A 70,985-nucleotide genomic window follows, 5' to 3' on the forward strand; every position below is an offset into this window, starting at 1 on the left:
CCGCTCAACTACCTCAGCTGGACGTCTGGTACCGCCATCGCTAAGAGCAAGCAAAGGTCGATCAGCGAAGTCACAACTTTTCTCTGTTTTGGGACCTCAGTGGTGGAACGAGCTTCCTACCGATGTCAGGATCGCAGAGTCGCTCACCAGCTTCCGCAAAAGACTCAAAACTCACCTGTTCAGAGTTCACTTCGACTCTGCATAGAAACCAATGCACAGCAACCATTGAATGTTGTACGTCCTGGCACTTGTACATTGCACTTATTCAAGGTACTTAATTTTGTAGCATCTACAGTAGCTGCTATCATTGCTTTACACGGGGAATGGGTTAGCCTAGCGATTGTAATACTTGCACTTGGTTTTATGAACATCTTTACTGTACCGACAGCGATATATTGTTTCACTTCTTATGACAAATGTACTTATTGTAACAAATGCAATTATTGTAAGTCGCTTTGGATAAAAGCGTCTGCTAAATGCCCTAAATGTAAATGTAAATGTAAAGCCTGGATGAATGGTGTGAACAAGTTACAAATTGATCAGTGGATTAGGACCGGGTCATGTAAAAGAAAAGCAGATGAAAATTCTGATTCGACAGGAAAAGCTGTTGAGTCCCAGGATGTTGGTCCAACGCCCTCAACGTCGTCAAAGCAGATCCCGCCGCCAGCTCGTCATGAACGTGAAAAATCCACCGCTAAGGTGAAACAGAGGTACCACAGCGACTACATAGTTGTTTTTTTTGGACTGGCGACGAGGAGGACCCTAAACCACACTGTGTGTTGTGCTATGAAACGTTAGCTAACAAGGGAATGAAACCTGCAAAGTTGAAGCGACACATGGAAACTAAGGAGTACATGGGGAAACCTACTGGATTTTTTGAACAGAAACGCGACAAACTCACGCAGCATATGATAAAAGAGGCTGCACAGTTTTTTGCACCCGGAGAAAATGCTAAGGCTACTGAGGCTTCATACAAGGTATCCCTCTTGATCGCTGAAGCTGGAAAACCTCATTCAATAGGTGAAAATTTAGTTAAACCAGCTGCAAAGGTGATGACTAACATATTGTATGGGGGAAAAGCCAGCAAAGAAATTAACAGGATTCCTCTTTCCAATGACACCGCCCAGCGGCGCATCAAATCTATGGCTGAAAGCGTGGAAGATCAGCTGGTGACACGTTAGCGCCAAAGCCAGTACTTCTCACTACAGCTGGATGAATCCACCGACATTGGGAATGAGGCAAATCTGCTGTGTTTTGTGAGATACATTTATGCCGGTGAAGTGCATGATGACTTTCTCTTCTGCCGTTCCCTGCCGACCCACACCACAGGTGAAGCAGTTTTTCACTAACTCAATGATTTCATTATGACGAATAATCTGGACTGGTCAAGATGTGTCGGCATTTGCACCGACAGTGCAACTGCAATGACAGGAAAGCATAAAGGACTTGTGGCCTGTGTTCGCGCAGCTGCGCCGTCTGCAGCAGCAACACACTGCTGCATCCACAGAGAACAACTGGCCGTGAAAAAAATGCCACAGTGCCTAAAATCAGTACTGGACGAATCGGTGAAAATAGTCAACAAGATCAAAGGTAAAGCACTGAACACACGTCTTTTTAAAGCTCTGTGTGAAGAAATGGGGAGGGAACACACAAAACTCCTGTTCCACGCTGGCTGTCGCGTGGCAATGTGTTCACCCGTCTATTTGAACTGTGAGAAGAGGTAATGTTATTAATGCACCACAGCGATGAACTGTATAACAGAATGCATGATTTCCAGTGGCTCGCAAAGTTGGCATACTTGGCTGATGTTTTCAGCGCTCTCAATACTTTGGATGTGGCGCTGCAAGGGAAGACCGTCACCATCGTCAATGTCCAAGACAAAATTAAAGCCACACACATGAAAATGGAATTATGGCGTGGCTGTCTCGATCGCGGAGAATTCAACAGTTTTCCCAAACTTGCTGATTTTCTCCTCACTGCTGGAGAGGACATGGATAGGAGCACAGTTGCATCCTTCAAGCAACATCTGCAAGACCTCCGCTCCCAGCTGGGAATATATTTCCCAGAATTAGACACAAGCTTTGAGTGGATCAGAAATCCATTATGGGACAAAAGGTACATTGAGCAAGTCAGTTCCAAACTTTCACCGAAAGAGGTTGACAGCCTTGTGGACATTGCATCAGATGGGAAACTGAGAACAACTGGCATATTGTTTTGGGGCTATTTTGAGTTAGGTTGTCCTTGAGTGTTTTTTTATGGGTTAAGTGGTCCTTGGTCTGAAAAAGTTTGAGAAACACTGATCTAGACATACACAGTCCAGACTTTACAATCTAGTTGACCTGGTGCCGGGCTTGGGAGTTTGTGGTAGCGCGACTGGTGGCCAGGTAGCCCACAAAGCCCGTCCTACCATAGGGAAGACGAAGCGCCAGGGCTAAACAATTTGTGTGCGTATGCACCCAGAAGATTTGAGCAGCTGACACTGACTAGAGGACAACGACCTGCCCTTCCCCAGAGTGGGGACTCTGGGGAAGGGCAGGGCTGATCCAAGTGCTTCGGTTGCTATCTGTCTTCTTCTGTGCTAGCGTGTCCTTAACAAGCACCATGGATCAAACATAAGACTGCCCATGTGTGTAGGTCTAGATGGTGGTAGTGCCAGAGCATCGAAGGCTATAGATCGATAAAGAGAGGAGCGGGGCTGTCGACTTGGTCATGCTCTGGAAGTTGGTTGAATCAGATGGAGATGTGGACCGATGGGCCTGGTCAACTTTGTATTTTTGAATCTAAAGAATGAAACAAAATGAATGTTTGTCAATCCATGCATAAGTAAATGAACACGTTCATGCAATGGAAAACTGCACATTGAGAGAATTGAAATGCCTCTGTCAAACGCTGAGTCATAAGCTAACAAGGCATCATTTTTCAGAGATATCAAGCTTCCGATAACACAGCCACTTTTGTTGCAGTCTGTGAGCATGCTCAGTGGCGCGGGAAGACAGCATCGATTGTAGCCTTGACTTGGGTTGGATATAACAAAACTTAACCTTGTGTCCACAAATCTCAACAAACCGGCTAAACCCTTTAATGTTGACACAGTGTTGCACTGAGTGAGTGTAATTGATCAGTGTACCAACATTGCAGTGATGTTCCATTATCCAGTGTCACAGTGAGGACCCCACTCAATCCAACTAATAAGAAAAGCTCAAAGAGAAAGAGCTTAATCCCTGAATGTCAATCAACTTTGTACACACCATTCAAGGCTAACACACTTTTATGAGCATAAAGCTTGCTAGCTAGTGGCGCTAGCTGGTTATAAAACATTTCTTCGCTGTGAAATGTTGATAATTAAATATATATCTGCACTGCTGCTACATTGGTCAATGAAACTCAGTAGACTGGGCAGTCTGTACGTTAAGATATGTTTTAGAGCACAATTCTAACAAAAACATCTTACAGAATGAAGCTTACATTCTTACTGGCTGTTGTCAACTGTCTGTACGGCTCTGTAGCTGTGGAAGTGGTTGAGTTTTTGATTATTCACTGTTTCAACATTATAATCTAATATTAGTATTAATTATAATGAATCGATCATGATAACATTCTATTATACAATAACATAACACCCTCTACAACCAAATTTATGCTATGCTCTCAAACACAATGATATTCTGGAACCAAATAATTTGTGGGTGGGTACCCATACCTTTGTTGTATTGAAAAGAAGACCATATAGGAACTGTAAGAAAACAATGTTCAAGAAAGTCTCAGGTAGCAGGTGAAAACGACAACAAAGCTTGAGTGTTCATGTGATACTCATGCGACTTGCTAGCTCACACAAAACGCCATCCAGAAATGCAAAGCGAAATTCGGAATCACTATTCTAAAGAGATTTATTGTCAGTTTGTAAGATTGCACACACATGGAAGCTGTCCTGATACGTTGCAGTGAAGTTGAAAATATATTTTGCATGGAAACTACTGTTTTAATTTAACAACAGTTATGGACATTGGTCATTGTACATTTTCTATTTTCCAACAACTTCATTTGACTTAACCCTTTTGATTGTATCTTACCATCAAGGCTCATTATTACTGCACCCATTGCACTCTTAACCTTCCCTGGAGGGAGGTTACCTTCTTTCTGCATAGAGGAAAAACTCCCTTAGTTATTAAGGAAGAAACCTTGAGAAGCCCTGCTTCTCAAGGTTTCTTCCTTAATAACTAAGGGAGTTTTTCCTCTATCTTTGAAGGGCTAAGCAATACAAAATGTACTTGTTATTGACTTGACCGGACAATAATTAGCTACAATTGTAACTTTAAACAAACAAACATGTTATCATTAAGAAGAAAACAAATATGAATAATGATGCCTTGATATAGGACCGGCACCATCAACTTTGGACAACAGAAAGGCAACGCTCCTGTTTTAGCTTCAATGAAACAGCTTCAAGAATCAGCCAGTGAACATAAAAAAAGCAACCAACTTCAGTCTCTTGTCTTCTCTTACTTACACAACCTTTGAAAAAGTATTTTTTCTGTGTTTTCTGTACGTAAGATAAGATTGGTAGGTATGCTTCTTAAAATGCAAATCTGTCTAGAACAAGAGTGTTTACATTTTAAGGCTTCAGTGAGGAACGGAGACATGTTACCCCATGAAATTGGAACGTGGGACGTGGGAAGAAAACGCAACAAACAGAATGCGTTCAAGGTCAAAGGACCTCTGCCTGTAGCGATAGTACTATGGCAAAACAAGTTATGTAGTGCTGCAAAGCAGCTGCATTTTGGCTCTTGCTTACAATCACAAAACAAAGCATGGTTATATAACTTGTCAGTAGAGGAAAGGATGAAAACCGACTCAAGAGCAAATTGCATGATGAAGAAGAAAACTATTCAGAATTGTATGCATAGGCTCATTAAGTTAAACAGTGTTAAAGTAAGGACAATCATTAAATGTATGTGGAGCAATTCATAGCACTTTCATTTTCTTCCACAGTGAATATGAGGTTTTCAATTTGCTTCAATTGAGAATGGATTAAGGGTATTTAGATACAGTTAGGATCCATGACAAATTTAATGACATTTAAATAGCTTAATCCTTACTGCCTGTTATCAAAAATGTCAAGGCTCCATAACTGTTAAGTGGTTGGGTTTTGGATTTTTCAATGTTATAAATATTCAGTTTTAGCAGGATTTTTTTATCGTTGTAATAATAATAATTATTATTAATCTTATTTAATTTATCAGATCTTCATAAAAATCTAACCACTGGCGGCAATTCAACATTTCTGCAGCCTGACTTACTTAATCTGTCAAGTTTCCAGCCATTTTTGGAAAAGGGAGCTTGAATGCAAACAAAAGAAGCAGTACTCTATTGTTATCGAATCATCCGAAAAGCATTGACGCGTTTACACCACAAGCAAAGCGAATATTCTACTGACTCAGCATCAAGCCAAATTTGCACCAAAGTTGAAATATTTCAACTCAAGCGAACAATCGTGTCAACAGTGTCATTCGCGCCATTCACCCTGTGCGTGTGAAGGCAGATTTAGATAAACATTCACAGTTTATAACACGTCTTCAGCGGGATATCATGACTGTTAGATTCCCCAAGAAAATCGTCCCCATTCCCACCCCGGACCCTTACCCCCGATCACCCCTGACCCTGAACTTTGCAGGGAAATACTGCATGAAAGGGGCTATACCCTCACGCGTTCCCTCTGTCATCACATGTGAAGTTAAGCTATGCTGTCAATCACAGTGTTATAGAACAAACCAGTTTTCTTGGTGGACACTTTATCCTTTTGTGATGGTATGGGAAAGCCTATAGGAATTGCACAAGAACACAATGATTGTGAAAGAGGGCTCAGGTCGCATGCGAGCATCAACAAAGCCTGAATATTCATGTCATTCATGTAATATTCACCAGGTCATGTATCATTGTCTACAAACCTTTACAGTAAACCGGTTTTCCAACACCACCACCCTGCGCTCTTGTCTGGAGGAGCCCAGTTTAAAGGCTTTAGGCCCAAGGCGTGGAACCATAACTGAGCCTCAGTTATGGTTCCACTTCGAAGCAACGCAATGATCACGCAGACGCTTCGACGCAGTCGTGAACCTGTTTTTTTTCACAACCAATCATCTGCTTAGCCAGTATTTGGGGGGGGTGTTCATGCAAATTACCTTTCGTATTGTATTCCATTGTATTCCAAGTGTCACAGTAAGGCCCCCACTCATTCTAACCAATACGAGCTCAAAGAGAAAGAGTTTAACCCCTGGATGTCAATCAACTTTGTACACACCCTTCAAGGCTAACATACCTTTATGAGCTTGCTAGCTAGTAGCGCTAGCTGGTTGTAGAGTTACTTCTTTGCAAGATATATTTGGTGGTAGGTGTGAAATGTCGATAATCATATATATATCTGCACTGCTGCTACATTGGTCAAGGATCTCAGTAGACTCGGCCGTCTACGTTAAGATATTTTAGGGTTAGGGTTAGGGGGTTAGGTTTAGGGTTTTCGGGCGATCTAACAAAAACATCCTAACTACTGCAGCTACTGCTTCCATTCTTACCAGCTGTTGACAACTATGTTAAGGCTGGGTAGCTGTGAAAGTGGATGAGTTTGGTTATTCACTTTTTCAATATTATTATCTAATATTAGTAATTAATGAATTATTAATTAATAATAATGAATCGATCTTGATAACATCCTATTATACAATAACATAACACCCTCTACACCCAAATTCTAATCACCTGGAGTGCAATTAGGTCTACAAAACAATTAATAGAATATTTACATATTTGCAATTTCATCAGGTGGAGTTATGCTATACTCTCAAACACAAAGATATTCTGGAACAAAATAATTCATGGGTGGGTACTCATACCTATGTTGTATTGAAAAGAAGACCATATAGGAATTGTAAGAAAACGATGTTGAAGAAAGTCTCAGGTAGCAGATGAAGACGACAACAAAACCTGAATGTTCATGTGATACTCAGGCGACTTGCTAGCTCACACAGAGCGCAATCCAGGAAGGCAAAACCAATTTCGGAATCACTATCCTAAAGAGCTTTATTGTCATTGTTGTTTTTAAGTTTGCACACACATGGAATCTGTACTGATGTGTTATTATATTTGTTATATATTTTGTGTTGAAACTTCTACTGTTATGATTTAACAACAATTATGGACATTGGTCATTGTACATTTTCTATTTTCCAACAACTTAATTTGACTTAAACCATTTGATTGTATCCTACCATCCAGGCTCACCATTTCTGCACCCATTGCACTCTTAACCATCCCTTGAAGGAGGTTGCCCTCTTTCTGCACTTCTTCTCAGTGTTTCTTCCTTAATAATTAAGGGTGCTTTTCCTTGATCTGTGGAGGGCTAAGCAATTCAAATAAAATGTATTTAAATGTAACAGTTTCATGAATCTGCCGCTGAACATAAAAAAACAATCAACTTCAGTCTCTTGTTTTCTCTTACTAACACAACCTTTGAACAAGTATTTTTTTCTGTGTTTTCTGTGCGTAAGATAAGAGAGGTAGACATGCTCCTTAAAATGTTAACCAGTCAAGAACAAGAGTCTGTTTACATTTTAAGGCTTCAGTTGGGAATGGAGACATGTTACCCCACCCCTGAACTGAAAAACCTTTCTGATTCAATGCTCTACCTTTAGCCTAGTACAGACGTGATGTTATCAAAAGCAACCTATGTTCACATACTGCAGTGCAAGTCAACACTGGCTTGTAGCGCCAATTGCTATCGAGATGAACGATCAGCCATATATATAACAGAAAGCGATGATTACAGGTCTATGGTCTGTTACATCTGCCACGTCCCACAACATGTACAGGGATGATGGTGACTGTGACAAAAATTCCCAATTCTGATTGGTCCAGATACAATTAATGTAACTTTATCGCCAAACGGATATCGCTGCTTACATTTACAGTCCTATTCAGCTCCTTGATTTGTAATTATTTGATTGACATGGGAAGGAATCGCCTCAAAAAATAGTGTTCAATGTAAATTACCTTTGCCATGTGGTGCAAAGCTGCAGCATTTTGGCTCTTGCTCACAATCACTTTTCAAAGCAAAGTTATATCCCTTGTGAGTAGAGGAAATGAAATTGCCGGGGTAGATTACCCAAGATATTTGTCCCCATTCCCATCGGGAACCCCTGACCCTAACCCTCAGGCAGAACTTCTTCGGGAAATTTGCAGGGAAATACTGCATGTGCGAAAGGGGCTCCATACTCACGTGTTCACTCTATCATCACATGTGAAGTTACGCTATGCTGTCAATCACAGTGTTATAGAAGAAACCGGTTCTCTTGGTGGACACTTTATCCTTTTGTTATGGGAAAGCCAATAGGAATTGGACAAGAACACAATGTTCATGAAAGAGGGGTTGGGTTGCACATAAACAAAGCCTAAGTATTCATGTAATAATCACCATGTCATGTATCATCGAACACCACCGTCCTTGTCTGGAGGAGCCCAGTTATAATCACAGAGGTGGTGTGCAGCATTTTATTTGTTACAAACACCTTTACCTACCCAAAGACTTTGGTGATTTAATCAAGCAGTAAAAGCAAGTCACTTAAATGCCATTGCTACAAATAATAAAAACCAAAAGGCCAACCTTGATGTATTGTATGAACTCGAACGGTTATTGTAATTTTTGGATTGAAGCTTCATGGTTGAATGCACTTATTGTGAATATTTCAGATTAGTACATAAAGTTTCACGTTTACCATTACCATTTGTGAATTTCAACCCACCTGAATCAATCACTTCCATAATAATACTTATACTCTATTAAAAATATATTCTATTCTATATAATGTATGCACTGTCTTTTACACTATTATGTTATGTTATATGTTGTGTGATAAATATATTAATAGCACATTTGGAGTATAGGGGAAACGCAATTTTGGTCTGTCGGTCTGACAATAAAGTTCACTTTGACTTTGATCAATTTATCATTTCCATTATTGTTATTACTCGTCACCTTTTTTTTTGCCTGTCTTTTCCCAATATGTGTTTATTGTTATGCACCACCGAGATCAAACTAATTCCTTGTAACTAATAGTAAACTTATTCTGATCTGATTCTGATACATGAAGTTAAAACTGACGAACAGGCTTATCTGCTGCTTGTTTTGCACAACCAATCATCTGCTTAGCCAGTATTTGGGGGGGTGTTCATGCAAATTACCTTTCGTAACACAAATTACATAAATAGTCGTGTTGCACAATCTCCTGCACACACAGCTGAATGAAAACAGTGAAAATGTAAGTACCATTAATGAAGTCCTAAGGTTTTTGGGGACATTTTACATGGCAATATAGTAACCTTTTGCACCTTAAATCCATGTATGTTTGCATCTCAGGAGGAACATTGCAGCAGTCGTTGGCTTTCTGCTGGTGCTAACCACAGAAGCCAGCGTTGGGTAAGAGTTATCCATTTTTTCTTATGCACAGTAAACGCCGGTTGTTTGCAGAGCTAATGGCTCATAGACTATGCGAAATCAATGAAAACATATCTGCTCAATTGTTATTAAATAGCTTGACATTGGATCGGCCTCATAATAGATTTTTAATGCTGAATCCGGTCTTCTATCAATACATTCCTACATCGATTTACTTCTCTGAATCATAGTTTATTCTCTTAACCAACAGGGATTCCTCCTTGTCTGAACTTTGCACCGAGACCAAAGAATGCCTTTTGTACACGCCGGTCTGTCAGACTGAAGAATATGAGGTGAGTGAGAGCGGGACCGTTTCATTCAGTGAGGGGGAAAAAATGATGTCGAAAAAAATGGTGATGTTGATGAAAGCCCACATGTTCTCCTCCTCCTGTTCTTTAGGTGCGCAAAGTCAGCAGTACTAAGTGGGTGACAACAGAGGAAACCTCCCGGATCATGGAGATGGCAACATACACTGCCTTCAGAAGACTGTTTAAGTACATCACTGGAGCCAATGAAAATGGTGTGTGTGTGTGTGTGTGTGTGTGTGTGTGTGTGTGTGTGTGTGTGTGTGTGTGTGTGTGTGTGTGTGTGTGTGTGTGTGTGTGTGTGTGTGTTTGTGTGTGAGTGAGTGAATTGGAATGTCTGAAACAGCTCAATGGGTCTCTGGGTGTAACAGACACGGCGACATTGTCTCAAAAGCCGCCTCTTCCATGGGAGTAACCTATTTACTTGACCTGCAGGAGCAAACATTGAAATGACTTCCCCGGTGATCATCAAAAGTAAGACCAACAAGGGTTGGTTTGAAAGTTGTACTTACACAATGAGCTTCCTTCTCCCGTCTGAGCACCAGCTGAATCCCCCCAAACCAACGGACAGCCAGGTAGACCTTGCATTCTGTCCTACCCAGCTTGGAGTGTCTGTGTATTTGATGTTTTCCATACAAATTGTACTGATCTGCTCTTCCTGCTGCAGGTGTCCATAACAGAGATGCCGGGTATGAATATATACGTTAAGAGCTACGGAGGATGGATGATGAGCTATCGTGCCAGAGATAAAGAGAGCGAACTCATGGAGAGCCTGGAATCGGTTGGAGCCATGTATAACAAGGACTTTAGCTATGCCGTTGGATATGACAGGTAAAAGACAAAGTGTTTAATTATTTTCATATCTTACTGCTTTCTGTAAATCTTCAAACTCAGATTTGATAACACGTCGTAATGGTTTGCGTTGCAGTCCTATGAAGATGTTCAACCGGCACAACGAAGTGTGGTTTGCTGCCGAGGGTACGCCAGTGTGTCCCGCTACACCGGCCTGAAAAGCCTGTCCTCAGCACGCCTGAGTACCTCAGCCTTCTGCAGAAAGGCTGATATAACGTTCACTTTGATGATTCAGTGGAATATATCCAATTTTGCCACGAGGAACATGAATTGTAATTCATTTTGAAATAAATCACTTTGACTTAATTTGAGTATTCATTGTGTATAGCTACTGAAATAACCATTGAACATAAAAATGGAGGCCATAAACCACACAGCATTCCTTCAGAATGTGACGCTATGGCCAAAGCAGCAGGTACACAATTGTGTCTAACCCGAGACCACTAGGAGGTACAGAGTGCAGACATGAAACATAAAATTTTGCCCAAGAGCATAACAATGACCCTTAGTAAAATCGAAGAGCACGTAGGCCTAAAACGAACGAGACGGCCGACATGCACAACCAATTTGCAGAAATGTACTTTCAATGTCCATTACAATGTCCATTACATTGCCCTTCGATTGTAAAAAAAAAAATAGTTCTGGTCATTCAATCCCATATACTTTCAAACTTTAATTCCATGCAAACAAAAATGGCAATCTAATAGGGGATGCGCGTGGGCGCAGGCCTTAAACACGATTTAAGGCTGTGTTGATGTAACACTTTTTATAGTAGGCTACCTACCTTCATTTATTTACTTACATTGTGAGAACGACGATCCCCAGCCACAGCAGATTCTCCTCTCTACCGTTAGTTGAATTGTGACTATTCTGGAGGATACATAATCACTCCCTCCAGGTAACATACGACACCATGGTTCTCGATACACCGTCAAACTAAACAGTATGACAATGTAAAAATAGACACGTTCACATACGCTGTAAAAGTTAACACTAATATATTCGGGAAATAAACGTTCTAAACTTTATACTAGCTCATATTCCCACAAAACCATGAGGGAATTGTTTTACCCAAAAGAAAAAAATCTACTAATACACACACTTGTAATCAGAGAATAAAGTCTGCTCGCATTGGCTTTGTGTTACACCTTAATTGGCTGTTACACCTTAAAGTGTGCATGTGCCACGGAAACTGAACTCTAGTTCCTACCCAATGTTGCGAACTCAATATTCATTAAAAAATGAATTGTATGCATAAATATATAGCAAAACATAATAAATAATGACAGGAATAATATTTATTGCAGTTAAAATACATACTACTGGAAACATGCCCCACATACCTCTCAACTTCGCAAGATCAGGAAGATACGCATACATATTTAAAACTGACCGACTGGAAGATAGAGTTTGAGATGAAAAATATTTGAATATTAACGACGTTCTGTATTGTGATTGCCGAGAGATTTTTCATATTTGAAAATGAAAAGGTAAATAGATGTAAGAAATGTATGGATAATTGAAATTGAATACGTTTATACTTAACAATTATTCGCCGAAGGCGAAGTGAATAGTGGGGAATAGCTCCCGAGACCGAAGGTCGAGCTATACTACACGTGACGTGACCACTCCAAAAAGAAACAATATAACACTTTTTGTCGGGATTTATTTGTATTTATTAGCGAGCAAAGCGGGACATTTTGCGATGAAAAAAATATCCCAAGTTTGAGATCTCAATCATGGGATATTGCCCAATATCCCGAGATAGCGAGCCAATCAAATTGCGCCAATTTTCTGAGGTCACGTGTAGTATATAGTAAATACATTTATACACCATCCATTCGTCGTCATCTGGGACCGCATCCATGATTGTCTAATTTACAGGGCTGCGAAGGTCCACCACAAGGTGGCGCCAAAAACGAAGCTGCGATACTGTTCAGTAAGAGTCCTGCTTAACATCTTGAAACCCAAACATTTGAACAATGATTTCCATCAACCTTGTGCCAGCATAATGTCGGTAGTAAGCAAAACGGTTGGAATGGCTCTCGTAATAGTGTTACATTCACAGTGAGGTAACACAAGTATCCAAATGTCCAACTGTCCCACTTCTGAAAGCCCTTGCAAATAGTAGAAACTGCCCTGGTAAGAACTTTTTTTACCATCTCTAGGTAAAATGTCTGCTTATCACTGAAGGTGTCGCCAAAGAGAACGATAAGGAAATCTTCGATATTGGCACTGTTAAGTTCCTGTTGAATTGACATGAGGCCTGAAATAATGCAAAATTTACCCTTGTAATAAAATAATAAAATTTGAGATAAAAGACAGACCTGATTAGATTGACACGTTTAATGAAGCTCTTTGATATGACTAAAATGACGTCATAGGTATGCACCCTTGGACTTTAATATCTGTATTGATGACATCTGGGCTGACGCTAGCCTATAGCAAGGCTGCGTTGGCCCTGGCCTGATCTAGCCATCCACCGTCATTATTATTGGGAGGAGATTCACATGCCAGGCCTTGCTTGAAATGTGATGAGAAGATTAAAAAGCCATAAACCAGCCAAAGAAAAGCTCCTATCCACAAGACCTTTGTGGATTACTTTGTCCTACTATTACCTGTTAAATATACTATATATATATATATATATATATATATATATATATATATATATATATATATATATATATATATATATATATATATATATATATATATATATATATATACATAAAGCCTACTTGCATATTTTCGATAACAATCAAGCCAACTTGTCTATTAACTACAAGAATACATCTGGCTGACTTGTGGGAGCATATTTAATGCATAAAGGGTTACATGTGAAGTAGTTATAATACACTCCTGGCTTCTAATCTTATCAGTGTTGTTCCAGGATGATTATTGTTTCTGTTGCTGTATTATACTGCCCAGTTTTTCCACAAAGCATTTCAGCAGATACCTATCTCCCTGCCCCCCAAGATGAACTGGTTGACTGATTAAGGGACATGCTTACTGGCCGACTGTCTCTCTTTCTAGCTGAATGTCTGGCTGCATAAGGTTGTTGTTGACTCGCTGGTTAACTATCTCTCTGTCTGTCTGTCTAGTTGACTGACCAGTTGACTGGCTGACCAACTGAATTGCTGTAAAGCTGGCTGACTAGCAGGCGAGCGGGTTGGCTTGCTGGCTGTCCTGCTTGCTGGCTTGGTAGGTAATAGGAGTGCCCATCTGAAGAGTTTTATGGCACTCACCGCGGTTCAAAGTCTGTGTGCGGACCTCTGTCCACCAGGGCTGTGGGGTCCGGCTGCCTCTCTTTCTCTCTCTCTCTCTCGCTCGCTGTCTCTCTCGCCGTGTCAGTGCTCGGGCTCCTGTCCCCTGCTGGTATGAGGATCCTTGTGTCCCCTTAGCCAGCATGGATCTATGGGATTACGATGTGGAGCTCCCCCAGCCTCTAGCCCACCCCCCAGCCAACGACCCCCATGAGCTGCTGTACCTAGAGAGGACGTGTGAGTACTCACCGGTGTCCATGGAGACTGCAATGGCTTGAGATTGACATGGGGCTGAATCGTGGTCTATTGTCAATGTAATACATGTGGAATATTGAACAACATCCAAACACTGTAAGCAAAGTGATAAAGAACAAAAGGAAGTAACCGAGGATGTTTTGTGAGTTGTAAATAATCCCAAATGCATATTTGCTCTTACAAAGGAGCTGAATAAACTCCATGCGGAATCAATAAAGGTTTGATTTATAATATTCATATTTAACAGTGTATATTATATATATATTGTATCATATATATATATTATACCCTGTGAGGATTAAATAGTCATATGACTTATTATATGACTCATATTTTGTTAAGTATATTCCCGGAAAATTATGTAAGGCCTGTGTCTTTGACTGTACTTATCTGGTTGATAAGACGGTGAATGTAACAAGCAATTGTTGGAGCGATGAAACTCATCTAATGACACCCTTACAGTGTAACGTTTCTTTGTCTTTGCCTTTAAGGTTATGCTTTTCAATTGTGATATGTCAATAATAGCAAAACAAATAATAGCAGTTCCATCCGAAATCGACTCAATTTCAGCCGCCCTACAGGGTTGTCTAGGCTTCTGTTAATCTGACATGTATTAACATTAGAAATCACATTCTAAAATATAAATGTTTGTAATACATGTCATAGTATATATACAGTATATAGGAAAGAGCAAGAGAGGTTGAAATCTCTTGTGATGTCGAGACAAAATAATTAGCATATTTGATATGAACAATACTATATTAATACTTTATGTATATAAAATGAATTCAAATGACATCTAATCTAATTGTTTTCAATGTTATTGTATTTAATGCTGTTGAATTGTATTAGATTTAATTACGTTTTATTAAATGTTACTTTATTTACTGAACTGCTACTCATAATTTTTTTATTGACAATTATTTTCATGGTTACAATATTTACGTTTTATTTTCATTTATTTGTGGCAATATTTCCCAGCTAAGGATCTGGAGAGAGAGCCTGAGAGCAGGGCAGAGATTGAGGGGAGCTGTCCAGTGTGTGGAGATCGAGTATCTGGCTACCACTACGGACTGCTCACCTGTGAGAGCTGCAAGGTAGTTACAAACTGCAACCATGTAAATCTGATGCATATATATATATATATATTACGTATATATATCTTACATAGGAATAGTTTCTGTTAATGGCAGTGGCTCAAGTGGATCAAGAGCGGGTTTACTGGCAACCCGAAGGTTGCTAGTTTGATTCCCGGCTCACCCTAGCTAGTGGCGAGGTGTCCCTGAGCAAGACACCAAACCTTAACTGCCTTAACAACCTTAACACCAAACCTTAACAAGCTGGCGGTCGCCTTGCATGGCTGACACCGCCGTCAGTGTATGAATGGGTTAAAGTCAGGCAATAAATGTGTCCCTGAGCAAGACACTTAACCCTAACTGCTCCTGATGAGCTGGCTGTCGCCTTGCATGGTTGACTCTGCCGTCGGTGTGGCAATGTGTATATTAACCGATGTAAGTCGCTTTGGATAAAAGCGTCTGCTAAATGCCCTAATTGTAATTGTAATTGTAATTGTAAATTGTAAAGCGGTCAAGGAAGTAATATATAAATGCAGCTCATTTACCATTAAACCAGGATTTTTTTTCATATCTACATTTCTCTCTTCTTCTCTCAATGTCTCCACGTTATTTGTTATTTCCTCATTGTCTCTCCGTTTTACTTGCTCTCGCACTCGCTCTCGCTCTCCCTCCCTAGGGGTTCTTTAAACGGTCAGTGCAGAACAACAAGCACTACAGCTGCTCGGAGAGACAGAGATGTCCCATGAACCCCTCCCAGAGGAAGCGCTGTCCCTTCTGTCGCTTCCAGAAGTGCTTAGCCGTGGGTATGAAGCGAGAGGGTATGTACGCCCGCCGGAAACACCTCTATGCCTGCATATATGCCTAGCCGATGCACGCAAACCACACCGGCTGTTTGACATGTAACGTCGGGTGAACAAACACCTGGGCACACCCGCCTGTAGAAACACATTACACTGTGTTGCAACACCTTCTCCCGTGTTGCGCTGACACTCAAGTTCTTCTTCCCTCCTGTGTGGAACTAATCTATGAACTCATAAACTGAGCGCTGGGGTACTGTGGGCTGTACTGTCTCACATAATAATCATAAAATAACCCAATTAACCTCTGTTCTATTTCGACAAAGACAATGTTTTGAAAGTACTGAGTTTATGAAATGACGGATCGATGACGCTCATGGTGTGATCTTACTTTTTGATCTTACAGCTGTGAGAGCAGACCGCATGAGGGGTGGGAGGAACAAGTTTGGCCCCTTCTATCGCAGAGACCGGCAATTAAAACAACAGGTCTATTATCAACCAAGCACTGCCCCCTACAGAGTCAAAACAGAGACTACCCCAACGCACCAGCCAACGCCCCAAAGTGACCATCTGATGATCAATCACTCGCTCGTTCCATTTTCCTCAGAGCCTTTCTACCAACCCCATGTGGTTTATCCCTCTGGCCTGGGCCACCAGTCAGAGGCCATCATGCCCCAGGACTGCATTCGGAACACAGTAACGGGACTAGCAGCACTACCATTCACCGGATTGTATCAACCCAACATGCGTGAGTTCCCTCAGGAGAAAACAGAATACCCAATTAGCTCTAGCTTAACGCTGGTGAACTCAATGTCATCCTCCATGGCCAGTGATGGCTTCCTACCCTCAAGCCCAGCATTGTCAGCCTCCAACTCCACATCAAGTTCAACAGCTTCCACCCCAGTTCCCTTTCCGTATACGTCAGTCGAGGACCCCTCGGAAAACTTCCTCGCCCAGCTCTTAAATGGGGAGCCCGAGGAAGGCCAGCTGTGTGCCAAGGTCCTGGCCTCCCTGCAGAGGGAACAGGCCAACCGAGGCAAACACGACTGTCTGAACACCTTCAGCATCATGTGCAAAATGGCCGACCAGACACTCTTTGGCCTTGTGGAGTGGGCCAGGAACTGCGCTTTCTTCAAGGACCTCAAGGTAATAACAGTGTCAACGTTTATACAGTATGTTTTTAACAGGATGGCAACCGCAGACCTGAGAGAAGGGTTGGAGTATTGAGAGTCGGTAGTGTTCCCCCTCCAGGTAGAAGACCAGATGGCGCTGCTGCAGAGCTGCTGGAGTGAGCTGCTTGTGTTAGACCACCTGAGTAGACAGGTGACCTATGCGAAGGAGGGCTGCATCTACCTGGTCACTGGGCAACAGGTAAGTTATGGCGGGGAAATAATTCTGGGATATCCATGGACCATCCGTTGCAATGGCTGGCCGACTGACAGGCGTGTCTGTCTTGCAGATAGAGGTGTCCACTGTGCAGTCCCAGGCAGGGTTGACTCTGAGCAGCCTGGTGTCAAGGACCCAGGACCTGGTGTCCAAGCTGAAGGCCCTTCACCTGGACAAAGAGGAGTTTGTCTGCCTCAAATACCTTGTTTTATTTAACCCAGGTGAGCCCACTAGAACAAATATATAGTGCGAGAGGTTTTGACCACCAAAAAAGAACCTGGGATCTGAGAGGTTGCAGACTAATACGCATCTGTGTATTGGTCTTGTTACTAGCAGGCCAACTTGGGTCCAGTCTAGCTCCCTCAATTCCTCTTGCCATCAGAATCATGTTTGTAGCCAGATATTGGTTAATTGAGCTGCCTGTTCCACCTTTTCGACTGTTGTCAAGACCAATCTGACCAATCATAGCATGAAGCGCCTTACAATTGGCCAATGAATTGTTGGCGCTTGCCTCCAGGCTGTTGTGCACAACGGATGTGTCACAAGAGAAGCAAGAATCTCAGGCCAGCTGTGATAACACACAAGTCTCTGAATGCTCCCCCAAGGGTCCACGCCTGTGACTGCATACTGTATTCCTGTGTCCAGACGTGAAGTCCATCCAGAGCCGCAGGCAGGTGGAGAAGACCCAGGAGCAGGTGAACCGAGCCCTGATGGAGCACACGCAGCGCAGTCAGTCCGACAAGTTCGGCCAGCTGCTGCTTCGTCTGCCCGAGGTGCGCAGCATCAGCCTACAGGTTGAGGAGTACTTGTACCAGCGGCACCTGCTCGGAGACCTGCCCTGCAACTCCCTGCTCACGGAGATGCTGCATACCAAGCACAGCTGAGGCGGTGGAAGCGCATGTCCCCCTCTGGAACCTGAGGTCACCGACTGCAGCGCACGTTCACACACACACACACATACACACACAAGCACACCTCTGGATAGGTGTTTAGAACAGCTTTTTATTAGCTGCAATTTGATTTAAATCTGTCGATTCTGTAGAATAGGTTAATTCCTTAGCCTAACGCTGTTTTAGCACCAAGAAAATAATATATATCTTTATCCAGGCCATTTTATATTTTTTAATTTGAGCCATGTTTTGGAGTGTTGCGAACCACAGCCATTACTTTTGATTTGTCGATGTTTGTGTCCACGTGGGCAGTCTTTGGTCAAAGGAATTTCTATTTGTCAAACTGTAAATATATCAGCATTTGCCTTGCAGTATTCAACAGAGCCCCCTGACGATAGTATAGTTGAACATATGCCTATAGCATTTAATATATTTCAGAAGGTTTTGAGCCATCAGTTCAACCAGAATGTTTTACATTCCTTGTTTTAGTATTATAATATTAACGTAACAATAAAATCTGTTGATATTTCATTCAACCTTCTTCTAACTACAGACAAGTACGCCGTTAGAGAAAGATATGGAATGTAAATAATGGGTTAATAAACTCAAAATGGATGTAACACAAGATGATTTAAAAAGGATTCTTTAATTTTTGTGGTCCAGTTTCCAGGAGAAAAAAAAGAAGTTTTTTTTCAGTTGAAATAACATGAAATGAACACAGCCACTCTGGCACCTCAGACATGAAACGGCAAAATAATAAGAATGGGTTACAACACGAATTCTATGAAATTAAGAAGAGTGAATCATCACGGCGGAAAAATAAAAGGACATAAATAATAGAATCTGAACATACACATCTAATCCACCATCTAATCCATACCCAATAAATAAACCCTGGTGGAACATGGAACTATTGCACAGATTGTGTTCACCTACCATAGATTTTCTTCTTTTTACAAACAATTATATACAAACATCTCTACTTCCATACACACTGGATCACACCATAGTAACCACCTCAGTTTTTCAAAGAAATTATTACCATGGCCCCCCGGATATTTTCTACAGCACTAAAAATGTATCTCATGTCAACTCTATACATCGATTGGCGGCAGTATGAGATGTTAAAGTGGCATGGGATGCAGGACTGCGGTCTAACACCCACCTCCTGCAGTGCTTAGGAAGGCAAAAAGGGAGAGGGGGGATTGATTTTTTGTGGCCATGATGCCCTGCTGCACAGAGCAATTCATACGTTCAATAGTTATTTCCCCCAATCGGATGAGCAGAATGGCGACACGTGGTTTTTTTTTATTACATTCTGCCCAAGCCTCAGAGGAGGGCTGCTGTGAGTAGGGGTGGGTGGGGTGGGGGAGTTGGGCTGGAGCATTCATAAATCATCCTTCATCGTCAAAGTGGACCTCACCGTTCTCGTGCAAGGACACTCGCACACACAAGGGCAGTACACAACGTGAAAACAGCTTGTTCATGAACTAGAGTATTTTATTCGTCCTAGATTCAGAGGAGTTCTCAAGCACCTTCTCATGTGACACAACAGCGTTTCTTCTTGCGCCATCAGCCACCCCGGACATACATCTCACCAAATGCTTAAGCGCAGGCTAGCTTATTAATAGCTTACAAATGTCAACTTACTTGTATACAAAAATCAGTGTCAAAATGAAAGAAATAATACAAGAAATTGAATCATCATATATTACACCCAAAGTGATTACCGGGTTCCCACATCCGTGATGCGGAGACACAGAATAAAGCCCTCCTTCATAACATAGTAGGAAAAATGACGGGTGGATCTTCATTTTCGTTTTCTCTCGCAAAAAAGTTGTGGCAATTTGTCCAGCAAACACATGTCAGAATGAAGATTCATTTTTATTTTTAACCAAAAAACATCCAGACGTCTACAGCCGACAGACAGCCGAAGCGGAACCACACTATCCCTGAGGGCACAGGCAGAGTGGATGCTGAAAGCCACATACATCACCACTAACCCCAACACCACCCCTCCTCCTCCTCCTCCCCAAGGGAAACCTGCCACCGCCTACAGTACTTCCTGGTCTGTGTCAACCAATCAAAACGCCCCCAGTTATGGAATCAGCGTGTGTGAGCATGTGTGTGTACCCTACATTCATACGAGAGTAGTGTTACCCGCGGTTCATTTCACCCGTACCTGAGAGTTGAGGCCCTGCTCTCAGGAGATGAAAGAAAGCATCGGAGAAAGGGGGGGGGGGGGGGGGGGGGGGGGGGATGGTACGAGAAGGCAGCCTTGAGAACGAAAAGCAGGAATGGGGAAAAGGGAAGGATCAGAATTTACTCTGGATCCACCTGGCTCTATTACGTGTGGGGGGGTGGGGATGGCAGCATGACTCGTCTCACAGAGTCGGCCACGGGGCACTGGAACAGCAAGGCATAGGCAAAGAATGAGCAAAAAAGGACAACACAGCATTTGATTGTCCATCCAGATAAAACCAGATTTAGATATATACAGCATATCTTTTTTTCGTTTTTTCGCAAGGCAGGTAAAACTGTGGCAGTCGCGACCATCGGCTCAAGGGGCCGCGATCTACAGCGCAAGGGCTTTCGACGGATGGCAATAGTTGTGGGTTTTCGTTGGCCGTCGGTGTCTCGTCATGGTGAGCGGTGTATCCCCCCCCCCCACCGGCCGGTCCAGACCGTTGCCTAGCAGCAAGCCCTCAACTCCACAACCCTCATGCTGTACCTGTGAGGAAGAAGGGGGGCTTTTAAAAGAGGGGAGGAGAGGGAAGTGACAGAACTCCACTATGAGGAGAGCGTGGCCTTCTGTTGCTTGCCTTTGACGTCAGAGGTGAGGTCAGGGAGGAGATGCTATTTGGGAGTGCCAAGCTTCTTGGGCGTTCCGGGGCGTTTCTGCCAGAGTTGCGCGGGGATGGTGAAGGCGTCCACGCTCATGGACATGGTTTTGGACGGGATGGCGGTGAACTGCTTGCGGTCCGAGCTGTACTTGAAGATGGACTCGACCATGTCGGGGCCGATGACTCGGGGCCCGACGCCGGTCAGACGCACCATCTCCTCCGTCTCCGGGTTCATGGTGTACACCGCCCGGAACTGGCAGCTGGCGTCCCGGAACAGGATGAGGAAGTGGTTGGCCGGGCTCTTTTCCATTTCCTGGGGTTTTTTCAGGAGGGGGAGAAGGGACATGATGAGTGGAGGGTGAGCGGGTTGGGGGTAGGGAGTGACGGCCGTGTGACGACAGTTCTTGTAAGTGGAAGTGTACAGAGGGGATCACAGTGACTTGTAGCCCAGTTGGGGACAGTTTGGACTCTGTAACGGGGGGGGGGGGGGGGGCAGCTTACCTCTACAATCTTGTTTTTCTGCGGTTCGTTGACCTTGCCGGCGAGGCAGCAGCGAGAGATAGCGTTGTGGATGATGAACTTATTTGACTTGAAGCTGGGCTCCTTGTACAGCTTGGGCCCTGGAAAACAAAACAGCGTTTGCAAAAGACGTTTAGCATACGAAAGAGGGACACACACGGACACACGGACACACGCAGACACACACACACACACACACACACACACGGACACACACGCAACGTGGCTTGAGATGCTGGCTCACCGGTGTACTCCGGTATGGAGGCCGGGGAGGAAATGGTGGAACCGTTCTCCCAGTCCCTGTCCCCGTTCTGGGAGCTCACCCTCCCCGGGGAGCTTCGCCTGGCAGGCGAGTGGGAGCGGCTGAGGCAGAGAGGACAACACAGGGAAGATTGAGGATACGGGGCCTGAGAACAGTTTCTTGTCGTCGTATTAATAGTGTAAATCATGGGGGAAGTTATTTGCTTGAATAGTATAATAATAGAGGCTTTCAAGTTGCTTTAACTTTGACAGATACCTGGGGGACTTCCTGACGGTCAGGTCGTTGGCCACTGAGGACAGGTTCATGGTGGAGTGGGAGTACTGCTTGTTCAACCTGGTGTCTGGTAGGAGCGAGGGAGGAACGGGCGAGGGTTTGAATGGATGATAGAATAGAAAAACCCGACCGTTGGACATTGATGAATCGGGACAGACGAAATCTGATTTTATTGATATATTTTCCGGGGGAAACACTGGCGAGTGGCCTACCAAAACCCTTAGCGGGGCTGCGGGACAGGCCTGAGTCGTCTCGGAAGACGGTCTTGGGCCGGTTCTTCACGCCGCGGACGGTGGTGGGCTTCTGCCTCAGGACCTTGCCCAGGTCCTCCATGACCTTCAGCTGGTGTCTCCGCTCGTACTCCAGCCGGGTGAAGTCCCCCCTGCGCTGGGGCGTCCCCTCGGCGGTGGGGGTGCTTGACCCCGTTGGGGTGCCTGGGGTTGAAGGCCGCGAGTCCCCCTTGTCCCCCCAGCCCTCGATGGTCATCCACTGTGGCCTGCTGAGAAGGGAAGGGCCGAAACGGGGCTCAGATGAAGTCAGATTCAGTGGGTTCATAAAAAGGGCCAGTTTGACGAGATGATTCATCCACTCTGATCTCTTGATAAGGATCTGTGAAAACAAACTTTACTACTAGTCGTCCTTTCACCTGAAAGCCATAAGCAGAATTGTATATATTTGATGTCCTTGATACAATATTAAAACAATTCATGAGTTATCAGAACTATTCTCAGTTTATTTCCTGACCATCAATCAATCAATTGATCGACTCTTCATTTTATAAAGCAAGTCCCTACTTGGCTTCTTTTTCCTTTTCCTGCTCCAGCTTGCGTTTCTTCATCTCATCCGCCCTCTTCTGCTGCTTCTCCAGCAGCGCCGCCCTGCGCTGGGCCATCTCATCCTCCGGGCGCTCCTTGTCATCCTGCTCAACGGAACGCACGCAAAAAAACAAACCACTCAATTCACAGACGACGACCACGACACCTGATCACGACACCGAGACAAACGTCCATCCTTCCGGTCCGCCTACCTTAAAGAAGAACCCCAGGCCGCTCCTCAGCTCGGGCTCGGTCGCGTCGCTCAGGGAGTCCGAGAACGGGTCGGGGCCCTGCTCCTCGTCCTCCCCCCCGGCGGCCAGCAGGGAGACCTCTACCAGCCCGCTGCGCTTGTCGCCGTTGAACACGGCGTCGCTCTCGAACGAGCACTCCGAGGGGGCCCCGGAGCTGCTGCCCCCCACGGCCGGCCGCTCCTTCCGGGGGGTGTCCAGCTCCATGCTGAAGATGCTTTGGTTGTCGTTGGAGCCCGCCTCCGACAGGGCGTCCTCGGCCGGGAGGCGCGGCGGCGTGGGCGTGGGCGCCGGTGTGGAGTCGGGGGTGTGGGCCGGCGTCGGGTCGGGGGAGTGGTACAGGTCGGCCGGCCGGTCGTCCGAGCCGATGGTGAAGGACGAGGAGGTCTGCACCTTGCACTGCCAGGGGTCCACCCGGCGCAGGTGGGGGATGCGGTCCACGTTGCGCGGCGCCGTGAGCACCCGGGACATCCCGGGGCCCTTTGGGTCCAGCGGGCGCGCCTGCTGGTGCTTGGGGCTCTTTGGCGGCGCCGACTGGGCCCGGCGGTGAGCGTGCGGCGACTTGGGCGGCGGCGTTTGGCCCGGGGCTCGGCGCGAGGGCGACGGCGAGGAGGAGGAGGAGGCCGAGTTGAGGTCCCGCGAGGGCTCGCGGGACGAGCGCCCCGCCGCGGGGGGCTTGGGGCCGGGCGGGATGACCCAGGACCGGGTGCCGGGCGCCGCCGGCTTCTTCCGGATCAGCTGGCTCTGCTGGTCCGAGAGGCGCTGCATGTCGCTCTGAAGGGAGCTCAGCGCCGCTGTCAGCTTGGACACAGCGTTGTTGTAGTCGCCCAGCGGCGCCGTGGCCTTCTCGCCCGAGGGAGCCGCCTTTTTGTCGGCCTGAGCCCCCGCTCTGTCGCCGCCCTCGTCCTTCGAGGGGCGACCCTCGTCGTGCCCCTTCTCCTCCTGCTCCATGCGGGCCAGCCTCTCCTCCAGCGTCAGGCCGGCGAGGTCTCCGTCGGCGGCGGCGGCGGCAGGGTGGCCCTGGCCGTTCTCCTCGCCGCCCTCGCCCTGCTCCTTCTTCAGCTGCAGGAAGGCGCTCTTGCCCAGCCGCTGCCGGTGCTTAGCAAAGATGGCCTCGATGCGTTTCTTCTGGGCCTCGATGGCTTTGCGCTTCTCCTCCAGCCGCACCCCCAGCTCCGACATCTCGTTGGTGAGCTTCGGGCTCTTGCCCGGGCCCTCCTCGGTGGCGCGGGCCGCTGCGTCGCGGGCCGCTGCGTCGCCCCCGCCCGGGGGCCCGGCGGGGGGCTCGCCGGCCTTGGGGGACTCCAGGCCGTGTCTCTTCTTGCGCTCGGCGAAGCTGGTCATCTTCACGCCGCTGTCCGACGGCTCTTTGCCGCGGGGGCGCCAGGGGGGCGCGGCGGCGGCGGGGGCGGGGGTCTTGGGCGGGTCCTCCGAGGCGTCCGAGTCCACGCTGCCGTCCCTCAGGACCGAGTCGTCGTCCCGGGAGCCCTCCGAGGGGTTCCGGGTACGCTCGGGCTCCCGGGGCTCTGCCGCGGGCCGGTACATCGTCCCCGAGCGCGAGGGCGCCGAGCAGCTCACGGGCGGGGGGCCGCCCGCGTGCCGGCCCCCCGCCTGGTCGTCGGGGGAGTGGAGGTAGAAGCCGTCGGGGGCCCCGTCCGGGTGGTGCCGGGGCTCCATCTTGCTCTCGTTGTGGATGATCTGCAGGGCCTCCTCGATGGTGGGCAGCTCCCCCGCCTCGCTCTCCCGCTGGTGGCCGTTCTCGGCCAGCCGCGGGGCGCTGGGGCTCTGGGTGACCCACGAGGCCCTCTGGGGCCCGTTGGCTCGGGGCAGCAGGTGGGCGAGGTCCCCGGGGGGGGCGAAGGGCGCCCTGGCCTTGGCCGGGCCCCCCGGGGTGAGCTGGTCCGAGCTGACGGAGCGCGTGATGAGGGGGTCGCCCATCACCACGTCCACGTCGCTGTCCAGGCCGAAGGGGATGCTGAAAGACACGGCTGACAGGGGGCGGCTGGGGAGAGGGGCGGGGGGCGGGGGGGACAGAGAGAGGCTTTAAGGACGAGCACAGATGCTGATCACAGGTGTGCAGTTGGGAGGGAGTCGTCTGGATGTTGCCCGGGCCTACCTGAGGGGTTTCCGGATCTTTGTCTTTCCTGCATTTTCTAGATGAGACAGTGAGGTAGACTGAGTCAAAGGTCCTGAGTACATTGGGGGACGGACACACACACACACACACACACACACACACACACACACACACACAGACACAGACAAACACAGACAAAAAAAGGTAAGGCATGCATATCACGCAGGGATAAACACCATCAAAATCTCACAAAAAGATATGAAAAATATATTTACGCATTCAAACATCAATAAGGGCGAGAATGACATTTTACAAATAATGGTTTACAAACGATAGGGAGAGTGCAGATACACACAACACCAAAAAGAGCAATCTCAGTTCCGCTCACCTGACTGGGACAAGTGGGACGAGATGGGAACGAAGGGCTTCCTAAAGATTGAAGGTGAGCCACTGGAAAATATAAAAAGACAAAAAAAGATTGGCACACTTTTCAGTTTTACCAAGTACTTCACGGTCATGAGGAAGGACGCCTGTGTACCTCTTACTGGAGCTGGCTGGCACTGCTGGTCTGGAGCCATCTAGTGGACAAGAAGACCCCTCGCATTAGATGACTGAGGTCTGAACTGACCCCTGTGTCGGTAACGCCCCTGCAGTCACAGCGGATCTCACAAACGAGCCGGTAATGGGTTTCGCTCACCTGATGAGTCTCTGGGTTGGACGAACTCTGGCCTTCGTACTTCAAACCAGTTCAGCAGCTCAGCGAGAAAGCTCAGCCAGTTGCTCTACACACATGACAACCAGAATGTTTCAGTCTCAACCAGAATGGGAATTATCACAGACAGCAAACACTCTGAAGGAATTAGTAAAGTGCAAGTGCAGAATGTTGTGTGCCCGAGGGTGTTTGCATTTGACAGCAAATACGTGTGAGTGAGTGAGTTGGTGAGTGAGTGAGGGAGTGAGTGAGGGAGTGTAGGTAGCCATGCGTGTGTACCTGAAGCTCTGGTGGTGCGTAAAGCATATCTTCCAGTGCCAAGGAACAGCAGCTTTTTAAACAACTTTCGCAGAACTCACGGATGAAATGCAGGTTGGACAAGCTGTCCGCTGCAGACATGGCATCCTTCATACAAACATCTATCGAGGAGGGATTGGACAAAAGGCCTATTAGGCACCAGCAGCAAAAAACTGTAACTTGTATTCTATTCTTGAGCACTTTGAAGTTCAAAACCAACGTCCCGCCATACCTTCAAGTCGTAACAGATCAGGGCAGTAGTAGTGCATTACAGCAACAACAGCACAACCAGTAGACAGGTCTTTGACCTCATTCACTATCGGGAAAATGGGTTTCTGTCTGGACTGCGTCTTATCCTTCCTATACCGCAGCTGAGGAAGCAAAAACCAGGAAAGAGACACTTAAAACAGCTCCAATCTTTGGAGACATCCCTGATCTCATCCCATTGGAGGTCAATCTCAAAACATTTAGGCATTCAAAACAAACCATCAGCCTCATGGCAGAAATGTATGCGGTACCGATGCACATAACGGTATCCAAAAACAGACCATGCTCACGGGTAACGAAAGAAGGACAGGCAGGCAAACGGTAAGCGCCGAGGGGAGTAATTGAATCCGAGCAGAAAAAAAAAAAAGCTGAGAAAGTGGGGCAAGTGAGGGTCCCACGAGGCGAGAGAGAGGGGGCGAGCGAGCAAAGAGAGTGTAGAGAAGTTACTAGGGCAGGTCGATGCCTCGCCGCGAAACACACAGTGTCTCCCTCACATGTAAGGGCCAGCCACAGCGCAAGGTGACGTGTGCCGTCCCACGCAGACCATAGGGTGGGAGGTGTGTGGCCGCATGCATCGCACACAGGGTACAGAAATGAGGACCAGACCTGAACCTGACCTTCCTGGCTCCCGCCGGGGGGGGGCAAGAGAGAGAGCGGATGGATAGGTGGGAGCGATGGAGAAACGGAAGGGGGGGCTAGCAGGAGGGGAGGGAAGAGGAACTTACAGGAACAAGTTTCCAATACCAGCGAGTGGGACACTGTCAGGAGACAGGAGGGCAAAGCACAGGAGACGGAGAGAGACACAGAGACGGACGGAGAGAGACAGACAGAAAGGAAAATGGACAAACAAGTGGATAGGACAGGTATTAACTACAACTAGAAGAAACAGGGAGAGAGGATAGTGAAGATGGTACCGCTAAAGAAATACAAATAAAGCCCAACCTACACAAGAGCCCCAGAGTCATCCCATCATTCATTTGGTATAAATAGCGTTATGCTTGTTAAGTTGGGCCGCAAATACTGGTCAAGTATCGTGCTAAGACTAGTGCTTGCAAACGTTTTACGTAATGGTTAAAAGCCTAATCTCCCAAAGGGATAAACATGCGTTTCGGAGCACTTGAGTGGAAACGTCAATAACCGTGGATCAAGTCGAAGTGGAAGGGAGTACTCACCGAGGGCTGCACGGACTCGGGCTCTTGGTTGGTTTGGGCCGGATCGTCTTGGCTCCCTTCTTCCATCTGTCTCAGCTTTTGGTTTAACTGGAGAAAGACAGAACAGCCTTGAACGCACCATACTGATCGAGTCAGATCAATAGGCTACAAATGAAAGTCCACCCACAAAGTCCTATAGAGGTGGCTATTCTACACTATGCTTTTATCCAAAGCGACTTACAATAAGTACTTTTGTCATAAGAAACGCAGAAAACGTATCATATACAAAATGATAAAAACAACCCATTGCCAATTGTTTATCGAGTGAAACACAAGGGGCTTCTACTAAAACAATAAGAAAAGCCAGACATTAAGCTGACGTCTGTGGCCTTTCCCTCACCTCGTTAACCCAGTGAAGGAGTGGCTCCTGCCAGCTGGTCCCACCGCCAAGCAGCCCCCCTGCACCGCGTGTCTTCGCCGTTGCCACTGTCTCCATGGCACCCACCGCCATGAGGGCGTCCATCAAGGCCAGGTGGGCACTCTGCACCAATCGGATTGGGAGGGGGAAATGGTAGGAACAAGGACAAAGATCACACATCGGTCAAAGAGCCGTCAACTAACCGTAACTCAATCGTAGGCCATTTCCATCTACATGACAAGGCATTGGTCACAGTCAAGGGCGTAGGAACCGGGGGGGACGTGTCCCCTCCAATATCGGAGACAGGCGCATTTGTCCCACCTAAAAATGATACCGGATCTGTCAGGTTTCCGATATGTGTCCCCCCCAATGTTAAACTCATTCCTACGCCCCTGGTCACAGTGCACATGCGGTACAGGCAAGTAACTAGCGCATTCTGCAGCAAATTAGAGGGTATTTACAATGTTGAAACAGCAGAGGTCGCAAGTGGGCAGCTCTGAGTCAGCAGTAATCCCCACAACAATATTGAATTCCAGGGTATGCCACACTGTTACATTTGATGACTAACCAAATATGTTCCTATTGTTTCATGTGTCTCATTTAAATCTTTAACAGTCTGTGTAACCTGTTGGACGGATTAAACCACATAGCGCAGAATACCTGCCTTATAATGCATACCATCCTTGCATTTAGATCCCTTTGCCAGCCCCATCATACGCTACTTCAGGGTGAAATGGATTCATATATAATTGATATAGACATGTTGACATTACAGGAACTTTCATGCAACAGTCTTCCCTTTATATCCTGTCTTCAGTTAAATTACCCCTTTTGCCTCTACCTTCTAGGGTTTCCAACACAATATGCTTGTAGTATGACTCATGTTGCAGACTCACTGCATTTCAAACAGTGAACTGGCCGACAGGCCAGAAGAAAATCATTGTATTCTTTGCTACAGAGGTATTTTCCATAGTTTGAATGCATGCGTTTGCGTTGGTGGCTGCTCAGGGAACAAGAATTTTCACGCAAATATAGAAATCTTGTCACCCTTAACAATTTCAAAACAACAACAAAGCACACTGTGGTGGAAAAAACAACACCAACATCAAATAATTTTTTACAACATGGATGCCAAGTTATGCATAACTAATATACTAGCAAAACAAACCAAGGATAATTGGTGCTTCCCTTCGCAGTGGAGATTTCCTTGTGGAGGCTGTTTCTTCTAATGCTCAGAGCCCATTAAAAGGCACCCACCACAGCACGACTTGATCAGTCAGGGTGAGCGCCTTAACCACTCTAAGACTGTTAGCTCATTAGCAACGCTGGCATCAGTCACATACTAGTACTGTACCTACCGTCTCGGTTTATGCTAGTCAATGACTTGAATGCTTTGATCGTATTAAAAACAAAAACACACACACTAAAGAAAAACTTCCAAGCTAATATTAAAAATGGAATGAAGGTCTGTTTGTGTGTTGGGATGCTTTTTTCAATTGCCATATGATTGAGGTTGATTGATTAATAACCCTGTTTCACAATGTTTACCTCTATCAGTATGAAGCCACAGAACGGACCGACCTTTGACCCAAACGGAAGAGCAAGAAGCTTGTTTATACCAAACAGACATACTTAATCAATGTCAGAGAAGTGGTTGAAGAGTGCACAAGTAAAGTATTAATTTAGGTGACACACGCAGGCAGGAATGCCACCACGCTAGGTTTAAGAACACACACACACTTTCTTCCTTGTTTATTTAGTAAACTTGCCTTTACCTGCTCTCCGGGAACTATCAACACCATTCAAAAGGCAAGTGCAGTGAACATTGGACACAACATATCCCAATGGTACATGTCTTCTCAGAGTAATTTTATTGTATTCATTTCTGTATATCTACTGTGTGACTCCACCGCTATACAGGTCAAAACCAGTTTTTAGCACTACAAAGGGATATGCAGTTTTGAATCTTGAACAAGTAAGGACTATTGACCTGCATGTGACCCTCCCCTAGAGCATTTCACAACACCACGCTTGTTTTTCCAACCAGCAAGACGTCGGATCACTCGATGAGCTACCTCTAGAGCGGTCTTCCTTCCGAGCCGAGCCAGCCCAGAACGTGTCTAACACTTCCCCGTCTCTAGTGACCATTTTATTGGTCATCGCGGTTTATTGGGACACCGGTTCCCTTCTGTCCCGAGTGGCAGAGGGAAGGGGGCTGCCACAGCCTAACCACAACAAGCTTAATGTTGCAACAACCTCCAGCCAACAGGGGAGAACTGGCAGGTCCCAGAAAAACACATTCCAGCCAAAGGGGTCATTCTTGCAATCCCTCTGTTTGACGCTTTAATCCTAATCGGTGCAAACCCGTACATGTGGCCTTGAACTGCTTATGAATTCCACGCCGAAGGCCTTGAGACTGGCCGACCGGTGCCGCGTCCCCACTTTGTTCTCAGCACTACACACACCGTTTGCACGTTACATGCAGCGATCCCGTCCACGTGTTTGTCTGCTCAGCCTTGATGTAAAGTGCTGACCTGCGCGGACCCTGAACTAGGGGACAGCACAGCAGTGCAGGCTATGCCAGCAGAGGCCTGTCAAATAGCTTCGGGGGGGGGGGGGGGAAGAGAGTGCTCAATCTCTGTGGAGTACTGCAGTGCAGTCACTCACTCATTAAGTTAACTCTGGCTCGCCTGCCCTAAAAAAAAACAACTAAAAAGAACAACATCATTCCCGAGGCTAGAGCTGCCTGCTTCGTGGCTCCGTGTCTGTCAGACATCGCTCGTCGGGCTGACATGAAGTTGTCTGGTCCTGCCGGGGACAACGGGGATGACGTAAGGGTATTGGATACAGAAACAAATGAGGAGAGAGAGAGAGAGCTCACTAATGATGTCATCACAGCGTTGTGAGAAGGAGGCTGAGTCATGCCCGGTAGCGTCTCCCCTTATCCTGCGAGCCAGCGATTGATCGTTAGCCACCATAGGCGGATTACAATGAAGACTCATAAGACCTCATTGATAACCGTACCCATTTCAAAAGCCAGATGAAACTATGCCATTGATGTTGAGTTCCGAGGGGAGAAGCTGTATAACAAACCACAAACCGAGTGCATGATGCAGCAAGGTTAACACACAGTGAGTGAGTGAGTGAGTGAGAGTGGCCGGTGCCGTCTTTCTCTGTACAGTAATTATTCAGGAGGGAGCAGAGGGCCCGATCTTGACAAAGAAGAGGATTGAATGGGGATGGGGGGGGGATGAGGGAGAGAGAGAGAAGGAGGGGTTTAGGGATATACTGCCCCCCTGGCATCAGAGGGCCTAGTAAGCCAAATCACAAGTTTCCCCCTAATGAGAGGAGGGCGAGAGAGGGGTACACACAGCACGGCCTGCCAGATCTCCACAACAACAATCCAGCTGACCCACAATGCACCTCTCCCCAAGCCAGGGTACAGTAGTGCATAGTGTTGTTAGCCTGATCATCGACACGTCGATTGGAACTTTCCAGCCGCTGAGAGGAAGGGCTCCCTCCTCAAACCCATGTGACACTGGGGCGAAAATCAAATACCACCCCATCAATTGCACCCCTGCTGGGAAATCATTATGCTCTGGCGGAATTGGTTTTCACACAACATGTCAACATCACAGTAAGAGAAAAGAAGGCGAAAGGCATCGTTACTGGTCATTAAATGTGATTAGGGAAAAAACTCAGTCGGATTACGTCTGCAATATGAGTTTCAGACATCCCCCCCCCCACCCAGCTTAAGGATGGGTGCTTATTGAGAGGGTAAAAGGAGAGAGTCACGGGGGGTGCTGGGTCAGCCAGGACTGGGGTCCTGCAGAGGGAAAGGCCAAAGGGCAGAAAGCCTTAAAGTACAAGCACCACCGGAAATTGGTTCCGTGTTAACATTTGACCAAAGAAGAATCCAGACATGTTGTTGTCTCCGGTCTGAAAACTAAAAACACCTAACCATACCAACTTGTATTTGGCCACACATTTGGCTTTTCCGAACAGCAAATGCTCACAAAAGCAAATGTTGCCAGGCATGAATGTTAAGCATTTCTGATCCGGGGATAAAGTATGCCACTTGTAATTACAGTCCTGCTCTTGACTGATGCTTGCTTGACCGAAAAGCGGCCAACTCAGCAGTGCGATTTAAGATCAAGTAAAGGGGGCTGATGAAAACCAACAGAGCTCTGTGAGGGCTTCTCTATGGCATAAATGAGGATCATTGGTAGAAATTACATTCAAATTAATGTAATTTAGTTAGCCACAGGTTCAATGAAACGCTAACAAAAACAGCATCATTACAAATTAATAAACTTTGCCCTTTCACTAAACTGACTGAAACCGACCAAAACAAATATTAGTAGGTATTGAATGGTGGTCATTTCTGGTAGTTCATCAGCTGGTAGATGCTGATGTTTAGTCTGGATGAAAGATTATCTCTAATCTTTGCAGATCTTTATCCACAAATCTGAGGATTGGTGGGGGAAGGGTCACCACCACCACCACCACCAGCCACAGGGGCTGGCTGACGGATGTGTCTCTAGCTGGAGATAGAGGAGCTGGACGACTAATGATGGAGGCTGTGGTCGACCTAAGCGAGGCCCAAGGGTGTGTCCGCTATAAATCTTCCCTTTTACGACTCAGAGGAGCCATGACTGGGTCAGGATGCAGCATGAGCAGCGAAAACAAAAACAGACTCACACCAATTGGGAAGTCATTAAACCAAAAAGTCAATATGAACCGATTGATTGATTCTCAAATGACCAATTTGAAGCGCTCTGTGAACAGCATTCATCGCAGCTTAACATGTTTGTGTTTGTGTGATTGCATGACATGAGGACCATGTCATGTGGGGGATTTTTTGTTGTTGTGGTTGACACAAATCTGCGTTGGAGGTTTAGTATGAAGGCAGCGCTGCAGTGGATTGCTCCCATAAAGCCGTGCACTGGCAGGGGCCCGCATTGCTGCTTCATCCCACTAATGCCGTTAACTGCATGACCCACTTTCTCTCTCTCTCTCGCCCTCTCATTTTCTCTCCCTCTCGCTCTCCGACACACACCAGTCAACAGGGCTCAGATCGCACTGCCGACCACTGACTTCCAGGCTCGCCTTGGCACTGCAGCGGAGGGCAGCTAACGCTAACTATGCTGAGGGGGAGTTTCAATGACAGCCTGACGGCAGCGATGCTCCACCATGGTCAAGAGCCTGGGTGCATCGCTCATCGCTATAGCAACCAACCAGACACAGGCAAAATAATAACAATGTCAACGCGTAATGTTATCATGGGGCTCCAATAATAGATTCTAATCGTAGCGATCGATCGATTAGAAAGAGGTGTGCTTTCACGTGATTCTGACAAGCAGTCTTTGTAATCATCCTGGAATATAAAGGATGTGAGACCATGGACGTTGAGTGCAAGGGAGGGTCAACCAGGAGAGCAAATAAATATCCAATGAATAACATTATGATTCATAAAGCGATCATGCATTCAAAAGCATGATGTTTAAGATGTTTATCTTATGCAGCAATTCTGCCACAACATAACATCCCGTAATAGAAGTAGCTCTATGTGGCAATATAATATACATAACAAATATATATTGTCTCCTGAAACAATGAGTACATTTCCCATGAGCTCATGTGCTATGAGTCACCAAGTTCAACTTTGACTATGTAAATAACAAGAAACCATGTAAAGGCCATTTAAAAAATGAACACGTTTTATATTTTATCGGTTGAAAACATTAACCCTATACTAAAATACAAGCATTCTGTCCTCTGTATTTACGATTTTATATAACTAGTTTCTTTTCATTTTCTTTTCTTTAGACGTTGTTCCAATGCATCATAACCACAACAGACACACACAGTCTTAATTGTGTCTTCATGTTCTGCGTCCGTCGTCTCTACACTGTGAATAGGAGCCCCACCTGCAGCCATGACGACCAGATAAAAGCCAGTGGAGCAGGCACTTTCCACCTGAGTGTAGTGGGAACAATATCTTGCCTCCCAGGGGACTCCCGACCTGGCTTTCAGAGCAGCCTTTGTGTGCGTGTAGCCGGAGGGCGGGTCATGCGTGTTTATATACTGTTCATGGAGAAGCCGCCTGAAGCTGGGTTTTTGTAGATTCAACATCCACAAAACACACCCATCAGGTTCGAGTACGCACTATTGTTCTTATGCTGTTCTTCTTTTCGGTGAGACTGGGGGACCAATGACTGTCTGCTTCACACAACATGTGTGTCAAGACTTGAGAGAGACTCATTGTCAAGACCCAGAGAGTCAAACCTGTTACTCTTGCTTCGAATGGGATCCAATTTTCAGCCCACCAGAGAGAGAGAGCCAGAGAGAGAGCGAGAGAGAAGGTAGGTGAGCACTCTTCACAAACGGTGTCTCCAGTTTCAGTTGGCTTGTTGTCCATCTGATCTGTATCTCCCCCTGCCCCCCTATTGTTTACCTTTCTCAGATTGGGCAATCCACCCCCCACCCCCTCCAGCCCCAGCCCGGAATTAAGACAGTGGAACCCATGTGGTTCATGCTGGTGCTCACAGCTGGATCCACTCACCCTCTGGGATCAGCTGAGGGTGGGGGTGGGGACGGGTTTCAGCCAGGGGGGGGGGGGGGTTGGGGCCTTTATGACTTTGATGTCCCTTAATCCCCTACAATAAATTCGTTTGGAGCTCTCCTCAAAAAAACCTGTCCGACCCTACACACTGCTTTCTCTTGTGCCTTGTGCCTCACAAGAGGGGCCTCTGGCAAGGCTGAGCCAAAAACACATCACCTCCGGGTTCCCAACCACACCGGTGTTGATATTATGACATCTGATTCTCAGCCCGGCTCAGTGCTGTGAACCACTAATGGGAAATGAGTGTAACCTTTGAGTGTGCTCAAGTGTCCTGGGCCAAATTTGCGCCAGAAACATGTGCTGCCCATGGTACCCTTGGATCATTTAAGGGACAATAGAGGCCTCAGGCCATTAAAAAAAGAAATGAACTATTTTGTGGCAGGAGCCAAGGTAGCTAGCCATACTTTCTAAGGAACAACACACACACACACACACACACACACACACACACACACACACACACACACACTACCATTTTGATGGGCTTGCGCCGCAGGTCTGCGTCGCCCACCGGCGCGTCCAGGTCCGTCGGGGGCAGGCCTCTGTCGGCGAGGAGCCGCAGGAGGGCGGCGTTGTCCGGCGGGGGGGCCCCCTCCGGCGCCGAGCCCCCCACCAGCAGGGTGTAGGTGCGGCAGTAGAGCTCCGAGGACAGCAGGAGGCGTGTGACGGGGGGCTTGAGGTGCTCCTGTTCGTACTGGTCGCAGTAGAAGGGCTCCCGCAGCTCCACCGGAACTTTCTCTACAGACAGACAGACAGACAGACAGACAGACAGACAGACAGACAGAGACACACACACACACACACACACACACACAGACAGACACACACGTCAACGTTCACTTCCAGGAAACGGCAGTACTACAACAAGACAGATACAGTTGGCAAGCTGACGCCTGGAGAAGCCGGGACGCTGGAGATAAACAGGATGACAAAGTGTGTGCGTGTGCGTGTGTCCTTTACATAGGACCAGCATTCCTCGTACGATATGAAAAGGCTGTATAAACTCTTATCACTACATGTTCTTCTAAGTCATGGGTAATCATTGCTTAGGAATATGTGAAAACACTGTGCTGCTGCGCTACGTTTACAAGATTCCCCAGACCAGATGGAAACTAACTGGCATGTGGCCTAGAGCTCTTATCAAACCAGTGAATGACAATTACTGGGGTGGCAGGAAGCGTGTGTATACGCGTCAAACATTGTAAAATATAGTAACCCAATTCAGTAGAATTGCTATCAAGACAAAGGGAAAATTATTTGTGTGACTAAAAGGGACCAGACAGGCATAGGAAGGGAAAAGCACTCCTGCATGCCCTTGACTACGAAAGTAAAAGGCGACAGCCCACGGGAGAGTAAATCCTCAATAACATGGTGCATTCCTGTAGGCCACATGGTCACATGGTTTCTCCTGAAGCATGGGCTGGTTATGATCGCAGTCTAGTAATCAGCGGGGGTCAAGGCTTGTGGGACATGATGACATTCAGAACGTGGGTTAGCGTCAGACCCCTTCCAGACACACATTCGCTCCGCCCACCGGCCTTTTGATAACCTACTTCTTTGCTCTCAGATAAAGACCCTCCGTCAGACTTTCCTTAACAGGCCGTTTAAGCGAATGGCAATATTTGCTGTGCATTTGTGGCATGCTAGCTGCCTTTCTACTGTCACCAGAGCGGACTAATGTCAAACAAAGCTGCACCTTAACCCACAGAAAACTATTTTGATCTCTGTGCCTCAGACAATGTTTAGCAAGGGTGTATGGATGTGGCTACATGGGTAACAAACAGAGATTATAATGTTAAATACAGACTTGCTTTTTCAGTACACAAGAACAGAACAAACACTCTGTAATGCACACTTGACACGCCCTCTAGAGAACTGGTGTTACTGCATTCAGAGTTATTGAAACTAGCAATAGTAGCGCTTCCAATCCAATAGCCTGCAATTGGGCAGACAGATACTGGACACAGTCATTGGTTGTGTTTAAACCCTAGAGCCAAAAGCTGAAAAATACCACTTTCATAATATGCATGTCTGAAAAGGAAAGGAGAACCAGACAGTGTAACACACACACACTTGGTGGAAAAGCTGGCATATGTCATTAGGGACCCCTAACACAAGTACTTGCATAACTTTGCCAAAAACAAAACATGGTTAGACAATGGCTTTGCCTCGGCCTGCCCTCGCTGCAGAAGGACTATAGGTGTCAAACAATAATGTGCACCACATGGGTCATTTTGTTGGGGAAAAATGCTATTGTGTTGCTTTTCAACTCAACCAGGGATCGCAGCGTAGAGAAAACACCACATACAAACTCTTGTTTCAAAATCCTAAAAACCAGGCCGTATGAGGCACCAAGGCAGCCCTGCCAGTGATGCAAGGACAGAACTTGAATGCAAAGCAGAATGCAAAGGCCACAGCTCAATGAAATGAAGCTTTGATATCGCTTTGAGAAACAATTGACTGTGTGTCATTCTACTTAAGGCCAAGATAAACGGACAGGCTATATATATTTTTTTAAATAGGGTAACATTTGAAAATACCAACAACTTTAAAAGTTGATGAAAGGCCATTTCATATAATTCATCAACACCACCCCTGATCAATAATGATTAACATTGTTATAGATTGTTATATAGATTTTTCCATCTGAGAAACATTGCAAGAATCAGACCAATGTTATCTGCAGCGGATGCAGAGACACTGATTCATGCATTTGTTTCATCAAGACTGGATTATTGCAATGCACTGTTCTCGGGACTACCAAAATCTACCACAAAAAGTCTACAGCTTGTACAGAATGCTGCAGCTAGACTGCTGACCAGAACGAGAAGGTTTGATCATATCACACCTATTCTCGCCTCTCTGCACTGGCTACCAATAACTTTCAGATCGGACTTTAAGGTGCTACTGCTAACCTATAAAGCCGTGCATGGATCTTCTCCATCCTACCTGAAGGACCTGATCATTCCTTATAGTCCTTCTCGGTCCCTCCGGTCTTCGGGAGCTGGCCTTCTTTCACTGCCGAAGGTTAAAAAGAAATCGGCCGGACAGAGAGCGTTTGCCTATCGAGCCCCCTTCCTATGGAATAGGCTGCCACAAGTGATCAGGGAAGCTGACTCTGTGGAGCTATTCAAAGGAAAGCTCAAAACGCACCTCTACGATCTTGCATTTGGAACATAGGATTGTGAAAACGATTGTGAAAATGCGAAGTGAAGACCACTCTGGTTGTTTGTGTTTTGTTAATGCAGTATACATTCCCGCTATGTGCTGTTCCGTTCTAATTCAGTATTCTGTCTGTTTTAGCATGTTGCGGTGACTGGACTGGATGCCTGGACTCTCCTCATGGTCAACCGGCCAGCACCACATCACCATTTTTGTGCATGTATTTACCTGTATGTCAATTATGGCACCCATTGCACTCCTGACCATCCCTGGAAGAAGGATCCCCCACTATGCGTTTCTTCTCAAGATTTCTTCCTTGCTAATTTCAAGGGAGTTTTTTCTTGCCCTTGTGGGGGCTTGGGTAAAGGGGGGTGTCATAAATATTTGACTTGTTAAGCCCTTTGAGACTGTAATGGTGATTAAGGGCTATACAAATAAAATTGAATTGAACACAACTGGTTAGCTAAATGCTATCCAAAGATAGCTTAATGCTTAAGATAGCATTGGTATTGTGCGCCGTTACCAGAATGCCGATATCAACACATCTCCCGGATAATATTTATAATTCAAATATAAGATCCTGTCTAAGTGATGCAAACTTTAGTCTCGGGTTCAGGCGCAAAGGTCAACAGGTCATGGAATGTTTATGTGTCTACATTGGGAAAGCAAAGGTTAAATAGAAGCACATATTGATGGCCCCGGGGAGAGCTGGTTATCAGGGTATAATGGAGTGGGCAACATTATTATCTATTCAAGATGCAAATCTGTGTGTGCAAATCTAAAGGCCACAGATTGATAAATAGCCTTTTCCAGGAATTCCTCACAGATTTCATCATGCAGCCTATTAGGTTTTCCTTCATATTATCAATCAATTTCCATTAGGATCACAGCAAAGAAAATACAACCACAAATGATTTCAGTTAACTTTCAAACTCATAAACAAACAAAAAAATCTGTTCCATAGAACATTTGTTTCTTGGTTGAGTTGTGCAAGCTCTATAATCGCCCGGTGATAGCCTAACAGAGGCCATGTGTTGAATTAAAGAGATTGAGTTAGCCCTGGGGGTCATGTCACAAACATTACAGTAAACAGTCACGTCGCCAGTGTAATCAACAGTAATCAGCCCAAACGCATAAGAACACAAACAAACAAGGTGCCGCACAAAATATGGCCCAGTGCGAGCCCTTCACGATCCCGTGGGAGTATTCAGTCCGGGCAGACCTTGTCCCGCCATGCCCAATCTTGAGTGCCCAAGTGGATCGGCCAGCGTTGGATTTCAAGGGGGTTGCCATGGGAACGGTGGACATTAAGAAGCTCTTTGTATTAATTAACTGGCACACAAGTGGACAAATTTGTGCAGGACTGGATATTCTGAGTTGCCCAGCTGCCTCACCCCTTCAGAGACACTGGCATTATGGCTTCTGTAATTCACTGGAGTCTGAATGCTCAGGAGTTTTAAATGGCATGCTAAAAAGTAGTCATAATAATAATAAATGATGCCCATTGGTGGTAGTTTTGGGGATGGAAACTTTTAGCAAATACAACTGTTCATATTGAAAATATTGGATTATTAAGATTAATAAATCAACCACCATGCCACATCAATTATTGGGTAAAGGGCAAATATTTAACTCAATTATGATGGCTTAACATCCATGTGGTCGCTTTGATAAGGCTAAAAACAAAAGTACTTTCTAAAGGTTTTTCATCATGTGGTAGGATCAAATAGGCATGATTACGCTCGGGTTGGAGAACAAAGCCAGGTCCTGTTTTAATGGTCCCTAAATCTGGCAGTGGTGAGAAGGGCTGTGATGTTCCCTGGGAGCCACGTGGGCTCCCTAGGCCTGAGTGATATGCTAATCCAAAACACCTAGATAAAGAATGAACACATCAAAATAGCTAGAAAAACAGATACAAACGGCGACAACAACCACATTCATGCGAACCGGAGGGTTGTTCACTGATTACGATGGTCTGTTTGTCCATAAATCAGAGACATTTGGATTTGATTAAGAGTGTCACTACAGTGTACAAGCCTGGGACAAAACAGTCAACACGTTCTAGCTTTTCTTTTTTGATTACCAGCCACCCCCCCCCCCCCCCCCCCCCCCACACACACACACACACACACACACACACACACACACACACACACACACACACACACACACACACACACACACACACACACACACACACACACACACACACACACACACACACACACACACACACACCTGTGTGTGACACTAAGTAGGTTGTACAAAGCACCATTCACATACAAGCCACGTCCTAAAAGCCTGCACGGTCACCGCAGACGCACAGTAGAGTACCTCTGTACGGGATGTAAAGTAACCCGGCCTTGGGGTTACAGTCGCTAGCTTGCAGAGCTTCTTCCTTAATCATGTCATGGATCATGTGGCTTGATAGCATATGCCCCGATAGCATGCTGACAGGAAGTAAGGAGAGGGTGTCTGTATGGTTATAGAATAATGGTTTTGTAATAACAGTTATGTAATGTAATGTAATACAATAACCCTACGGCAAGTTAGTATTTGAGCCTGATTTTAAATCATGTTCTATGTGAAGGTTAGTAGCTCCTCCCCATACTACAGGTAATAGTTCCTTTAGCTCATGGTTTTAATGCAATGTTGCTGTGGACCAAAGCATCGATGAAGGGTTGTTACCCCCCCCTCCATCAAGGATCCAGGATACCGTGATATAGAAAAATCTAGAATAACGTCCGATATCGATATTTGAAATATTGGCCAATATATTGATATCTGTCATTATTTGACTCCCTAGATTGGCATCTACTCCTAAATCCAGTATCAGTCGGGCTCTAGTGTCCCAATTAGGGCGGTTAAATGGTAACTCCCGAGAGGGCCTGACCACCGTGTTTGAGGAGAGGAGGGTGATGATGAGCAGGATAAACATTCCAACAGGCTCTACTGATGATCCATGCGCTAACAGGTAACCAGGTGGAACCCCAGCAACAGGTTCCAGCAGTGTTATGCAAACATCCGTCTTGCAAACTCTATCTTTCGCAAGGTATAATTGCACCTCGCGCCTATCTTACAAATTATAGATTTGCAATGTGTCAACTAATGATGAAGGCCTAAATGGGTTATATACTAAAGAGGTCATAAAACATTTATATTATAGTGTTGAGTCCATCTCTTTACAACATGTTTATTTTGTGTTTCGAGTAGTTAATGTTGATGTTATAAGCCATAATCTCATTCTGGTAAAGTCACAGTTGTGCTACTGTGTGTGCACTGCAGTAGCCCAACATAATAGCGGTAAATTACAACAAATCCTTAGGCTGGTTCTGTTGTGTGTGTTGGCATCCCCTGCTGCTGCTGCTGCTGCTGCTTCTTCAGCCTGTGAGCCCGGGGCATAGAACATATGATGGCACTTAGATTTTTGAGAAGATATTCGTAGCTCCTAGAACAACCCACCTCCGGTCACGGAGGGCGACTTTGACCAGAGGGCGTGGTTGAACCGTAGCAGAAGAACGCACAGCAGGAATAGATAGAGCAGCGTGCTGGACTCAGGGACACATGAACTGCTATTGCACAACGCCTTAACCGGGTTGTTGAAATACAATGGAGTTCAGCTCACACCCTTATTCCCCAGACAAAATTATAACGTGTTTTCTTATAGGTTCAAAACGGACCATCATTAAAATGACTGAAGCTTTACCAGCCATGCTTCCCTGTCCCACAAACGGCTGATGGGGGCATATTTCCCTGTAGCTGTTAATCCAAGCAAAATGTGTTGAGTGCATGGCTAGTCGACAGATCTTATTCTCATGATACTTTATTGGTGTTAACCTTAAGTTAAAATTGAGTCATCATTATTGTCCGGGCGTGCAAATCAAAAGAATGTAAGTGGGTGTGTTTGCGCATCACCGAAAGGGCCGAGTGGGTTTCTGTAGTCGATGCGCACATTGAGAGCAAACCACCAGAGTTGCAACAAAAACATTTCTGTAGGACAAGGTACCAGCATGTCAGCAGAAATAAAACATACCTGCTTGTTTTACTTCTAATTTTTATATTTGAGTCCAAGCTGTCAAACCGACCTCAGTGATCATGTTTGGTCTACATTTAAAAAACAAAGCGGATTAACTGCTGAGGATGAAAACACAGCAGCAGTGGCATAGTTTGTGCCTAGAATACGAAACAATTGCCTCGAGGATGAGCTTACCCAGGACTAGTTCAACATTTAAATACGGCGAATGGTCCCCATGCAATTAGTCTAATATTGACGTAGTCAAAAGTGATCATAAGACTGTAGGCACTCTTTTATCTGCTGCTCTTTGTGCGTGTGTGTGTGTGTGTGTGTGTGTGTGTGTGTGTGTGTGTGTGTGTGTGTGTGTGTGTGTGTGTGTGTGTGTGTGTGTGTAAAATCGCTGAGTTTACATAGGCTACGGTCAGTTCACCTTTCCATGCGCTTCCTATTGCACTTCACTGCTGCGAAATGCTAGGCTATTAAAAAAGGGATGTTGTTACCCGAGAGCCTATGTGGGCCATAAATAATCGGGACTGTGAGCAACACTGACATACCTGCATTGCCGTATGATTTTGCTAGGAGCCATCCGACACTTGCGCATATTTTCCCCCTTGTACTGTCATACAAATCCAATGGTTTAATGTCCGGGACCACGAAAGTCTTCCTCGTTGCATTAGAGTCCTCCATATCGAGTAGGGGAAATTGGAAGACAAAAGGTAGGCTTCGGTTCACTGTTTCAATATCAAAGGATCATTATTTCAGCAAGCTATTCCATACCGCCGGGGCGAAAATACGGATGTGGGTAAGCCTTCAGACAGGGAAATATCCGCCCGGGAACTGCCTTAGTGGACTCTTCCATAAAAAATATCCTTGCTGCTCCAAGTGAAACCAGGAGAATATCACTTATTCTACGGTTTCAGAAGTTACTACATGACCCATCCCATGTGGACACTTGAATGAAGTATTATTCTCCACTCGTTGTGTCCTTGGTACGCATTGCTGTGCCTAGTGCCTCGCTGTGGGATCTGTACGCCGTTGACTGATTTCCAGGTGCTCCGAAGCCCACTGTCCAATAGCGACGGAGCACCGAGAAGGAGGGCGGGACCTGAATCCGTGAACGCCACCAGCAGGTAGGAAGGTAGTCCTGTACGCGACAGGTGCATCTGCCATTACACAGGTGTTTTTGTTTCTAGAAGCTACTCTCTGGTAACCTGCTACGTAAAGGCAGGTCACTTATGTCAAACTTATTAAAAATAAATAATTCCTAAGGCATCATTTGTTTTCAGGAGGCATACGAGTTTGAAGAGTCAACACAGGACCTCACATATAGCAAGCATATTGAATACAAGGGTGGGGAATGTATTCACATTAATATGGATTTAACCTACAATAATTCATTTTCATCAGTATTATATTTATTATGATTGATCTAGAACTTGAAATTATTTATAAATGTAGCCTAATCATTTAAATGTATGATAGTAAGACTACTTACGCTCTGCATCATTCAATATGATCGAATTGTCCCGACGGTATGACTATGCATTAAAAAACAGCCATTGATTCAAAACATATACCACTAGCCACTTGTTACCTTGCCATAGCTCCCAATTTAATGAAACTCTCCAAACAATTGAAAGTCCTCATAAATGTTTCTCTTGGATATATGGCAATTAGACAAAGAGCACAGCCATATAAATGGAACCGCTTGAAAAGCAAGTCATTGCATTATATTCGGCTTTCATCTTTTAGCTGAAGGTAAACTAGCGGTATTTAGATGAAATATTGAGAGACATTGCCATCATGTGGCCAGTGGCCATAATGTCATGTGGTACAAAATGCAGGTTCACAATATCCTGGAAATAACACCAACAAATGCAAAAACATTGAACTACGGCAGTCTGAAACATTTACTAGGGTACAAATACATCATATTCTATTAGAATTGTAGCAGGCTGTCAAGAATTTGACAAAGCACAGTCTTCTCATGTTGACCCACTCAGTCTTCTTTGAGCCCTCCAAACACAGCTGTCGGGACGCTCTTCTGTTCCAGTTGCACCTCTGTGGACCGCAGAGCAAAGGGCCGTTAGTTATGACAACCAGAAGATCATAAGTGCAATGTTAAATACTGAGGCTCATTGTATTCACAGCCTACCCTCTGGGCCTTGTTCTTCCTCCCCTCCGTTCTCGTCATCGTCGTCGTCATCATCAATGTCAATCTCATCCGGATTGGCTTGCTTGGCGAGCTGGGCCAGCTCACTGCGAGAGGTGTCACTCCTAAACATGGACATAACATCTCAGCCATGAAGCAAACGCTAACTGCAAACTTAAAAGATCTGCAGCAAATCATCCCAAGTGATCAATCCCCAAAACTGCTGGGACCCAAATACAAGGGTTGAATTGGAACTCAACAGTGGAAAGTTTATCAGCTACATCTGTTCAAGCACACACAAAGAAAAGACAAAATGCAATAAAAGTTAATTAAATGCAACACCGACCTGACAAAGAGGATCTTCTCTTTTGGCTTGGCCTTGTCCTGTTCGGCCTCTGCAGCCAGCTGCTGTGCTTTCTGCTCCAGCATCTTCATGTCATCCAAGCCCAGCTGGCCTGGAGCGAGGTCTGACACTTGAGACAAAGAGTGAGAATGAGACAAAGAGCCTTGCAAAGAAATATCGGGCCCGACTCAAAACACTAAGCCAGCTGCAGTCAAGCATGCGTAGGCTGCTCTCACCGGTCCCCGTGGAGCTGGTGGTGGCCTTCATCATCTGGGAGGACATGAAGTTGACCTGGGTGTTGTACGTGGCCTGCACGCTGCGCTTGATCCTCAACATCTCCCTGATGGTGTCCTCGTTGCCGTGGCGGATCTCAAACTCCTTCCACGACTGCCAGAAACTGGCAGTGACCTGAACGAGACAGAGAAATGCGTCTAGGGTTAGGTCGCTGAAAAAAAGTGATAGACATGGGGACACGAGGTGGCGACGGGAAGAGGAGAACACTGTGGTGCGTCGTCTCACCCTGGGGTCGCAGATCTGGGAGCAGTAGGAGTAGATGGCTCTCGAGCGGTCGATCTCCCCCAGCTTGCTCTCCATGTCGGCGAATCGCACACACATGTCCCTGGAGTGCTCATCTGGAAGGACCTAGACGGAAAATAACAAGATATTTGTATGTTATCTCCAATGCATAGTTTAAACATAGTAATATTCTTACAATCATGATTTAGGAATGAAAAAACAACTTAAGTCTGTTATGTAGCAATTGAATAGGCATTGTTCTGCTGCTTATTGAAGGCTTATTAACGTTGTCTACTAAAAGTTTGTCACTGTAAACTATGGTACAACGGACAACAATACAAACTGGCAGCCCTAAATAATACAAAAGCAACCAATAAGATAGAACGGTAATTAATCCCAGACTGAACATTCGGCAATACCTCAATAGCCTTCTGGTAGATGGCCCTGGTGTAGGTGACCCCGTAGATTTCGGCGGCTCTTTTGATGTAGATGTTGAACATGGAGTGCCTCTCCCCGGGGCCCACCGCCTGCGTGGCCCGTTCATAGACGGCCATGGCATGGCGGGCCAACCCGTACTCCTCCTCCAGCTTGGCATACAGAAGGTAGATAGCTGGAGAGCAAACACAGGGCGTCAATCATTTGTTTTTTTACATCCTTGATTCCATTTCATTTTGTGAATCGCAAGAAAATAAGATTTAAAAATATTTCAATTCCATTCATAAGGGTCTATGGCACGACTATTGTTTTGAACAGAATTACTGATGCATTATTTATCTTTATTTTTTGTACTTCATGGAAGTATGTTTTCTTTCCCAATGAGAGTTTTGTACTTTGTTAATGCATAATAATTATAAATACATTGGAAGTCAAGGAGGGGCCCTATTGTTGTTAAGGCAACTGCCCTAACTATACAGTTCTGGGGGAAACACTGCTTACTAAGCTGCATAGCTTTAAAAATTCTATACAAAACCTTAACAACTACAGAGTAATCCAGGAAACAGCAGATGGTTTTGTCTGCCGGGAAAGAAACACTACTTACTCTTTGCAAACTTGGCAGGACAGCCATCCAGAGCCTGTTCGAACAGGTCCCTCGCTCTCTCCAGCTTCTTGCCCCCGTAGCGATCGATGAACTTGGTGAGGTACGTGTTCCAGATGTCATACACGTTGGGCCATCGGAAAAGCGCAATGCCTCGTTCGTAGGCCTACATTCAAAAAAAATAAATACAAATGTTGAAAGTGTCTCGGGTTAAGAATCGCTTTCACAGGATAACATCAGACCTGTGTAGAAGAAAGAAAATGGCTGTGCGCATCTGTGAAGGTTGAATATCTTATTACCTTGAAGCTCTCCTCAAAGTAGTTGTGCTCTTCCAGGAACATGGCGTAGTTGATGATGATTTGTGGCGTGGCGATGCGGAGGTCGATTATGCGGTCGTACACTGCCTTTGTAGACTGAGAATAACATGGGAGGGGAAGAAAAGCAATTTGCTCAGAGATTTCCCCAAAATAATATAAATAAATAAATAAATAAATAAATAAAGCTATTCATACCTGGAAAGTTCCCAGGCTCTCCTCAAGGTCGGCCAACATAGACCAGACCTTCAAAGACTTGAAGACCCTGTTCTGGACGGGCTCGGACACATCAAAGTACTCTGCCTTCTTGGCCGGTATAGCCGTTGCTTTCTGTTAGCCATGGAATGATACCAAAAGAAGACAATGGTTTGAAAACTTAACGCATGGAGGAAACAACACATCCATATCAAGGTCAAAAGATACCGCTGTGGCTCACCCTTAAGATGCGAAGCGCCTGCTCGTAGTTCTCGTGTCGCAGCTCCATCTCTCCGTACTCGCACCACACCCCCGAGAGGTCGTCCACCTGCTTGAAGCTCACCTTGGTGGCCTTCTCAAAGATGGTCCTGGCCTGGAGGATGAAGTAGGAGGTCAACAACGTAGGGACAAAGAAAGGAGGAACCGACGGAAGCAGGAATGAGTCACAGTAAATTATCCGAGATCACAATGAACCATCTGGTGGTGGTCGTTTAGGTCATTATGATGGAAACGATGGAAGCAGGATTGAGTCACAGTAAACAATCCGATTAAAATGAACGATCGGGGGGGGGGTGGGCGTTTACATCGTCCAGCTGCTCGTTTTCCTCGTAGAACTTGGCGAAGGAGACCCAGAGGGAGTGAGGCTTCCCTGTGGCCTTCAGGGGGTCCACCGTCTGCACCGCCTCCGTGTACGTGTTGATGATCTGTCGACCACCCGGAAACGCACAATTTATTCATGACATGGCTTGTGACACACACACTTTTTCTTAAGAGTTAAAGGTTGGGTCCGAGAAGGCCTATTTTTTGTTTTTCACGTGAAGGCAGTCTAATGTACCTGTCGCGGATTGCCCTCGTACAGCTTGACCCTTTTGTGCCACTCGTGGACGTTGTGGGGGTTCTGCCGCAGCAGGACACTGTTCAACAGGAGTGGCCGTCTGGCTATCAGCTGCTCGAAGCGGGCCAGCCTGAGCTCCAGGTCAACGTCATCTGGAAGAGGCAGAGTAACGACGCACAAGTCAATTCAAGCGGTTCAAAAAGGCATACAAAATGTAGAGTAAAATACTATACTTTGTAATAATATAGCAAAGAAAATAAAAAATAGGCTCCACGCACCGTCTTCATCCTGACCCATTTCAGACGTGGTCTCCATTTTGGCGGCGATCATGCTCTCCTCGAACTGGGCGTAGCTGTCAAACACCTGGGTGAAGTCCCTCACCGTCACCACGGTCAGGATAGCTTCCTCATACACGTCACGGGCCTGAGGGGAAAACCAGACGTGTATTATTATCGTATTATTTAAACCTTTACCATGTCACCGCAGCCATCTCTTTTTTTTGTACAAAATTGTATTTCCTCGTCCCCAAGTTGATGGGTTTAGTGCTATGTTAAACACAAAAGAAAATTCAAGGATGGAGGTTGATTGCGGTTCAAAGGGTAGCCTTTAAGCAAACCAAAACAAAAAGCATACCTTCTCAAAGTGGCCGCTGCGGATGTAGTAGTCAGCTAAGGAACACCAGAGTTTCCCCAGTTGGTCTGTGAAGCGGGTCAGGCCTCCTCGTATGATGGCCCCGACCTTCAGCGACTTCACTTTGTCAGGGTTCTGGGAGATCAGGTCACACAACTCATGCCACAACTGTCAGGGAAGAAAACCAGAAAAAGACAGGATTAGGAAAAGTTCTCTCAGCAATACAATAACAATATGGGGGTATAGGGAGTCCACGCCCACCTGGTAGTTGGACTTCCCCTCCTTGGACACAAAGTTTTCATCGTTGACGATGGCGGCGAGGCGCACGGCCGCCTCGTCCAGGCGACCGATGGAGCGCAGGTAGTCGATGTACTCCTCTGCGTTTTCTGGAGAGAGCTGCACACCACACATTAACCACTTAGCACATCATACTGACCAATTTAAAAATCTTGTATTAAGACATTTAACATTGAACGGAAAGCAAAACACTGTACAATTGTACGCTTTAATGGTAGCATGGAGTATAATGGTAATATGGAGTATAATGATGTAGGCAATGATGTATTGGTGTCAATTCTACACAACCTACGATTAGTTTAGTGTACTTGCCTCCAAAGCATCCACAAAATGGCTCTTTTGTTTTTCATTTATTTTAGATTACATTTGCGGAAGGCTTGGGTTCAAACCCTTCTTTCGGAACAACTGCCTTACCTTTAGGTATCTGCGGTAGACCCGGATGGCAGTCTCGGGCAGTGGGAGCTTTCGTGCGTAGCGAAGGTAGAGGGGCCAAATACGTGGATGTTGTGTAACGGGGAGTGCTCGGAGGGCCCGGTCAAATGACCTTCGACTTTTGGTGATTTTAGACTGACCCACCAAGAACTGGCAGTAATCAAGCCATATACGAGGCATCTGATAGTGGGAAAGATAAAATATACATATTCAAATATTTCTAATGAATTTTCAGCAGTTTGATTTGTTTTTTAAGTTTGGACCTTCACCTTATGCATGAACACCAGGGCCCTTTCATGGCAGTTGTTGACCTCTTCAAAAACGGTCTCTGTAATACATTTCCCCTTTACTTGTTTCCGCCTTTCTCTCAGGTAGTTGTACCAAAGCTTGTAACTGTAGAAAGGTTGATGAACAGAGAAACGATAATACAGCATGTAAACAATTATTTTCAGACTTTAAATAAAATTAATTTTCTAGGAAATTCTAATAGATTGGCCACAACCATTGCCCGATAGGTCCCTCTTGTAAAACACAACCTTTGAACCTTTGACTGTTGGCTCCTGTGCGAATACATAACTATTTGAGGACAAATAATAAGATTCCGGATTATGTTTAACAGATGAAATAGCCACACGGTTATTTAGGAAGTCAAGAAATGTTCCTCGGTAAATAAAAATCAATTTATCCATTATATTTACAAATTCCAACTCAAAAGCCTGGCGAGTGTTTATTATTTATCAGATCCACGTACATCGTTATGTGTACATTATTCACAAGTTATCTAAGTCAAAGTAATAGAGGCCTTTCATGTCATTTCTAATACATTTGTATGACATGTGTAACGCATTAGAGCATCAAAGCAACACCATACCTGCCAGGTAGCTCTTTCAGAGCCCGCTCGTATATCATATTGAGTGTAGCCTTGGGTCCATTCTGTTTGAACTCGATGTATCGCATCCAACACTTGACTGAATAAGGGTTCCTGATGATCTCCTCTTCATAAGGTAGGTCATCGTCCTCCTGTTTGGACAAACACCACAGTGTTTTCTAACGTTGTGATACATCCAGTGAGCTAACACGCTACTAGCCTTTCGTTCGCAGTACATGAATACGCTACGGATACTTTGTCATGCTAGATGTAATGTAATGCAAGATAAGTGATATTTGAAACGCGATTATGATGAATAATGCGTTTATTGTCCAAAACGAATGTAAAACGAGTTTAATTGTGTCCCCAACTTCAGCTAACATTGAGCTAAACACAGACAACTAAGAAACGATTGCGTTTGTTGGTCGAATGTTGGTTTTTAAAGATACTGAAGCTAGTCTATCAGTGGGTATGCAAGAAATAAAGTGAACTTACAAAGAGGACATCAGTTGGTCCATCTGCTGAAGGCATTTTGCCTTGAAGTTGTTAACCAAAAATCCGAACGTTAGCTTTAAAACTTCAACCAACGTGAGGGAAACGGACAGCTCTTCTTCTTTGGTTTTGAGCGGGGACCATCTTACTGAAGGCTGCATTACCCCCACCTACTGGGCCAAATTGTTTTTAACATCATAATGTTATTTATTAACATTTATTATATATAATAAATGTATAAATATAATATTTATTTATTTGATTATTTCAATGACAAAGCAGTGATAGCAGTGCAACATGCACATTAGTGTATGAATCCTACCACTTAAGTGCTTTATCTGGATGTGGTACAGATCCCTTACCTTCTTCTTGTTGCTCCATATATGCTGCCATCTCTTTATTTGTTTTACTGGACATATAAACACTTTCTTAATGATTCCTACATTCACATTCACTCTTTTTTCAGTTTAGCTATAGTATCAGCACCCTTGTTCATAATATGTTGGCACCCAGATGACTTTAGTTAATCAAAACTATTGTAGTGGAAAACTATTGGAAAACTTCCAAAATACCAGTATGCTTTTCTATATTTTTAACTGGTCTACCAAATCATCAGCTTAATTAATTTGTTTTAAGGTATTATACTTCTACAAAAAATAAGAATAGCAGATGCAATATCTATTTATTTTGTTTCTATATATTGGTAATAGGGTTTAAGTTCAGTTTATACAATTTATAGAAGACTCAACAAAAATACCAAATCTTAAACAATGAACAAAATCTCAAAGTACATTTCTAAGCATGAATAAAATCAGTCTTTGTTTGCATACACAACTACTTCAATTACAAATTACCACAATTACAAATAAAGGATAATTCGAAAGCCAAACAAACTACAAGAGCCTTTCTCCGCTGATGACCTTCCTTTTACTGGCCATAGACTGGCCATTGAAAGTTAATCACCTCTTCCTGCCACAATCCTTCTTATCTTTTCTTCCATTTCCTTTATCACCGCCTTTTCCTTGCTCCACCTTCCTTTTCCCCTGAGCAGCTTCACTTTTTCCTTTAACCCCTCCCTGTCCTGGCATAATCTGTAGATGGGCGGCGTGGACCCTCTCAATGAGGGAGAAATAGTCATCATCTGGGCTGATGGTGTTGATTGGCTTCCTCTGTTCATTCTGATGAGAGCCGGTGGCCTGAGGTTGGTGCTTATGGGAGACCCCTGGGTGAGGGGAAGATGGTCTTGAGCGGCTTGCATGGTTTGGGGAGGCGAGTCTGGGGTCACTGGTCTCCTTTGGGACCAAGTTGAGGTTGAGGGAAAGGGGTCTGCCCGGACGTGGGCTCAAGGGGACAACAATCTTATCTCCTGGGGCTCCTAGAGTGAGGAAGACCTCCGGGAACTCACACGGTAGGTCGCTGTTCTCGTTGCCCTTTAAAAGATTCAGAAGTAAAAGCAGATTTGTCAATGAGTGTCTTGGATTTCTTAAAAATCGGATAAACAAATCATTAAACTATCAATTATAAGTGATATCAACTGACCGGTTGTTGTGTGAAGCTCATGGATACCGTAACTGTAACCTGAAAAAGAAGGCCAAGCATAGACAAATTAAATGAATTACTCCAAAAATAAATTGGAAAAAATTGTATTTAAGAAGAGAGTTTACTTTTCCCGGCGAATTTATCTTCTGACAATCTGAGCCTGGGCTGAAAGAGGCAGATAGGTCATAACATGACTCAGTTCGTCTGGATGGAGAAGCAGGCCTGGAAAGGGCCTTACGTAATGTCACCGGTGTCCCCTCACTCAGAAGAATTTGGGGTGGAGGACCCTATCAGAAGAAAAACAACAAACAATACACAAGCTGTAGAGGCCCGTTTGCACTGAAAACATTATGAAGGATTTATATGAAAACCGTTCACACATGTCACAAGACTATGTCCTACCTGGCCTTCAGCTCTTGCCGTGCCACTGCCTTTCGGCTTTGACGATCCACCGATCCCTGGCAAGGAGGGAAGCGTAACGCGCTGATCGTCCAGCCTCCGGCCTTGACTGCGGGCAAGGCTTTTAAAGAGCATGTCTGCGTCTGTATCTGTAATGCAGGAATAACTGGTAGTCTAGTGAAAGGATGGACCGGCAGAAATCATAACTTAACATGTCGTGCCTGAGTTACTCTGACCTGTGAGGGCAGGACTTGCGGGGCAGTCTTTTGTCAAATTTTGTGTGCTACTGCTCGGCGTTAAAGTACATCGCTGGTCGTCCATGCGTTCACGATGGAAATGATTCATCATGGCAAAAAAGCTGTCTTGCTCAGCTGGTGTCTGAGAAATTAAAGATGACAACATTTGTATCGCTGTACTTTTCTAGAACAATTGAAGGGATGGAAAGTTTGATCCAAATCAATTGTAATGGAACATATCTAACCTGTTGGGTATCTGGGCCTGTACCTGTAAAGCAGGGTTAAAGGATAGTTAATGAAAGGACAGACTGACAGAAACCATAACTGAACATGTGTAACCTGAGTTACTCTGACCTTTGGGAGAAGGACTTGCGGGGCGGTCTCTGGCCAAATTTTGTGTGCTACTGCTCGGCGTTAAAGTACATCGCTGGTCATCCATGCGTTCACGATGGACATGATTCATCATGGCAAAGAAGCTGTCTTGGTCAGCTGATGTCTGAGAAATAAAAGATAACATTTCCAGTATGCACTTATCCCTTCTAATTCATTATTCTCTCCGCTCTAGCGTGTTGCGGTGACTGCGACTGGATGCCTGGACCCTCCTTTTGGTTAACTGGCCTGGAAGGAGTGATCCCCCTCTCTCTGCGTTTCTCCTTAAGCTTTCTTCCTTGCTTATTAAAGGATTTCTTTTTGCCCTCCTGGGGGCTAGGGTCAGGAGGTGTCATCAATATTTGACTTGTTAGCCCTTTGAGACTAGCAGTGATTAAGGGCTATGCAAATACAATTGAATTTAATTGCATTTGCATGGCCTTGCTTTTCTACATCAATTCAAGGGTTGGAAAGTTTGATCCAAATGAATCGTAATGGCACATATCTAACCTGTTGGGCATCTGGGATAGGGGTACAAGAGGCCGACCTCTCGCGAGGTCTATCTTTGCAGTCAGTCACATTGGAGCCAAGAGAACTCTGCTGGCCAGATGGGTTGCCTTTATTTTGGACAACGTTTGCTGCAGAACCTTTCTGTTGAAGGGCAGGACTTGCAGGGCGGTCTCTGGCCAAATTTTGTGTGCTACTGCTAGGTGTCAAAGAACATCGCTGGTCGTCCATGCGTTCACGATGGACATGATTCATCATGGCAAAGAAGCTGTCTTGCTCAGCTGGTGTCTGAGAAATTAAAGATGACAACATTTGTATCGCTGTACTTTTCTAGAACAATTGAAGGGATGGAAAGTTTGATCCAAATCAATTGTAATGGAACATGTCTAACCTGTTGGGTATCTGGGCCTGTACCTGTAAAGCAGGGTTAAAGGATAGTTAATGAAAGGACAGACTGACAGAAACCATAACTGAACATGTGTAACCTGAGTTACTCTGACCTTTGGGAGAAGGACTTGCGGGGCGGTCTCTGGCCAAATTTTGTGTGCTACTGCTCGGCGTTAAAGTACATCGCTGGTCGTCCATGCGTTCACGATGGACATGATTCATCATGGCAAAGAAGCTGTCTTGGTCAGCTGATGTCTGAGAAATAAAAGATAACATTTCCAGTATGCACTTATCCCTTCTAATTCATTATTCTCTCCGCTCTAGCTTTCTTCCTTGCTAATTAAATAATTTTTTTCTTGCCCTCTTTGGGGCTAGGGTCAGGGGAGTGTCATCAATATTTGGCTTGTTAGCCCGTTTAGACTAGCAGTGATTAAGGGCTATGCAAATACAATTGAATTTAATTGCATTTGTATGGCCTTGCTTTTCTACATCAATTCAAGGGTTGGAAAGTTAAAACCAAATGAATCGTAATGGCACATATCTAACCTGTTGGGCATCTGGGATAGGGGTGCGTGGTCTATCTTTGCAGTCAGTCACATTGGAGCCAAGAGAACTCTGCTGGCCAGATGGGCTGCCTTTATTTTGGACAACGTTTGGTGCAGAACCTTTCTGTTGAAGGGCAGGACTTGCAGGATGGTCTCTGGTCAAATTTTGTGTGCTACTGCTAGGCGTCAAAGTACAGCGCTGATCATCCATGTGTTCACGATTGACATGATTCATCATGGCAAAGAAGCTTTCTTGCTCAGCTGTTGCCTAAGAATTAAAAGATAACATTTGTATGGCTGCACTTTTCTACATCAATTGAAGGGTTGGAAAGTTTGATCAAAAACAATTGTAATCAAACATGTCTAACCTTTTGGGCATCTGGGCCTGTAACTGTAAAGCAGGGATAAAGGATAGTTTAGTGAAAGGATAGACCGATAGAAACCATAACTTAAAGGGCGACATTATACTACCGGGTGTGAGTGTGATTAGCCGTTACAAGCCGTTTTGAAAATCTTCCTCTTCTGACATCACAAGTGGACGTGTCAACCTAGATGTATGAAGGATAGATCAGTCTACCAGAACACTCAGTAGACTGTAGCCAACGTTGCTCATATATCCGTCATACATCTAGATGGACATGCCCACTTGTGATGTCAGAAGAGGCAGATTTTCAAAAAGGCTTGTAACAGCTAATCACACTCACAACTGGAACACATGGTACCTGAGTTACTCTGACCTTTGAGGGCAGGACTTGCCGGGCGGTCTCTGGACAAATTTTGTGTGCTACTGCTAGGCGTCAAAGAACATCGCTGGTCGTCCATGCGTTCACGATGGACATGATTCATCATGGCAAAGAAGCTGTCTTGCTCAGCTGTTGCCTGAGAAATAAAAGATGACAACATTTGTATCGCTGTACTTTTCTAGAACAATTGAAGGGATGGAAAGTTTGATCCAAATCAATTGTAATGGAACACGTCTAACCTGTTGGGTATCTGGGCCTGTACCTGTAAAGCAGGGTTAAAGGATAGTTAATGAAAGGACAGACTGACAGAAACCATAACTGAACATGTGTAACCTGAGTTACTCTGACCTTTGAGAGAAGGACTTGCAGGGCGGTCTCTGGACAAATTTTGTGTGCTACTGCTCGGCGTTAAAGTACATCGCTGGTCATCCATGCGTTCACGATGGACATGATTCATCATGGCAAAGAAGCTGTCTTGGTCAGCTGATGTCTGAGAAATAAAAGATAACATTTCCAGTATGCACTTATACCTTCTAATTCATTATTCTCTCCGCTCTAGCGTGTTGCGGTAACTGCGACTGGATGCCTGGACCCTCCTTTTGGTTAACTGGCCTGGAAGGAGTGATCCCCCTCTCTCTGCGTTTCTCCTTAAGCTTTCTTCCTTGCTAATTAAAGTATTTTTTTCTTGCCCTCTTTGGGGCTAGGGTCAGGGGGGTGTCATCAATATTTTACTTGTTAGCCCTTTGAGACTAGCAGTGATTAAGGGCTATGCAAATACAATTGAATTTAATTGCATTTGTATGGCCTTGCTTTTCTACATCAATTCAAGGGTTGGAAAGTTTGATCCAAATGAATCGTAATGGCACATATCTAACCTGTTGGGCATCTGGGATAGGGGTACAAGAGGCCGACCTCTCGCGAGGTCTATCTTTGCAGTCAGTCACATTGGAGCCAAGAGAACTCTGCTGGCCAGATGGGTTGCCTTTATTTGGGACAACGTTTGGCGCAGAACCTTTCTGTTGAAGGGCAGGACTTGCAGGATGGTCTCTGGTCAAATTTTGTGTGCTACTGCTAGGCGTCAAAGTACAGCGCTGATCATCCATGCGTTCACGATTGACATGATTCATCATGGCAAAGAAGCTTTCTTGCTCAGCTGTTGCCTAAGAATTAAAAGATAACATTTGTATGGCTGTACTTTTCTACATCAATTGAAGGGTTGGAAAGTTTGATCAAAAACAATTGTTATCGAACATGTCTAACCTTTTGGGCATCTGGGCCTGTAACTGTAAAGCAGGGATAAAGGATATTTTAGTGAAAGGATAGACCGATAGAAACCATAACTTAAAGGGCGACATTATACCACCGGGTGTGAGTGTGATTAGCCGTTACAAGCCGTTTTGAAAATCTTCCTCTTCTGACATCACAAGTGGGCGTGTCAACCTAGATGTATGAAGGATAGATCAGTCTACCAGAACACTCAGTAGACTGTAGCCAACATTGCTCATATATCCGTCATACATCTAGATGGACATGCCCACTTGTTAAGTCAGAAGAGGCAGATTTTCAAAAAGGCTTGTAACGGCTAATCCCACTCACAACTGGTGGTATAATATGTCACCTTTAACACGTGGTACCGGAGTTACTCTGACCTTTGAGGGCAGGACTTGCCGGGCGGTCTCTGGACAAATTTTGTGTGCTACTGCTAGGCGTCAAAGAACATCGCTGGTCGTCCATGCGTTCACGATGGACATGATTCATCATGGCAAAGAAGCTGTCTTGCTCAGCTGTTGCCTGAGAAATAAAAGATGACAACATTTGTATCGCTGTACTTTTCTAGAACAATTGAAGGGATGGAAAGTTTGATCCAAATCATTTGTAATGGAACATGTCTAACCTGTTGGGTATCTGGGCCTGTACCTGTAAAGCAGGGTTAAAGGATAGTTAATGAAAGGACAGACTGACAGAAACCATATCTGAACATGTGTAACCTGAGTTACTCTGACCTTTGAGAGAAGGACTTGCGGGGTGGTCTCTGGCCAAATTTTGTGTGCTACTGCTCGGCGTTAAAGTACATCGCTGGTCATCCATGCGTTCACGATGGACATGATTCATCATGGCAAAGAAGCTGTCTTGGTCAGCTGATGCCTGAGAAATAAAAGATGACAACATTTGTATCGCTGTACTTTTCTAGAACAATTGAAGGGATGGAAAGTTTGATCCAAATCATTTGTAATGGAACATGTCTAACCTGTTGGGTATCTGGGCCTGTACCTGTAAAGCAGGGTTAAAGGATAGTTAATGAAAGGACAGACTGACAGAAACCACATCTGAACATGTGTAACCTGAGTTACTCTGACCTTTGAGAGAAGGACTTGCGGGGTGGTCTCTGGCCAAATTTTGTGTGCTACTGCTCGGCGTTAAAGTACATCGCTGGTCATCCATGCGTTCACGATGGACATGATTCATCATGGCAAAGAAGCTGTCTTGGTCAGCTGATGTCTGAGAAATAAAAGATAACATTTCCAGTATGCACTTATCCCTTCTAATTCATTATTCTCTCCGCTCTAGCGTGTTGCGGTGACTGCGACTGGATGCCTGGACCCTCCTTTTGGTTAACTGGCCTGGAAGGAGTGATCCCCCTCTCTCTGCGTTTCTCCTTAAGCTTTCTTCCTTGCTAATTAAAGTATTTTTTTCTTGCCCTCTTTGGGGCTAGGGTCAGGGGGGTGTCATCAATATTTTACTTGTTAGCCCTTTGAGGCTAGCAGTGATTTAGGGCTATGCAAATACAATTGAATTTAATTGCATTTGTATGGCCTTGCTTTTCTACATCAATTCAAGGGTTGGAAAGTTCGATCCAAATGAATCGTAATGGCACATATCTAACCTGTTGGGCATCTGGGATAGGGGTACAAGAGGCCGACCTCTCGCGAGGCCTATCTTTGCAGTCAGTCACATTGGAGCCAAGAGAACTCTGCTGGCCAGATGGGTTGCCTTTATTTTGGACAACGTTTGGCGCAGAAACTTTCTGTTGAAGGGCAGGACTTGCAGGGCGGTCTCTGGTCAAATTTTGTGTGCTACTGCTAGGCGTCAAAGTACATCGCTGGTCATCCATGCGTTCACGATTGACATGATTCATCATGGCAAAGAAGCTGTCTTGCTCAGCTGTTGCCTAAGAAATAAAAGATAACATTTGTATGGCTGTACTTTTCTACATCAATTGAAGGGTTGTAAAGTTTGATCAAAAACAATTGTAATCAAACATGTCTAACCTTTTGGGCATCTGGGCCTGTAACTGTAAAGCAGGGTTAAAGGATAGTTTAGTGAAAGGACAGACCGTTAGAAACCATAACTTAAAGGTGACATTATACCACCAGGTGTGAGTGTGATTAGCAGTTACAAGCCATTTTGAAAATTACAATTAGGGCATTTAGCAGACGCTTTTATCCAAAGCGACTTACATTGGTTAATACACACATTGACACACCAACGGCAGAGTCAAGCATGCAAGGCGACAGCCAGCTCGTCAGGAGCAGTTAGGGTTAAGTGTCTTGCTCAGGGACACAGCAACACTCAGCTAGGAAAATCTTCCTCTTCTGACATCACAAGTGGACGTGTCAACCTAGATGCATGAAGGATAGATCAGTCTACCAGAACACCCAGTGGACTGTAGCAAACGTTGCTCATATATCCGTCATACATCTAGATGAACATGCCCACTTGTGATGTCAGAAGAGGCAGATTTTCAAAAAGGCTTGTAACGGCTAATCACACTCTCAACTGGTGGTATAATATGTCACCTTTAACACTGAGTTACTCTGACCTTTGAGGGCAGGACTTGCCGGGCGGTCTCTTGTCACATTTTGTGTGCTACTGCTAGGTGTCAAAGAACATCGCTGGTCATCCATGCGTTCACGATGGACATGATTCATCATGGCAAAGAAGCTGTCTTGCTCAGCTGGTGTCTGAGAAATAAAAGATAACATTTGTATGGCCTTGATTTTCTACATCAATTCAAGGGTTGGAAAGTTGATCCAAATCTTTTGTAATGGAACATGTCTAACCTGTTTGGCATCTGGGATAGGGCTAAAAGAGGCAGACCTCTTGGGGGGTTTATCTTTGCAGTCAGTCAGATTGGAGCCGAGAGAACTCTGCTGGCCAGATCGGTTCCCTGAATTTTGGAAGATGTTTGGCGCAGAACATCTCTGTTCGTCCATCCTGGAACCCTGGATGGGAAAAACAGGACCTAATTTTCAGAACATCGGCACTTGACAAACTAACAAATTGATTCCATTCAATTTGAAGAACTGAATTGAACCGCTAGAACAGTGGTTTGTGACCTTTGACTTTGGGTGTGACAAAGATGACATTGCCATCAAGACCGTTAAAGGACCACCTAATATGCAAACTGTAAGAATTTTATGAATACACATGCAGTGGGTGAACAAAGAGTGCCCCCTATACACAATAAGTAGTTCAAGATGGCCATGGCCAGTGGGAAATAGTGGAAAGAAAAAGTCAGCAACACCGATTAGGCTCCCAGTGTGTTTATTTAGCATACACAAACTATCACAAAACATCACCGGAAAACATTACAATGGAAAACATATGATGAAATACACAAAGATGAACTAATATCATAAATAATAACAAGCCATAATGCTATATATACTGAACAATGGTTATTATATATTTACTTTAAATTAACTATTACTTTTTCTTCTACTGTAAATGTGTCTATTTAAAAAAAAGATAGTCCCACCGAGCGCATACAGTACCCCAGTGAACCACAGGTGGAAAAACACTGCCCTCGAATAAACTTTCACCATGTTTTCAATGCAACGTATTACATTCTCCATGTGCGGACCATTCCCAACCGAAGTCTTCCTTGGATTGAGGCATCAATACAACCTTCAGTCGTTTTTGACATAATGCTTCAGAGCCTAATAATGCTTCCATTGCCGCAGACAGTTTTTGGGGAGACCCGACAAAGTCATTGCTGTCTTACTGTGAGGGTTCGTGGAGGGATCGGACCAACCTGGACTTTGGAGACCATGTACAACATTTGGCTGGAACCAGTTGCTTCAGCGGACGACGTGGTTCCTCCATTTCGTATCCCGGGTAGCGACGGAAGAGTCACTCGCTGGTCGTCCAGTCTTCTGCCTTGAGTGTTGGACAAGAGACTGAAAAACCTTTCGGAATCAGAACCTGGCAGCAAAGGACAAACAAGCACAAGAGTTGTTTTTCATTCATCAACTGAGTTATCAGTTGATGAATGGACGTGGTTATTAAAACCAGGGTTGGCAATTCAAGTTCAAAACCATTATTTAGCTTTAACATAAACATATTCTCAGGAAACATGCAGTCCACCAGAGACCAATAGAGAAGTATGCAATGTACAAAGGACATGGCCATTATCAAATAGTAGAGATGGTATTATTTTTGCTAAATGCCCACTATCTAATCTAGTTTCTAATCGATCGGCTCAATTGATTGGATGAAGTGATAACATTATTGTTAAAATAACTCCTAAAATAACAAGTAAACCCACGCCATAAACACCAAAAGGGCCTACCTGTGGGTACAGTGCTTTTGGGGGCCTTGGTTCCGGTGTGTCTGGGGGTAGAATTGGCGCTCTTGCTGGGGTTCAACACACAGCGCTGCTCCTCCATCCTCCCATGTGAGGCGTGGCTCATCATGCGGAGGAACTTGTCCTGGTCCACCTCCACCATGGGCTGGATAGAGGAAGAGATGAGAAGTGATGCCTAAATGTTTGTATCTAATGTTTTCACTGTTAAAAGTGGTTTATCTACAGAAATTGACACTTGGCTCATTTGAATACAGCCAAATCCCAATTTAATAATTGGGAAATAAAAGCTCTTTCAAGAGCTTTTATTTCGACACATCTACCTGATTGTAATTACATACTGAGCGTCCTCCATTCTCCAAGGGATATCCATTAACACTTAGAAGGAGAGGGCTCGTAGGATCGTACCTCCTGACTCTCTGGGCCCTTGGTCTTGGCTCTCTCCAGGTCTGAGCCAGGGCTGAATGAGGCTGACCGAGTCGGTGCTGCTGTATCCAGGGTCTGAGTCTGGGGTAGGGAGCATCTCTGCTCTTCCATCCTGGAACCCTAAAAGTGATGAGATGCTTTACAACACGGCATGCGTGTGTGCAGAGGGTTGCAATTTACAATGCAAACTATGATGCTTGTTTATGAACCGAGGAAATGTGTGGGGTTGTGAAATGTACATAAAATACATTTCAGGGCGAAACACTATGCAGCTGTTTGGATGCTTTTTCTAAGTTCTTCTTATTTTTGTATGTTTATCTTAATGTTGACATTCTCCTTGATATTGATACAATACTGATAGTGCAAATAAAATGTATTTATATATAGATATAAATGAATAAATAAACAAGACTAAGAGACTCACTTGCACTTTGGAGACCATGTAGCATAGGTAACTTGATTCGCCTGCGGCTCCAGACGTTGTGGGCTTTTCCTCCTCTGTCGCGGGTAGTGAAGGAAGGGTTGCCCGCTGGTCGTCCAGCCGCTGGGCCTGAGTATTAGCCAGTAGGTTGAACAACTTGTCTGAATCAGGCCCTAGAAGTATTGGTGAACACATAGAAATAGAAACACAATTCATTCATATTTAGTCATTGAGAAGTTGCTTTATTCAAAGTGTTGTTTTTTTTTAGATATGTCGTTAATGAACAGGTATGGCTGTAGCATCTTGTTTAGGGATGCCCTACAGATAGGGAGGTCCTACATCAAAGATCGAACCCAGAACCTTTTGGCTTGGAGTAAAACACCCTAACCACCAGAGTCTATGGGTTGTTATACTGTGTTTAACTCCCAGTATAGTGACTGGACTGCCCCACCTCCCCCCCCCACATTTTGTACATCAATAAAATTACCTGTTGGTGGAATAGTTGTGCTTGGCTTTCCCTCTGCTTGTTTGGCTCGTGGAGACGGGCTCTTACTGGGATCTACGCCTCCCTGCTGACCTTGGCTCATCCCAGTCCTGCTTGTATCCTGATCCGCATCAATGGCCACCTACGTCACAAACAGAGCAACGTATTTACACCCTTTCTCCTGCTAGCGCCACTGCTTTTCCGACGCTCTTGAAGGAAACCAGACTACAATGACTTTGGAGACCTTGGTGGGACAGTGTTGAGGTGTGTTACTCTGTACAGGGTCGCTTGATGCAGACAGCTCTCTCCTGGCGGTGTCTGGAGTGCTCTCGGTCAGAACGATGTGAGGTGTTGAGCACCTCTGATTATTTGAGGCAGGTGTCTGAATAAACATTTTTCAAAAAAAGACATCGGAAGATTATGGGTAACTGGAAGACTGTGGCACATTCTTCCAGTTATCCAGCTATGGGAGCCACCTATTGTGCGGGCTTGTCTGGTACCTGGCGGTTGAAACCGGGCAGCGTGGCAAGCGTAACGCGCTGGTCGTCCAGGCGCTGACCCTGGGCGCTGGCCAGGGCGTGGAAGAAGTCATCGTTAGTTACACCTGTGTGGCGGGAGGCAGACAGTTATCTGGATGACATGAGAAGGCCAAAGACTAGGTTCAAAGTACTAAAAACCTATGCTAAAAGTTACAAAAGAAAATCCTTCATTCCTCATGCATAAAACCAGGTTAATATGTTTTTCTTCCGATGATCCAGTCTGCGTTATCAATGGTTTATTTAAAACTACAAATTGAATCATTTATTTAATTTTGCAAAGGTAAACTACTTGAAAAAAGGTAGTGAAATATTTTCCAGCCTTGATTACAAAGAACACAATGCAGTAAGATGTCTGTCTGAGAGAGGCCAATCCTGACCTGTAGTTGTTGTAGTTCTTCTCTGGGCGGGGTCGGAGGGGAGAATCTGCTCTGGTCCAGAGGTTCCCTGCGGGACAAAACAAAAAACTCCAAAGACGTCCATAGACCAGCAAACCGGGTGGCCCCAATTGATCCAATTGAATATTATTGAAATAAATCATTTGTAATGTTTCATTTTTTATTTACGGTATATTTTGGAATTTAAACATACATTACCTAACACAACACTGTTGCGGTTTTGAATCTTAACATAATTTATTTTATTTCAAGGAACCATTATGAAATGTCTGTCAAAAGGTCACAGTCACCTTTTGTAATGGTTGGCATGTGATGGTTGGCAATGACATGGTAATGGCTTCATCACTAAATGATATGGGTCTGTATACAACAGTTACATTTAATGTAATAATTTCACACCATACCAGAGGGTTCCGCTTAGCTGCCATCCTTGTCTCCACTCCACTGCAGTAATCACACAAAAACAATGAACATCCAAAAAAGGCAGCCACACATTTATTCCTTGTTTACTCAAAAATGGGTAGAATCAAGTCTTGTCTGCACCATTTGCATTCAGTTACTGGACAGAAAAAGTCATTGTAAATCCAGTGGAGCGAAAGATGGTAGTGTTTGGATTTTTCTTCAGATGTAAACTGGCCATAGCATGGGAGGATGCTTTTAAACAGTCCTGAGCCCTAACGTTCAACCTGTTGTCATTAAGACCACAGGCGTTCTGTAATCCCAGATGAAAACATAATCCTCAAATGGAAAGGGATGATGTTTTTCTGTTTGTGCTACGCCTGCACTGGAGCTAACGCTGTACTTAAGAGTAGGCCTACAAGCAGAAAATAATGTGGAACGTAATGGTGAGTAAAAATTAATGCAAGAAACATTATAAACATGAAGTAATCCTCTTATGTCAACCTACAGTATCAAACTATGACATTGAGATCAAAGCCCCTTTTCAAGATTTCTACGAGAGTGCATAGATTAGGATCTCTCTCGCACAGGTCCCGCATCGTATACTAACATATCCGCTATGATGCCTCACTTTCAGTTTAACTAATCTCATGGGGAGATTTCTGAGGTTAATGGCTCTGAAAAACCCTTGGTGCGGTCTATATGATACACTGTAGGAGACATGGGTATATACTAGAAATTCAGAGAATCAAATGAAAATATAACCGCAAGCGGTGATTAACGGGGTCCTAGCAAAATTAAAAGACAAGAACACACTAATGGAAGATATATAAATATAACATAATTATGAAGGAAAGATGTTGATGAAGATGTTCCACTTAATGCAATACTGTGCCTCGGCTTTCAGGTGAGCTGCAAAGCAATGGCCGAATGTCATGTTCAGCTTGTTTTAATCGGGATTTGAATTCTCAACCTAAGGATCACCTGTACAAGGCATTATCCCATTGAGCCACTGATAAACCTGAACTGCAGTCTCATTCACATGGTCAAAATGTCTATTGATAAGCATACAACATTCAGAAAACTCCAAGCACACATTTCTCAAGTGAATTAAGGGCTTTCTTAAAAGCATATGCCTGAAAAATCTTTGAAATTCTCGGGAAATTAAACCTTTGTAGTCAAGAACACTAACGGAAGAATTATAAATATGACAGAGTTAATTGTGAAGGATAAATGGTGAACGAAGAAGTTCCTACTGTGTCTTGGCAGTCTGTTTCTTGGAAACTAATGAGCCGGAATGTTGATTGCCTGATGAATTTCCGGTGTTGTTCAATGTTGTGTTTCTTAAATGAGTGGCAATGACAGAATGTCATGTTCATTATGCTCTATTCAGAATTCGAACCCTCAACCTAAGGATCACCAGTATAGGGCATTATCAGGTTGGGCCACTGACATTCCTGAACTGCTGGAAGCCTCATTCACACTATCAAGACACCATCAAAACTCCAAGCACACATTTCACAAGAGAATTAAGGGCTTTCTTAAAATAGTACAGACCATGCTGTTAATGGTATCCACCTAATGATAGCCGTATGGTAGTTATACAATAACAAAATGGTCATATAGGCATAATGGATATAGACTGTGGACGTTTTGCTTTTCTATGAAATTGTGGGAAAAGTAAACATTTTTAGAGCAGAAGACCAGGGTGAAAAATATGCATCTGATTTAACAGATTAATATGATGAAAGAATTTTGAGTCCAGGTCAATCTAGTAAGGAGAAATAAGGCTAGTTCATATTTTTTTTAAATAGCTCCACCTTTGGGTGCAGTACCACAATTTGGGTTTATGGATAGTGGGGGGTATTGGTATCCACCTAATAATAGTCGTGTTTTTTTATACAATAACAAAATGGTCATATAAGAAAAATGGGCTAACTGCTCCAACTTTATTGGCCAATATTTCTCAAATGGAACTGAATAAAGCAAATTCTGTGTGATTATTTTTTAGCCTGAGAATCTTTTTATCATGTTTGGCTTTAATATGAAATTGTGGGAAAAGTAAACCTTTTTAGGGCATAAGACCCGGGTTTTATAGATGCATCTGATTCTAGAGATTAATAGTATGAAAGAATTTTGAGTCCAGGTCAATCTGGTGAGGAGAAATAAGCCTAATTCATGATTTTTTTACAATAGCGCCACCTTTGGGTGCAGTACCACAAATTGGGGTTTATGGGTAGTGGGGGTTATTGGTAACCATACCTGAAAATTTCAAGAGTTTTCAACTTACGGTATAGGCTGCAGTATGACTTTAACAGAATTTGAGGGGAAAAAAAACCGTTACAGAAACAATAGGGTACCAAGCAGCTTCGCTGCTCAGACCCCTAAGTAAGAGAACCAAAGCAAGTAGTGATTTTATGTTGCAGTATCATTGGATTATCTCTGTCCTGTTTACTTTTTATGATGGTCGGTAAAGTTTTAGGCTAGCAATTAGAAGTATAGACATACTTACTTACTAATACTAACATAGTATAACTTTTTTATTTTTACATAGAACAAAGACACAGAGACCCACCACACTCAAAATCTTACTCTAAAAAGGTACATGAGAAAAGTGCTTGATTTCAAAATAAACTTTTGAGAAGCAACTTTGACAGTGGCATCAAGGAGGAACAGTAGAATTCGACAATGAGACTTTGTTTTCAAAGGTAACTCTAAGATTACTTTTTAAATTATTCGGTGCTAAGACCGCAAATATATGATTTCATTACAACAAAAATAATTTGAAATAATTACAGTATAGGATACAATCATCGGGTACAGTAAATACAATCTATTTAAATTAAATACTTTGGCTATGATGTGAAACCAAATGGTAGTATATACATAATCTATTTCAAATTGAGCATTGCACACACAAAAAATGTATATATATCCTTCCAGTGATTATTTCTTTGACTACCTGGGTGAGTACACATACACTCATACCGCAAATCCAGTGACAATGGACCAGCATCCATCATCAGCACAAGTTAAATATATCTCTATCCCAATCTGCCCGCTCTGCTAAGGATCTCCCTTAAAAATCCGGATTAAGCACTTTGTCTAGACTCTTCACGTCGTTCAGGAAGCTTGTCGGTGTCAGGATGTGAGATGACCCTGTCAAAGAAAACAGAAGAAAATTATGTTAACTTTACATGGTCAAAAGTGGATCCCTTAACCAAGAGCCTGGAACCTATCTGCAAGGCTACCAATTCAGCCATTCATTCATGACATTCAATTATTGACAAGCAAATTATGGATCAACAATGCCTTTGTGTACTGTTAAAAACAATAAGCGAACAAAAAGATGCAAGAATCAGGGCTAAATTCAATAACGTAAAAACAAGCCATTGAAAAATTAATTAACATTGAAACAATGGTTAATCAATGGGTTTCTTTCTAAAAATGAAGGTTTTGCAAATGCTCGGCGACACACTTAAAAAGCCAGCATGACCCACTTATCGTTCACGAGTCTTGCGACCTACCAGGTGAGAATCAGTGTAGTAGACCATTTTATCCAAAGAAAACCAGAGAACAATCAAAGCATACAGTCAAAATCGTAGAAGCTAGAAAATAAACCGTTTCCAAATATACATGTACATGATGGTACTGTAACCAGGCAAGGGGCGACCACTTTGTTAACAAAACGAAACCTACCTATCAGGACTTCCCATTTTCCGTCGGTGGCTCTAGTGACTTCATAGGCCGAGCGCATCTCAGAGTGTGTCACCCCACCAATCACGAAGACGATGAGACGTGGCCCGGAGCGGTACTCCGTCGGAGATTTGTTTTTGTGCCATTGCCCGAACCGTGCACTGCTATTCAAAAAAACAAAGACATGTACACAAAATATACATGTTTAATATATACAGAGTTCAGTCATCCAGTTGCCACTTTAACCAAAGCCACAGTCCAACATCAGATACACGTAATCGACGAGCTGATAGGCATCGTGCCCAAGGATCTTACAGGTAGTCTGCAGACATTTAGGGACTTATAATTGCCACTTGGGCTGGGCCATCATTATTTATCATCGTTAATTGGAGTCATATCATAAAGTAAGTCTGAAACATTAACAAGTACAACATTTTGAAGTTGTAAACCATACCATACTGAAAAGACCACAATCTTCAGGGAAATGCCAGGGTTACGTCTAAAGAGGATGTTATTTCATCAATGTCAATGTTGCATAGATTAAGAGTACAGGAAGTATCGTGGAGTCTCGCAAATGGTCTGCAGTGTGCTCTATATATAGAAACACATCGACATCTGGTGTCAGCAGGATAAAGTGACATTAATTAATACCCAGACCAGACCATCAAGTGCTTGACCACACAGGAAGGGAGACAAATAAATTGTCCATTAGTGAATGCAGATTATGTTTTGACACAGGCTTTTAAATGTGGTTTGTGTAAACCCTCGAATGTGGTCGGAAGTTCCCTGGGATTATGAAGCGCTGTAATGAACCCAGTAACCTGGGCTTATTTGATCTTTAGACCTCAAGCTCCATTCGTGAGAAAAAAAAGTCAACAACACATAAATATAGAAATAGTAAACAAAATTATAATCTGGAAGTTTATTGTTTACCATCATACAGTGGCATCATGAAAGGTGTACTTCAATGTCTTCAAATCTATTTCCATCTAATTTGAACCAGTTTCATCTGCTAAACCTGAAGGCACCTGGTCAGGTAAGGGTATAGGGGCGGGGGATCTTCAATATGTAACCATAGCACAGCACCAACCTCACTGCCGTCTGCGTTGTGTTGATTGGCGCTGGATCGGAGACAAACGGCCACAGTTTTCTGTCCAGCTTGTCATCCAGGGCATTCTGTGCCCAAACACACACAAAGAGAAAGAGTCAGAGGTGAAAACACAGACAATCAAAGTTCTGCACATTCTTCCAATATTAATTAAAAGAGTGCATTCGTTTTTAGATGTGAATGCAAGAATAAAAAATATACATATTCCCCACAACTAATGCCTTTGGTACTCCACGCTTAAGATGTTCCTTTGAGCATGCAAAAGGAAGAGATGTCTTGAGGCAATTTGAAAATCCCTGCCGCAGCACATTTTTGCATTGCATGCCTCACCCCTCATGATTCTACCCTCCAGCACCACATCTCTTACGCTGCCCACGTGGCTGCACATATTGGCATGCGGTTGCAGGTTCGCACTACCTCCATGATGTCTTTGAGGACTGGAGTCCACCGGGAGAGCTGGTAGGTCGGCTCCGTTCGCTCCTTCCTCTCAGGCTGGGCTTGTCCCGCGTTGGCGCCCTGATGGGGAACAACAAGACATTTGCATAGCAAATAGCTTCATGGCGTGTACGGAGCAGCGGGAGGAGGAAGTGTCTCAGGGCTGCGGTGGAGAGGCCTACCCCGGCTATGATGTTACAGCCCAGGTGCTGCAGGTTGGTGATGATGTTGCTGTCCGCCTGTATGTTGGCATGCTGAATGAGCTTGGTGAGGTTCTCATCAGCAATGCCTGCAAGGAACAAGGTGCGAACAACCCTCAAAGACGATGTCGATAAACAGACAGCAGATTCTCTCCATTTTAAAACACCTGCCCATCAAGTGAAGTGATTTTTGGTAGCAGGTTTCGTGAGCAGTCAAATGGACGGCTGATGGTCATTGAACCCACCCTTTTTCTTGTGGAAGATGTACAGCAGGATGATGCGGATCTTGTCGTAGGCCTCGATGTCGTTGTTGAGCAGCACAGGGACGATGCTCTTCATGGCGTCCCTCAGGGGCTGCCCCTCTGCATCGGAGCCCATGGCAAGGTCCTGTGGTGGAGCGTCACCATTAGTAACCGTCATAGGGTTCAATACATAGAAGTTACTCACAGTGACACTATTTCGGCCAATACCGAGTGTAATTTGCTAACTTCATATTTTAGATGTAAAAGATTAATTTAAAAAATGTAACCATCAAAATGTATCAAAACCATTCAGCAATATGGGCTTCTTACAGTCTTCAATAGCTTTTATAAATGCCCCCTAGGTTGTTGGAGCTCCCTTTACAAACACCAGGAGCTTTGCCCTTCCTTACATATTTGTATAAATACATTCAAAAGGTTTTACTTTTGAAAAACCAAGGCAGATTCCTTGTTTTGCTTACCAACTTGCCAATAACTTCAGATTCACATTAAGTCATGAAACATGGCATCTACTTTTCTCTAGGGGTGTGCGACGAATACCTTTAAAACTGAAGTATACACCTGCTATAATAAAGCCACGTCGTCACGGATCAGGGCACATCCTTCCTGGAGTCAGCCACACCCTAATGTCTTGTTTATCTTAGAAATGTGTCACGAAAGACAATGTTCCTTCACCCGATATTTAATGATACACACACGATGATCACTCCATGATCCCAGAAATACGTCACTCAGTTTCGTGCAGTTTGTTTTCTATTGAGTCTTGATATGGAAACCCACTTTACTGTAGCATGGGCATGTATGAAAAGGTACATTTTAAAACATTTCAAATGCACACGTGAGCCATACTTCTTTGTGATGAGATGTAAAACATTATATTACAGCAGCGAGATATAACCATCAAAATGTTTCAAAACCACTCAGCGATATGGGCTTCCTACAGTCTTTAAAAGCTTTTATAAATGCCACCTTGGTTGTCGGATCCCCGTTCAAACACTAGGAGCTTTGCCCTTCCAAAAAAAAATCTGTATTCCAAGTATTCCTTAATCCCTATTCTCCATTAGGCTTAGCCAGGGACCAACAAACCTTGCTCTTTCACATTTGAAATTCACTAGCGCTAGAAACAAGCCATCAATGTCTACGACCATAACTTTTTTTTATCACCTATAGTGTCACATTCACAAAGCCTTCTTTGTACTTGCATGAACCAAACAATGGAGGACATTTATACCGCGGGTACCCACTGAGGGTAGAGTGGTGGTGACTGGCTTGTTTAAGATGTCCGTTTCAGAGCCAACACAACCCCCCCCCCCCCCCCCCCCAATGGGATTAAAGAAACAGCTCTCAACTACGCCACCGGTGCATTAGCAAGGCAGAGTGAACGGTTTATGCAAGTGTCCCGATTAACACTCCTATTAAATAAAAGTCACACCATGCTCCTGGGTTGCTTTTTAGTGTCTGACCTGTCAGACACTTGTTTGCTTAAAAAGGGTCTGAATTACGGTAGCACAGACATTGTTTGGAGGACATGTTAAAATGCTGCAATTTTTTTGACCATCGCATTTTTTGGCTTGGATTGGATTGACGCATCAGATTACAGTGTGTTGCCGCATATGCAAAAGGAAATGGGATGTCTCGTCTTTCTACGCCGTCACGATTAAAATTCCCCCCCATTATGCATAACTACAGTGTGTCGATAGCCAATGCACGTTTCCCAGGGGAGCTACCAATAGAGCTAATGCATTAATGGAGTGGTACGTCTGCTATGCTGTTGCAGTGAGCAGTTGTCATTCCATGACAGACACTCTCTTGAAGAGACTCTTTGAACATTGTGTTATAAACTTAATGACGACGTATGTATGAGAGTGAGGTACAGAGTCTGCTTCTAAAGAGAGTGTTCAATTAAAGAGATGTTTTAAATCACACCGACCTGTTCCACCTCACAAAGGTTTTCCAGAGATTGCTTGAACTTCTTCATGCAGGCATCAGCGAGATGCAAGTGAGTACTGTACTGTTAATATAAAAAAGGGAAAGCATTAAACACATACAGTATAAATGAAAGAGGTTGGAGTAAAAGGTACAAATGTTGGTAAGTGGCCACCACTGTAACTGCGACAATTAAACACATCACATTGATGAGGTCAACATAAAGAAAAGTTAATAGTAATTTGATTAATTTTTGGGGGGAAATTCCATAATTTCAAACAATTT

General features: G+C 44.6%; 5 protein-coding genes across 7 annotated transcripts in view; 2 read left to right on the forward strand and 3 right to left on the reverse strand.

The window, feature by feature from the left end:
- Window positions 1–9,288: 9,288 nt before the first annotated feature.
- On the forward strand, window positions 9,289–10,796 carry soul5 (heme-binding protein soul5; the record flags this gene model as incomplete). Its single annotated transcript, XM_079746158.1, has 7 exons — window positions 9,289–9,305; window positions 9,404–9,463; window positions 9,693–9,774; window positions 9,881–10,001; window positions 10,222–10,361; window positions 10,454–10,617; window positions 10,715–10,796. The coding sequence occupies 7 exons, from the start codon at window positions 9,289–9,291 to the stop codon at window positions 10,794–10,796; spliced, it is 666 nt and encodes a 221-aa protein (XP_079602284.1).
- Window positions 10,797–14,047: 3,251 nt separating this feature from the next.
- On the forward strand, window positions 14,048–18,302 carry nr5a5 (nuclear receptor subfamily 5, group A, member 5; the record flags this gene model as incomplete). Its single annotated transcript, XM_079747146.1, has 7 exons — window positions 14,048–14,141; window positions 15,141–15,256; window positions 15,912–16,053; window positions 16,439–17,178; window positions 17,284–17,403; window positions 17,492–17,639; window positions 18,064–18,302. 7 exons carry the CDS (start codon window positions 14,048–14,050, stop codon window positions 18,300–18,302), a joined length of 1,599 nt encoding a protein of 532 aa, XP_079603272.1.
- Window positions 18,303–18,935: 633 nt separating this feature from the next.
- Window positions 18,936–43,009, reverse strand: camsap3 (calmodulin regulated spectrin-associated protein family, member 3). The gene is made up of 17 exons (XM_079747030.1): window positions 42,547–43,009; window positions 35,288–35,553; window positions 28,173–28,313; window positions 27,794–27,880; window positions 26,587–26,725; window positions 26,337–26,476; window positions 26,043–26,127; window positions 25,884–25,923; window positions 25,734–25,795; window positions 25,385–25,457; window positions 23,233–25,270; window positions 23,000–23,124; window positions 22,418–22,704; window positions 22,188–22,272; window positions 21,915–22,033; window positions 21,653–21,771; window positions 18,936–21,464 (listed from the first exon to the last, which is right to left on the reverse strand). The coding sequence occupies exons 1-17, from the start codon at window positions 42,677–42,679 to the stop codon at window positions 21,165–21,167; spliced, it is 4,239 nt and encodes a 1,412-aa protein (XP_079603156.1). The 5' UTR covers window positions 42,680–43,009; the 3' UTR covers window positions 18,936–21,164.
- A 513-nt stretch (window positions 43,010–43,522) lies between these two features.
- On the reverse strand, window positions 43,523–50,213 carry xab2 (XPA binding protein 2). 2 transcript variants are annotated; one of them, XM_079747135.1, is made up of 19 exons: window positions 50,106–50,213; window positions 49,614–49,762; window positions 49,012–49,135; window positions 48,725–48,922; window positions 48,275–48,409; window positions 48,017–48,181; window positions 47,662–47,806; window positions 47,384–47,535; window positions 47,133–47,252; window positions 46,790–46,921; window positions 46,552–46,683; window positions 46,339–46,452; window positions 46,043–46,205; window positions 45,423–45,613; window positions 45,007–45,129; window positions 44,724–44,895; window positions 44,491–44,611; window positions 44,148–44,269; window positions 43,523–44,053 (listed from the first exon to the last, which is right to left on the reverse strand). In XM_079747135.1, the coding sequence occupies exons 1-19, from the start codon at window positions 50,139–50,141 to the stop codon at window positions 43,992–43,994; spliced, it is 2,556 nt and encodes an 851-aa protein (XP_079603261.1). In that variant the 5' UTR covers window positions 50,142–50,213; the 3' UTR covers window positions 43,523–43,991. The 2 variants fall into 2 exon arrangements, with proteins under 2 accessions (XP_079603261.1, XP_079603260.1); XM_079747134.1 differs by having other exon boundaries at window positions 43,524–44,053; window positions 44,491–44,617.
- Window positions 50,214–65,587: 15,374 nt separating this feature from the next.
- stxbp2 (syntaxin binding protein 2) overlaps window positions 65,588–70,985 on the reverse strand; it is a 10,682-nt gene continuing 5,284 nt past the window's right edge. Inside the window, exons 13-19 of one of the 2 annotated variants that reach the window (XM_079747174.1) lie at window positions 70,705–70,785; window positions 68,760–68,901; window positions 68,497–68,603; window positions 68,297–68,395; window positions 67,862–67,947; window positions 66,775–66,932; window positions 65,588–66,234 (exon numbers count right to left, since the gene is read on the reverse strand). In XM_079747174.1, the coding sequence (XP_079603300.1) occupies window positions 66,155–66,234; window positions 66,775–66,932; window positions 67,862–67,947; window positions 68,297–68,395; window positions 68,497–68,603; window positions 68,760–68,901; window positions 70,705–70,785 (753 nt within the window). In that variant the 3' untranslated portion in view covers window positions 65,588–66,154. Of the gene's footprint in view, window positions 66,235–66,774; window positions 66,936–67,861; window positions 67,948–68,296; window positions 68,396–68,496; window positions 68,604–68,759; window positions 68,902–70,704; window positions 70,786–70,985 lie in introns of both variants that reach the window. The other variant, XM_079747173.1, reaches the window with a different exon arrangement.

This window comes from Pollachius pollachius (genome assembly GCF_949987615.1).
Source record: "Pollachius pollachius genome assembly, chromosome: 11".
NCBI lineage: Eukaryota > Metazoa > Chordata > Actinopteri > Gadiformes > Gadidae > Pollachius > Pollachius pollachius.

Bases quoted from the DNA above. Each gene is read 5' to 3' on its own strand.
- xab2 (XM_079747134.1), bottom strand. From the start codon at position 50,141: ATGCCTTCAGCAGATGGACCAACTGATGTCCTCTTT. The intron at 44,618-44,723 runs GTGAGAGCAGCC...CTTTGTCTCAAG, and splicing joins CACCAGCTCCACGGGGACCG to TGTCAGACCTCGCTCCAGGC. The intron at 44,270-44,490 runs GTCGGTGTTGCA...GTCCATGTTTAG, and splicing joins GAGAAGATCCTCTTTGTCAG to GAGTGACACCTCTCGCAGTG.
- camsap3 (XM_079747030.1), bottom strand. From the start codon at position 42,679: ATGGAGGACTCTAATGCAACGAGGAAGACTTTCGTGGTCCCGGACATT. The intron at 27,881-28,172 runs GTGAGGGAAAGG...GTCTTTCTCCAG, and splicing joins TCCTTCACTGGGTTAACGAG to TTAAACCAAAAGCTGAGACA. The intron at 26,477-26,586 runs GTATGGCGGGAC...CCTCCTCGATAG, and splicing joins TGATCTGTTACGACTTGAAG to ATGTTTGTATGAAGGATGCC.